The 72,089-nt window shown below is 45.1% G+C and overlaps 2 protein-coding genes across 3 annotated transcripts; both read right to left on the bottom strand.

Moving 5' to 3' along the window:
• Window positions 1-4,476: 4,476 nt before the first annotated feature.
• LOC136451538 (LOB domain-containing protein 6-like) lies at window positions 4,477-7,091 on the bottom strand. Of its 2 annotated transcripts, XM_066452227.1 has the most exons (4): window positions 6,844-7,090; window positions 6,538-6,707; window positions 5,115-5,959; window positions 4,479-4,959 (listed from the first exon to the last, which is right to left on the bottom strand). In XM_066452227.1, the coding sequence occupies exon 3, from the start codon at window positions 5,942-5,944 to the stop codon at window positions 5,147-5,149; it is 798 nt and encodes a 265-aa protein (XP_066308324.1). In that variant the 5' UTR covers window positions 5,945-5,959; window positions 6,538-6,707; window positions 6,844-7,090; the 3' UTR covers window positions 4,479-4,959; window positions 5,115-5,146. The 2 variants fall into 2 exon arrangements, with proteins under 2 accessions (XP_066308325.1, XP_066308324.1); XM_066452228.1 differs by having other exon boundaries at window positions 4,477-4,936; window positions 6,538-7,091.
• Window positions 7,092-34,326: 27,235 nt separating this feature from the next.
• On the bottom strand, window positions 34,327-48,249 carry LOC136449520 (protein RST1). Its single transcript, XM_066449560.1, is given in 25 exon segments — window positions 34,327-35,011; window positions 35,120-35,241; window positions 35,380-35,527; window positions 35,639-35,783; window positions 35,785-36,275; window positions 36,905-37,204; window positions 37,277-38,128; window positions 38,769-38,951; window positions 39,194-39,271; window positions 39,682-39,894; window positions 40,007-40,095; window positions 40,319-40,407; window positions 40,484-40,614; window positions 40,719-40,887; window positions 41,015-41,087; window positions 41,286-41,367; window positions 41,448-41,579; window positions 42,518-42,593; window positions 43,498-43,598; window positions 44,269-44,459; window positions 44,546-44,720; window positions 45,012-45,262; window positions 45,978-46,254; window positions 47,056-47,139; window positions 47,523-48,249. Coding segments are annotated over 25 exon segments (5,493 nt in total). The 5' UTR covers window positions 48,201-48,249; the 3' UTR covers window positions 34,327-34,648.
• Window positions 48,250-72,089: the final 23,840 nt, after the last annotated feature.

The raw sequence follows: 72,089 nt of genomic DNA, 5'->3' as shown, positions 1-72,089 counted from the left end.
AAATTGCTTGTTTGAATCTTTTAGCATAGATATGTTTAACCAAGTGTTCACTTTAAATATGACACATGAAATTTGGTTAAAACTCCAAGAACTCCACGACGGCACAACTAATGTCCGTGAGTAAAAACATTGTCTAGCTAAATAAAATTATGATTCCTTTAAAATGAATGATGATAAACTTGTTCGTTATATGTATTCTCGTTTGAATCTAATTACCAATGAGCTCCATTCAATAGGATTAACAAAGCTAGATAATACGGACATCGTGAGAAAGATCATCTCCATGCTACCACAAAAGAAATATGCATGCATCATCACCATCCTTCATAACATGGATGACTTGAGCATCATGATCCCGACCATAGTCATTGACAAGATACTGGCATTTGAAATATCACTGGAAGATGGGTCAAGAAGAAGCCTCGTCAGTAAGCAAAGGCAAAGCTCTCGAATGTAGTGAGAAAAAGAAGATGAAGAGGCAAGCAAGTTGAGACAAGCTCAAACTCAAGCTCCTCAAGTGAAAAAGAAGAAGATGAGGATGATGATGATGATTAAGAATCAAGTGATGATGATCAATCTTCCTCCTTCACCTCTGACCTTGATGAAGAATCTATCAAGCTTATCAATAAGGTGGAGAAGATGATCCAAAAACTCAATGTTAAGGGTGTGCCCATCTAAATTCAAGATTTTATCTTCATAAATCAAAGAAATGAACAAAGAAAGAAATGATGCTATGGATGCAACGAGTTGAGGCATTTTATAGAAGTTTGTCCAAACAAGACCACATCCAAGACAAAAAAGAAGGTATGCAAGGAACAAAGCCCTCACATCAATAAGGTCATAGGATGATTCTTCAGGTGAAGAAGAAGACCATCACAAGAGGCAAGGGCATAAGCACTCATCATCAAGCACCTCACGTGTGTGCCTTATGGACACGTAGGTAACAAAAAATCTATCCCTAATGATAGTGACAATAATAGTGATAGTGATGATGAGTTACCTTCTTATGATAACATTGTGCAAGAAAATCTTAACTTTTCTGAAGTTTGCACTAGTCAACAAAAGAAGCTTGAAAAATTAAAAGAAAAACTAGATAGCTCACAACAAGCATATGCTACTTTGCTTGAACAATATGAAACTTTCGCCAATCTTAATATGGAGCTATCTACTAAAATTAAGCAACTTGAGACTAGTGCAAACACAAATAATTGCACAATCAATGATGAGCAACTTGTAAAGAAAAATAAAAAATTAAAGAACATGTTAGCTAACTCACAAGATGTTTATAAAAGTTTGCTAGCTAAAATGGAAACTACGTGCAAACATTGTGATGAGCTAACTAATAAAGTTGCTAATCTTGATGTCGTCCGTTCTACCCCCACGGAGGCACCTAAAAAGAAAAGTTCTATCTTTGACATGCCTAAAAAGGATGCCTCTAGTTCTTGCAATGATTTATGTTTAGACTTATCCTTGTGCAACCAAGTTTATGTTGAGAAAGTTATTGTAGATACATACACACAAGAGGTCGTAATGGAGAATGAGCAACTCAAGCAAGAAATGGCTCGCCTCACCGAGGACTTAACTCAAGTGAAAGGCAAGATGGAGCAAACCCAACTTTATCAGGATAACACCGTCAAGGGAGTAAAGAAGCTTAGTGAAGAAAAAACTATGGTTTGCTACATATGCCATAAGGAAGGTTACAAGTTCTATGAGTGCATGGTGAAAAATGAGGGAGGAGCTAAGAAGAAAGAGAAAAACAAAAAGGAAGCAAGCTCACCAACACCTACACCAACAAGGTGAACAAAAAGACCTCCACACCTTATCTCTTGAAGAAGAAGAAAAATAACAAGGTGGTAGCCATCATGGTGAACAAGCAAGCCAACAATGAGGCCAAACATATTTGGATGCCAAAGGAGATCATTTTCAACATAAAGAGCACCAAGAAGATTTAGATCCCAAAAGGAAAGTGAGATGTACGATGGACTTCGGAGAATTTGGAGACTTGACAAAATATGGGTGCATTTCATGGAGTACATCATTATGGACAAGGTAATTGCCAAGTGAGTTAGTGAATACTGTGGACCCAAATTCTCCTTCCCATGTTATGTAACTAGATTTAATTTCTTACAATTTCTATTAGCATCTAGTTCCTTTTCATGCCTAGGTTTGCATTTACATGTTTAATCTTTTGTCTTGCATACACTAGGTATATCTTATGGTAGGCTTGTTTGGTTTCACTCTTAACCCTTGGAGCAAACCTACATGGTTTAAATTGTTTAAAAGCACGACATATAGCTTGTTTTACAATTGTTCATCTAATATGTGACAAAATCCAAATTATAGATAATTTCTTCCGAGTATCACATTCGAAAATGATTCTTACATTCAAGTGATGTCATCTTTCAAGTAGTATTTTTTATTCTAAAATCAATGTGCATGTCTCCTACAAGTATTCCATAGTTGTGTGTATAAATTTAGAGAGAGGTTACTCTACAAGTTGGATGCTTTGAGACTAACACCTTTTCATGCTTATCATGTGTGTAGTAGTCTCATTGCAAGAAAAATGGCGTCTTCGGAGTTAAGCATCATACTTTAAATATCCACCACCTATTGCAAGTGGTATAAATTAAATTGGTTTCCACATATGGTATTTCTAAACCGATATCATGTTGATTTCACCTTGATATTTATATGCTTTCTCATTGTATTATATAGAATAAACTCCCTTGAGCATTAATTTGTCAATTATGCATAAACTATATTCTCCATCATATATATGCATATATTTAGGAGAGCTTAGTCCATGTAATATGAAAGTCAAATTTTATGACCTATTTCACTCCACATATAAAGGATCACAAAGTTTGACCCTCCCTTGTGCTACTAATGTCTTCCTTTTCGGTATTTGATTCCAAAAAGAGAATTTGTAGGACCAAAAGCAAGTCCGATCATAATAATTTACAAGTGGTAATAGTTCAAGAAACAGAGGATAGTGGATTATGGAGTTAGAGGAGGCTTAAATTCATAATGTCACATGGGGACATTTACAAGGGCAAGATAAGTTTCCAAAAATATTTACATGTGGTATCTTTTAGTATCATATAACCTTGCCCTTTATATTGCATCCTAGCAAGTAAATAGTTTTTAAATTTCAAAATTTTTATTATTTACTTGTTTTGGTCGTGTTGTCATCAATCACCAAAAAGGAGGACATTGTAAGAAAAATGGACCATAGGCCTATTTACTTTAGATTTAATTGTTTGATGACCAACACAACCAAATTGAACTAATGAATTTGCAAGTGTTTTATAGTTCAATATGATACAAGATATGACTTGGACGAATGCGACATGATGATCCTACGATTAACATCATAAGCAAGACCCTAGAAGCACAAAAGAAGACCCAAAATATCAAACAAAGTCCAAGCATGAAGATAAGAACCAAGCCTGACGTAAGATCGCGAAGAAACAAGCTTCACAGAGGTGACCGGACAAGGCCCTTATAGCGACCGAACGTGGTCGATCAAGATGCTCAGCAATGGCAGCGTCAGCAGCAGCGACTGGACGCTGATGACTCAAGTGATCGGACACGACGATGGCACTGTTCATCATCTCGGCAACACATTCAGCACGGACCGGACGCTGACGGATGATCGACCGGATGCATGAACTACAGCGTTCGATCGAGTCCAGAGAGATTCTAGAGCGGCGCCAGCGTGACCGAACGCGTCCGATCGACAGTGACCGGACTCGGCACATAGTCCGATCAACGCGCGCGCTCCAACGGTCGGAATGACCGGACGTGTCCGATCAGGACGACAACAATGTCCGGTCAGTAGCAGAAAGGTGGGTTTCGTCCCCAACGGCTACTTTCTCAGTGGGGCTTATAAATAGACCCCTCAACCGACCATTTGAAGATAGTGGAGCTAAAGAATTATATCAAGAGTGTTAATACACCATTTTAGTGATCTTCAATTGGATAGTACTTAGTGATTCATTAGGTGATTAACGTAGATGCTTTGCGAAATGCTTAGGTTGATTAGACCACCGTTTATGCACTTGCTCTAGGTTTAGGCATAGTATTTAGCGAGGTTTGCATACATCTTACCACTCGGTGCTTGCGCACACCATTGTTGTATATCGGAGGGGTTTATAGTCTTGCGAGATCACACCAACCACATTTGTGGTGTGGCCACCGTGTACCGAAGGGAACAAGACCCGCGACGGTTCGGCCGAACGCTTGATAGTGAAGACGACGTGGAGCGGTCCGGGAGAGGCTTGCCGAAAGGCACACCGAAGATCCACTTGCGCGTGGGAAGGCCCGGGACTATCTACGGAGTTACCCGACCGGAAGCTTAACCCTTGCGAGGGATTCTTTATGAGGTGCTCCAACGAGGACTAGAAAAAAGCTTGCGCGCTTTTCGATACATCGGTAAAAATATCGGAGTCGTCAACGAGAGTTTGCATATCTTCACCTTACTCTTTAGCTTCCGCATTTACATTGTTTACATAACACCTTTTACGGTAGAGATAGCAACACACTAGCAAAATCGTAGTTACACATTTAGATATTTTTATCCTTTTGCATAACTTTTGCTAAGAATAGAAAAAAGAAGTCATAGTTTAAAGTTAGACTTTTAAATTGTCTAATTCAACCCTCTACACGTCACGGTCCTTTTCACAAAACACATGCAAAAAGGGGGATGCAGACGATATATATAATTCATCGTCGGCTATATAGCGAAAGGTAGATAGATAAGATATAGATAGATTGTTCCTTAGCTCTTAATCAACCTGAGATCGATTGGGCTCCCATCTCCGATTCCCCCCTGAAGCTTCCTTCCTTTCCTTCACCAAGCTAAGTACTCCTCCGATCCCACAGCTCATTAAGGCCAAAGGGCTCAATGCAAGTGCATGCATCCATGTCTCCACATCTGAACAAGGAGCTAGTAAATCACTGCACAATACATATACAAGCATAGTAACAATTATTAAAGCCTCAGATAACAACTATATATATAATTAAAACACACAAACTAGCACCTATACAGTATATACATAGTAGTTACATCATGCATGGGCATGGCTGTCGTGCAGAAAATTACAGCTTACCATTCACGGCGGCGCTTCCTGCTTCCTTCACTTCACATGCTGCTGTCTCCCCCTTCCTTGTGATCCAACCCAATGCTCTCTGATCCAGAGGTGGTGGTCGTCGAGGCGCTGATGGCATTCATGGCCCAATTAGCCACGGAAGCGTAAGGCAGGACGGGCGCCACGTCAGCGCCTGGGGTGCTACTAATGACGTTGCTGTGGTTCCGCATGAAGTAGCAGCCGCCCGCTGCTGGCGGTGGCGGTGGTGGCGCCGCTACGCCGTCCAAGACCCCGAGCCTCCGGCTGCTGCCGTACATGCCAGCGGCGGCATGCGCAGTGGCTGCTGCCGCTGCGAACTGCAGCCCGGGGCTCGTCGTCATTGCCGTGGAGAGCCTGGGGGCGGTGCTGACGACAGGGAGCGCGGTGGGGATGCCTGCGGCGACGTCGCCGCAGGCGTAGCGCAGGAGCTCGGCGTGCGCGGCGTCCAGCTCCTTCTGGAGGCGGTGGACCTGGCGCTGGAGCACGGAGATGGCGCCGACGCAGCCGTAGACGGGGTCCTTGACGCGCGCCTCGGCCTCGTAGGCGAGCGAGCTCACGGCGTCCTCCCGCTGGTGCGGCAGCAGCTCGTTCAGCAGCTTGGTCACGTTGTTGGCGCCGAACACCTTGTGCACGTTGGCGAACTTCTGCGGCTCCTCCGGAGGGAAGTAGGGCGCGAACACGCACCCCGGCAGGCACTTGCGCCGCAGGAACTTGCACGCCGCGCACGGCGCCCCGGCACCGGGCGCCGTCGTCCCTGACGCGGCCACAGGGGAGAGGATCGAGTTGTTGCTGGTGCTCGACGGCGATGCCATTTCCTTCTTCCTGGCCTGCGAATAGAGAAAAAAGGCGTTGGATTATCATCAGTTTTTTCCCAAAGAAATACGATGAGCTGCGAATACGCATATCTTTTTCGATACTAATCTTAGGGTTAGGGTTTTCTTGGACTGAGATCGTTCTGGGAAGGCAGAAAAATCAGAAGATTAGGGTTTTGGAGTGTGGTGTTCTGATCCAGCTATGCATGTGCAATCTTTGGGAAAAATGAGGAAGTTCTGTTCCTCCCTTTTTACTTTGGGTCAAAGAAAGAGGGACAATACTGTAGAATTCTTATCTGCGGAAATAGTTTGATAAAGGGACCATAGAAAATCAACAGCATGATCATGAATACAAATGGAGGATGCATGATCCACTGTACAGATGCGTGGGTGTGCATGTATGATGATATGGCACAAGAAGCACAAATTTCCAAGAAAAAAAAGGCGATCTTTGCGCTCAAATCTCAAGAAACCATATAATAGTACCAGGCAGGAGAAGGCAGAAGCCCAGAAGACTGCAAATCAAAGCTTTTGTCTTCTAAAATTTCTCATACATGGGCATGTTGCAGTGAGAGACCCGCTCATATCCTCACCTCTGTAAGGTCACAGGAGACAGATCTGCAGATCAGATGACCTGGTGAAGAAGGTCCGAGCAAGACTATGAAGAAGGATTTTTTTTCCCCTCTATCCTTCTCTCTGCTGCTTCTAGCGAGCTAGCTTGTTTCCTCCATCATACATCGATCCACTGCTATCTACTAACAAGCTGCACAATGGAAATAAAAAGAGTCGGAAAAATAGAGAAAAGGACAAACAAGATATATGTAAGCAATTCTTGCTTCAGCTTGTGTGTGGATGGAAGAATTGCTGGAGGGTCATATGATCAGGTAGAACAGCCTAACTCTTGTCTGTGGCTGGCTGTGATCGATCTATGTGGGTAGAGGAGGGAGCTGGAGGAGAGATATGGAGAGGGAAACCAGTTTCTCTCCTCTTCCAGCTGCAGCACTCCCTCCAACTGCAGCAAGGGAAAGGTGAGGTGCATAGATCGACCACACACTATGAAAAAAGGAAGAGAGACCAGTATTGAACGAGGAAGAGAGTGTTGAAGAAAATTGTGGAGGTGTATGTTGCAAAGAAAAAAGGCCCGGGCCGTGGGTAGGGAGGAGAGAGAAAGGGGAGAGAGAGAGAGTGAGACTAAACAGATAAATAAGGACAAATCGAGATTGATGGCAGTACAAGAAAAGGTGTGAGGGTGACATTGCCACTACTCGCAAGAATATCTACCACAGTGCTGCGCCTCATCTCGTCACTTTTCACGAACAGTTCCCGCTGCCCATGGGAGTATGTATTATAGCTGAAGAAGTGTATATATGTACGTATAAATCACTCAATACTGGTTCACAGTAAAGATAGGCAATTAAGTTTCAAAGGTTTGATCGTATTAGGACCTCGTCTAAAGCATCATGGATTTGTGGCAGAAGATAGTAGCAGTACGTACATATATATTCGGCGTACAGACGGATAGTGATTGACGAGATCCTACCGTGTTAAGCCTCGGGTCCAATGGTTCCCGAACGAAGAAGACCCCGACCGACCCCTTCAGGATCGCTCGGGGGCTCGGGGGCTATGCTCATCGGGCATGCTTGCGCGCACTCTCTGACAAAGAGGTCCAGCTGAGCCTAACTCGACCGCAACCTTCGCTTGGGGCTCGGTGGCTTCCCCAAGCCTTGGGCTCCCAAGCTACGGCGCGACCAAGCCCGGTCCTTGGCACCTGCCCGGCTCACGACGCCAGCCAAGGCCCGGGCACAAGAAGACAAGCCATTAGCCACCGATGCTCGGGGGCTCCCCGACGCCGCTCCCCAGACGCGGCCCTGCCAGCTGCTCCTCCGACAAGGTCACGTCTGGGTCGTGACACAAGAAGACAAAGCTTCCCACTACCTCTTGGGGCTCGGGGGCTTCCGGGCCCACGCGTCAGCCCCCGGAGCCGACCTCCTTCGCCACAAGAAGACTCCAGAAGGTCTCACCCGGGGAGGTAGGTCCAAGCTGACGCATGGAGTCAGAACAGAGCAGTCGGACGACGCCCAAGGCTTCTTCAGCTCCAAGACACAGCGACGGTCCACGGCGTACCGCTGCAAGACCTCCCTGGACTCCAGCGCACGTAGACTGTAGACTAAACCCCCAAACCGTCATGTACCTGACCTATCTCGTTATATAAGGGATAAGGTCGGACCTAGAGGCGGAGGATCCGATTCGATCACCAGACACTCCATTCTATTCCATCCGCCTTTGCTCTGCACAGAGAGCGGGCCAACCCGGAGAGGGGCACCGAGAGCCCCTCCTCCACCGTATCACATCGTCTTCCTCCTCTCCGACGAGGGGGGAGGCTCCACCGGCGACGAGGCAACCTTAGGATATAAACCGTTGCATCTCCTCTGTGTGATTCTTGTGTTCTTGAGTTCACCCGAGCCACCGGAGACCCATACTCTGACACCGACTCGAACAACATGCTTGCCGTGGTTTTGACCCCCACGACACTGATATATGTATTTACTAGTATCCTCGCAAAAAAATAAAAATAAAACTGATATACACAGTAGTACGTACCAATTTCATGGCATTCCTAAAAAAGTAGAAAGCCATAGCTAGGCTTCGTCAGTGCGTCCGGTTTAAGAGTAATCATGCCCTTTTTATGCATGAACTGGCTTAGCTTAATTGAGCTTTGCCTAAGCAGCACAATCATAAAGAGGCCGGCGATGTAGACTGGCACAACGTGTGGTGATCAATGGCGCACACAGCAGCACAGGGTGCTTGTGCAATGCGGTTTAACAACCAATTGAACCAGCTTGTCTGCTGCTTCCATCTCATAATTAAAAGAGCCGCAGTATAATTGGCAATCATCAGTGACGAACTGATATCGATCAGTGCAAGTTATCGGTATGCACTGTCATGCCCCATTATTTATATCCCTAGCCAGGGGGACTAAATACATTATATTCTTAATTAGGGTTAGCCTACAGATGTTCTCTGCTTATATGATTAATTTTGGGCTCACGCTAGCTACATCAGCGCCGTGTCAACACTTTGTACACATGATAACTGTCTCTGTTTCGAAAAAAAAAACATGCCATTAGATATAGTGTACAAGCTATCTTTTAAGACCTTTGCCACTAATAAACAATTATATAACTATCTATATATTGTTCTTGTGAAAATGACCATATTAAATTTTTATGGACTGACTTATCAAAATGGCAATATTCAAATATTCAGGTCATGCATACATTAATGTCTAAAATAACAATTGATAGATACATGTCCAGCCAATTAATATAAGAAAGTTTAAGTTTCCACGCTGAATTCAATGGTTCTAATAGTACAAAAGCATCGATTCAATTGTACTACCTCCTTTCCTAAAAGAATGCAATTATGGGAATGTGCCAGTCAAAGTAGTTTAACTTTCACCAAGTTTATAGTAAATAGTATTAATATTTATGTCTCCAATTAATATTCTATAACTAATCAAATAATACTTATTTTGTTTCATGAGTATTAGTACATTTTTATATAATTTTAGTCAAAGTTTGAACTATTTGAGTTCTCGAAATGCGAGAATTGCATTTTTCCTGTGGATGGAGGTAGTATGTACTGTACCAAACTCAAAAAACAAAATGGTAATTCATGAATCAACAACAACCTGCTCTACGGCAATCCGAATATGTATATTAGGAAACTAAAAATAGGCACATGACATGCTACGTCAATGTTTCGATCCATACAGTAGGTAAGGAAAAATCTCATGACAGTTATTGCTGAAAATAGAGAAATTTGTACCGATGTCCTAAGGAATCAACTGATGATCCAGACACGGACTGGCCCTTCACACAGTTAACTGGTGAAGGTATACAGCAGGGGGGGTTAGATCGATCCTCATGTGTAACCAGTCGTAACAGATTACTTTGCAAAGCAAGTCGACGAGAACAGGCCCCATAAAATAATTAGAAGTACATGTGGCCTTCGATGATGGCCACTGTTACAGCATGATAGCTTTCGCTTAGATTTTGTCATCTTTGTCATTTATAGGTACGTAGCTGAAGCTCATATATAATTAGTATCATCATGGTCTACATACATGCATCTCAACACAACGTAATTACTAGCTAGTTGCAGCAAAGTTTTCAAAACTAAAAATGTTGCAAAAGGCATCCCACAGTCCAGTCTGGCCAACAATCATGCAGATCACTGAGACCAAGTGACAGTACAGTGTGTTCATACCCCAGGCAGCTCTTTATTTCAAAAAAAAAAAACCAAAAAAAAGGTGTCATCTTTCAGCTTAAAACAAAGTAGTTTGCTGTATACCGTGTATATAAGATGGATCGTTACTAATTTGATATTACTATTTGAAACTGTACAACATAATTCTAGTTTTGAATTATATTTTTTTCTGGACGGAGTAATCAACAGAGCAAACATGTAAAAGCTCATCAAGAAAGAGGGCGAGCTCACGGTCTCCAAGAAGGCAAGAACGACAGACAAGTATAGCCTCACACACTAAACTCTCTTTTACAGTACTACGTGGTAACAGGAAGCCCTAAGACGAGGGAGGCCCCACCATTGCCTAGCTAGGCCGCCATTAGTTTTGTTGAAATCAACATGTACAATGATGCCGCATGACATATATATGCATGGAATGAAAAAGGTCCCAGCCATGCATGCCGTGTAAGTATGTAACCAAATAAACAAGCAAGATTTGCCATCATCTCGTCTCTGGAAGCCATGCATAAAAGGCTGTTATGTGCTAGTGCTATTATATATAATATAAAACAATGTGCTAGTGCTATTATATATAATATAAAACTAGATTGGGCTTTTGCTACGAATAAGAAAGATGAAATATCATAATATTCTAGTTATATAGGACTAGCAAATTCTAGCTTATACAGCACCTGCCAAGCTCAGCCCCGGCCATACCTTGATTCGCTGCCCTGTTTGACTTACCTCATATTCGACTTGTTCGATTTTTTTTTAACTAGAATAATATTTTTCTCTCGTAACAATTTAACAAAAATAATATTTTTCATCCAGTTTCGGTCAGTTCCGTACCGGCCAACGGCGCCTATACCTCCACTACTATGCCCGGCCTACATCGTTGTGGGTTGGCCACTGCCGCACCTGGCTTGTTGCCCCGGACCCTTGGTCCTGCCGGCACGCCAGGGGCATCACTTGACGGCGACGCATGAGAAGGCTCTCTGGCATTATGATTTTAATAATAAAGTTGATTGTAGCCACATCACAGTTTGTCGTGCTACAGCACAACCGCCCCCTTTGACCCTCGGGCGACACAAAATCCAGTTATCCGGCCCACCGTGAATTCATTCTCCAACGCTCCTCGCCCGTCGTCGGAGCACACCGCCGCTGCTCCGTGGGGTCACAAGAAAGACGACAGTGGGGCCTTCTCTTCCTTTCTTCCGACCTCAAGCTCGTCAGTGCTATGGTCATTTTTTGCCCACCATGGTACTTGGCTCCATGCCTCCGTTGGTGGTCCAAAAATCCTCGGGCTAGATCTACGTTGGCGTGGCTTGTGACAGCTTGGAGTGGAGGGACCGTTATGACAATGGCCCCGTTCGCTTGTCTCGCTTTTTTTTCAGCCGAAACAGTGTTTTTCTCTCACAACAATTCAGCCGGAATAGTGTTTTTCAGCTAGTTTCAGCCAAGTTTCAGACCAGCGAACGGAGCTAATGTGGAGGCGCTTCGCTAAGAGGTGCGGCAGTTCCTCTTGTATGTTGGTCTGGGGCGGCAGGTGCGGCGGGCAGCAAGGGTCGCACAACTTAGGTCAGATGAAGGCCCGATGGTGGTGGCCGGTGTGGCTACAACGGTGGGTGGTGCTATGGTTGCGTGGAGGGTGTTGCTTGTTGTGCACGTGGTTGTGGTGCAGTCAACGGGTGTTTGGGTGCAAATGTGCATCATGCGGAGGAGTGGTGGGTGTGTCGGGTATCGATATTAGGGATACCTAAAGCAAGGAAGTTAGTATCAACGTTGACTTTCCCGGATGGGTCGAGACGTATTAAAATGTCTCGTCCGACCCCAAGGCCGCGGGCTCCGTCTCGCCCGGTATCGAGACCGCAGGCTCCGTCTCGCCTGACCCCCTGGGTGCGGGCTCCGTCTCGCCCGTCCCTAAGGACGCGGGTTCCGTCTCTCCCAAGGCAGCGGGCTCCATCTCGCCCGACCCCTTAGGTGCGGGCTCCATCTCGCTCGACCCCAAGGACGCGGTTTCCATCTCGCCCAAGGTTGCGGGCACCGTCTCGCCCGACCTCGAGGACGCGGGTTCCATCTCGTTCGATGGGGACCCATACCGCCGTCAACCACTCCAGGTCCCAGCGTATGGGCCTAGGTCAAAACTCTGACGCCAGGGAAGAGGCGGGCACACCTCGATATAACCCGTGGCCATGATGGGCTATACCTGAGGATTCACATCAAGAACAATGTCGGGCGTGCAGGTGCTATTCTGCCTAATCCTCGTACAGACATTGACAGGCGCATCAGTTCACCACTATGTCCGTCGAGACGGAGTGGAACGCCATGACCGGCAGATGACGCCTGTGCATGGTGCCAGTGACGAATAGGGCCACGACATGGAGCCGTCCCTGTTGACATCTACATGATCGCCGGGACCCGTATGAAGGAGAAGAAGGACCCGGCAACCCTGGAAGCCTTCTTCTCTCTCATTCTTTTCCTTTTCCTCCTCTGTAACCCACGCTTTTTCGCCTATAAAAGGAGAAGCAGGGTGCACCATGAAAGGGGGATCTTGACATATGAGCACGACACGAGCACATGGCTGAGTGGCAAGCGAGCTCTCAGCACCCGTTCACTCCTTCCACCAGAGACTTGGGATCCTCTCCCTCTCTCGCCTATTTGTAACCCCTACTGCAAACCAAGTGCCGGTAACACGAGCAACAGTGAACTAGACATAGGGACGTTCTATCCGAACCAGTATAAATTCTTATGTCCTTCGAGCACACCATCCGAGCCACACACGCAAATACAAATTTACTCGTTGGTGGTCCGAAAACACCAACAGTTGGCGTGCCAGGTAGGGGCTTTTTACACGTCTCGACGTCCTCATCAGGCCTCGAATGGCTAGTCACGGCGTCAGCTGGGTCCCAGGCATGCACATGCGCTTCAGAAACCTAGACTTCATTGTTATGACAGAGGGAGAGTTGGCGCAGGTTTCTGCCACCGTCCAGCCTCTCCATTCCTTCGGCCTCAATGCGATCGCCAAGACGCTTGAGCAGCTATAGCTACACACACCGAAGGCCCACGCCCTCGGGAGCGATCAGCTCCTCGGCTTCGATTGCCGGAGGCTAGAGCGCCAGCTCGGTGCCTTCCTAGAACCCCGACCGTCCTGGGAGGACCTGTGCCGCCTCACCTTCTCGTTCGCCAACGTCATGACATAGCTTGCCAATGGAGAGCCGCTCTCCCTAGAATACCTCATCCGGAGCGCCCCGATAGCGCTCCTATTCGGTCTGCGCAACACCGCAAAGACCGTTGGCCACCTTGTGGCGTAACGCATGCCCCCATCCCCTACGAATGATGAGTTTGTGGGGATGAATGAATACGTTGCGGAATCTTTCCACGACCTTCTCACGGGAGAATCAAAGTCGTCCTTTGACTCTGACTCTAGTAGGGGGAGCCATCACCCCTCGCAAGAATGTTTCATGGCAGGTACCCCCGAGGGATACATCGAAAGCATCCACGATGGAGGGCTACCCCAATAGATGACCTCGATGATGAGATCGAGGGGGATGCATGGGCCCCACCTCGCCCACGAGTAGAGTAGCTAAGGGCATGACACCAAGAGCTTGATGAAGCACGACTCTAGCTCAAGCAGGAATGCGCAGAGCTCGAGCGAGAGATCGAGCGCCATGGACATGGTGGGTGTGCGCGCGCCGTGGCCCATGACATGAACTGGAGGATCATCAAGGATGGCGAAGCCCTCCCACACTTCACTCGGGCAAGCCAAAACATCGATGTCGTGGTGGCCTTGCTCCGAGGGCTTCCGGAGCCCACGACACACGAGGTTCGTCGGGCCCATCATGAGATTCGCACGCTACTCGAGCGTGCGGCGGCACAGTAGGCCGAGAGCTCGCTGTCCCGATGATGCGAGCTTGACGCCAGCCAGCGCGTGCCCTCAGAGCGACCCAACAAGGACGTGTCAGTCCACCAGGCACAGCGAGGCGGTAGGCCGTGCACCATGGCCCCGGTGCATGAGTGTCTTGTCCTCCACATGCGCGTAACACCCTGGATGCCCGCATGCGTGCCCACAGCAATGAGAGGGGGGAGGCTAGCCACGGCTACCACCCTCGTCGTGACAGACGCTACGACAGTAGCGAGGACCGAAGCCCGAGCCCCGACTTGCTAGGACCTCAGGCCTTTGGCCGACACATCTTCAACGTCGTCTTCCCACCGTGGTACTGACCGCCGACCAACATCCCAAAATACTCTAGGAAAACAAACCCTAGACTATGGCTCGAGGATTATCGGCTTGCTTGCCAAGCCGGTGGAGCAGATAGTGACAATTTCATTATCCATAACCTTCCATTGTTCCTGGCCGATTCGGCGCGAACGTGGATGGAACACCTTCCGCCCACCGAATCCAAAGTTAGGCGGACCTAAAAGAGATCTTCGTGGGAAACTTCCAGGGCACATACGCGCATCCTAGGAAACCCTGGGATCTCAAAAATTACTGACAGAAGTCCAAGGAAACTCTTCGTGGGCACATCAGGCGCTTCTCTCGGCAGTGCAATGAGCTGCCCGACGTCGTCGACTCTGACATTATAGGAGCTTTCCTATTTGGGACCACCTACGAGTCCCTGGTTCACAAGCTAGGATGTAAGGGCCCATGAACCACTAAGGAGCTCCTCGACATCATCACCAGCCACACCTCAGGTGAGGAGGCGATCAGGGCGATTTTTGACTGCCCCAAAGGCAAGGCAAAGTAGTATGAGGACGCCAGCGAAGGTGCCTCCAACCGCCCCAACAAGAAGAAGAACAAGCAGCGGCGTGAGGGCTCGCTCATGGCCACTATCGACCGCAAGGGGGTCGAAAGCCCGCCAAGGGTGTAACACCTCTGGTGTTTTGACCTAATACTAAAATTTGACATGTCATCATGTGCATTGCAAAGCATTCATATAGTATAAAGTTTTGAATGCATTCACTAAATAAGGATTATTTCATAATGTTGTTATTTCATGTGATGTGTTTCAAAAACCCTAAATACAGATCATGACCACAAGGGTTAAATTTCAAGTGATCATGTGAGGTCATATGTCCTTTGACTCAAATAATCCTAATGGGCCATGTTACTGGTCAAAAATCAAAATCTAAGTAAAAGGAAGACAAATCAAATTTGAATTCACATTCAAATTATAAAAGTCCTTTTTGCCCCTTTTAACTAATTCAAAATCCATGAGGAATTTGGGGTTGAGGCAAAAAGCAAAGTTGGAGATTATTTTATAAGGATCAACTTTGGTATTCCAAGTTTTTCAAGTTTACATATAAAATTTGGAGTAATTTTGAAATGATTCAAATGCTCAAATGCACCCCAAATTCAAATTTCACAATGGAGGCAGAATTTGAAAATATTTCTAGAAGCAAAGTTGTAGAGTTTGAAAAATTGAACAACTTTCATTTTTGGAGATTTTCAACTTCTTTAGAAAATTTGGGAGTAATTTGATAAATGGAAGCAGTGGCAGTTCTGTAATTATTTCAAAAAAATCAACTCCACCTCACTGCTTGCCGCCGGCGCCACGCGGAGTTCACCGCCGATCAAATTTCACCGCTTTCACGCGCAGTGACACGCCCAAACCTCCGTGGCGAGTTCGCCCGTGTGCTGTCATCACCGTACGCCCTCAAGCTTGCTATAAATAGGAGTACATTGTCGTCAATCGGAGTTTTCCCGTCGACTGTTCGCCATCGGTGACATTGCCGCGATCGCCCAATTCATCCTCGTCGGACCACCTCAAGCCAATTGCGTTGGCCAGCAGCTCTGCCTTACCCTGCCGCTCATTCCTGACCTGCTCGCCTCGCTTCTAGCCGATCAGCACCACCGCGCGACGTCATCTTCTTCGGAGTCAGCCGAAGCTCCGCCGCAACCCACCTCACCGTGGCCAGGGTGATTCCATACGTCTCTGCCTGCACCAAGCACATCATCGTGATCACGGTGAGCTCCTGAGCGTGTTGCTCACTCTTCCTTTGACTCTACTGCGCCGTAGCCCTAGTTACATCGACCACCGTCGGGTCCGAGCCGCCATGGCCGGCATCGAGTTCCATCCGGTGTGCCCTTTTCTGTTCTGAGGCTTGGGATAGATGCGCGACTTGGTGTAGATCATGTAGGAGCAGCCCGTCTCACCGGAGAGTCACCACCGGCGCGTTTTGCTAGCCGGAGCTGGCCACGCCGCCGTGTCTTGTTCACTGTCGCTGACGCGTGGGGTCAGTCTGTCAGTGAGCAGGGAGAAGAAGAACAGTGAAAGTTTTTATTTTCTGAATTGGTGAATAGTACTGAATCTTTGGAAAATTTGTAGAAAAATAATCATAGCTCCAAAAATTCTAAAAAATTTTGTGTAGCTTCTGTACATGATCTAGTATGTGTTAAAATTTTGAAACTTGAAATTTGAATAAATTTTGAATGTTCAAATATTCAGTCCTTTAATTGAAAAATGCAATTTCCATGATTTTTGTAAGTCACTATATAACTCCAAAAATTATGAAATTTGTTTTGGTACACTAATTTGTCATGAGGAAGCTTACATAAAAATTTGAGCTTAATTGGACAAAGTTTATTTTATACCTAATGTAGACTTAATTATTTAATTAATGTTTAATCAATTAGGATTTGTTTGACTTTAGAATTGATTGTTGACCTTGGGTCATTAACTTATAATGATCCTTAGTACCTTATTTAGTATTTGAACTAATATCTAATTTGTAATTAGTAAATCTTAATGACATTTCATGTGATAACAAAAGTCATTAACAAGTTAACTCGTCGAAACCCTAAGTGTTGATTAGTGTTGGATCTTGTTTTGGTCATGTTTTGTGACTAGTAGGGTTCCAAGATCTATTAGGTCAAGTCACATGTGTGGTTCTTAATGATAGGGTTACAGGTTGGTTTTGTTGGCTTGCAACTGTACCGTGAAATAAAATCCATTGCGGGTGTTTTTACATTTCATGTGTCGTGATAGCATCATGTTTACATTATCATCATGTTAAAGCATATGTTATCATTTCATGTAGAACCCGAGAACGAAACGATTCTAGTTGAGCAAGTCCTGGAAGAATCCCCGGTTGTCACGGGATTTGATAATTGTGGTACTAGTCCGGAACCGGAAATCGTCAACGAAGGCAAGCCCCGGTTTATGCATTAAACCATTACCTTGTTACTTTGAAAAGTTTATCACCTATGTTACTTACTGCATTAAGTTGATTACTTCAAATGTTACCTACTTGATGCATTACCTACCTTGTTACTTGTTTACCATCCTTGAAGATGTTTTCATTTACAAAGGCGTAGATTGCTTAGTATGCTTTATGGTAGGCTTTCAAAGTAAAAGTTTCGATACAATCAAAAATGGCATACTAGCCAAAGAAAGAGAGAAGGTTGAATGAACTAGAGACTAGTCGGGTGAATTATCTTGAATTTTGGGTAATGTTGCCGATTATGTCGCTTAAAGGCCACTCATTGTGGATCTTCTGAACGAGACACTTTGTAGTACTAGTCACATACTCCGGTAAGCCTACTTCGGCTAATCCGATACTAAGACGAATGCCCACGCACTGGGAGTGGAGAGATGGCGGGAGTAGCGTGTACCCTCGTGGCTGGAATGTGGCCGGATTTGAGGTGTGCTGTGCTCTCGGGTGGCGTGGAGACGGCTTAGTATAGGAGGATCCGGTAGCGAGGTTGATATATGCAAGAGTAAGTTCTACATATGTCGTGTGATAAGGAATCCCCAGCTAGGACTTGAATCAATTCGAATTGCCGGTGCTCCGCGGATATGGAGACTCGATTCATTACAGAAGCAATGTAGTACTGGTGAATTACTAAAATATGAGAAAAAGAATGGAATGAGAAGGAATAGAAAATGGGAAATGTATAATTAGTTGAGATAATGAACTAAAAGAACTTAGTGGTAAACTTGAAAATAGAATGAAGAATAGTAAGCTTTTGGCAAAGAACTTTTGAATCTTGCTACATCCTTACCTTGCCCCAAAACCCTGCATCTCTAAAGTCTTACACCCCGTTACGTCGGGTTAGTCTTGTTGAGTACCTTTGTACTCAGGGTTTGTTAACCCTTGTTGCAGGTGAGTCGCATGCGCAGGCTTGTTTTGGTCCCTGCTGCATGTCAGTGTTTGAAGTCAACGATGATGATGAGGAGTAATGAATGGCCTTTGGACAAGGCACTAGTTTGTATGATAAATAAAGTTAATGTAATATTATCCCACTACTATGGTTGTATGACACTTATGGTATTGTAAGTTTGAAAACAACTGGTTTGTAATAAAACTATCTTAAGACTTCCGCTACCTTTTACTCTGGTATATATTTGAATAAACTATTGTAATCTGCAATGACTGTGATTGGGATCCTGTTTGAAAAGAGAATCGTGGATGATTCGGGTTTCCCGAGGACACCCGACAGACCTGTTGAGTTGTTGGGAACTCGTGTACGCTATCTAAGGTCTGTTAAGACAATGATAGGTGCACGTGGGCCCGATTCCTTAGGAGGTTCTGCCACAAAGGGTACTCCGAACCATTTCGAGAAGCTGCTCGAAGGGCTATGCCCAAACCATGCTTTCCCTGTCAAGCACCTATGCAAGGACTGCGTGCTCATGAAGCGGTTCTTGTCTGGAGGCTCCAACAAGGGGGAGCATAGGAAGGAGCCTAAGCCAGCCATAGACAACGCCAAGGGGAAGGACGATGGATTTCCGACGCTGGATGGCTGCCTCATGATATTTGGAGGGTCGACGGCCTATGACTCTAAGCATCGCCAGAAGCTTGCGCGCCACGAGGTCTATATGGCTGAGCTGGCCATGCCTTCCTTCCTCTGATGGTCGGAGTCCGCCATAACCTTTGATTGGACCGACCACCCGAAAAGTGTCCCACAGCTAGGAAGATACCCGCTTGTGGTCGACCCGATCATCGGCATGAAGCGGCTCACAAAGGTGCTGATGGATGGTGGTAGCGGCCTCAACATCATATACGCTAAAACGCTCGATGCCATGGGCATTGACCGATCGTGCATCTAGCTGACCAGGGCGCCTTTCCACGGCATCGTGCCTTGAAAGCAGGTTGTGCCACTTAGGCAAATCGATCTTGCCATCACCTTCAGGAATCTAACCAATTATAGGATGGAGACCCTTACCTTCGAGGTGGTTGGGTTCCACGGGACCTACCACGCCATCATGAGACGTCCATGCTACGCAAAGTTCATGGTCGTCCCCAACTACACCTATCTAAAGTTGAAGATGCCAGGTCCATGTGGGGTCATCACCATCGGCACCTCCTTCCAGCGCGCCTATGAGTATGAGGTCGAGTGCTGCAAACACACCGCGACAATTGTTGCCTCCAAAGAGCTTGCGGCCATCAGAGAGGAGGTCGTCGAAGAAGCGCCTAACTCTAAGTGATCGGCCGGGTCTTTCGAGCGTGTAGAGGGCACCAAGGAGGTCCTCATAAACCCCAGCAGCTTCGAGGGCAAAGTGGTGCGCATCGGCACCACGCTTTCCTGCAAATAGGAAAGCACACTCGCTGACTTCCTCCATGCCAACAGAGACATCTTTGCGTGAAGACCCTCGGGCATACCAGGCATTTTGAGAGAAGTTGCCGAGCATGCCTTGAAGATCAGGCTAGCTCCAAGCCGGTAAAGCAGTGCCTACGTCGCATTGACGAGGAGAAATGTAGGGCCATCGGTCAGGAGATTGTGAAGCTTTTGGTGACCGGGTTCATCAAGGAAGTATACCACTCCGAGTAGTTAGCCAATCCCGTTCTTGTACAAAAAAAGAGTGGGAAATGGAGAATGTGTGTTGACCACATGGGTCTCAACAAAGCATGTCCAAAGGATCTATTTCCTTTGCCATGCATAGACCAAGTAGTCGACTCGACCTTAGGGTGCGAAACCCTTTGCTTCCTTAATGTGTACTCTGGGTACCATCAAATCATGATGAAAGAGTCTGACCAGCTCGCAACATCTTTCATCACCCTATTCGGATCATTCCGCTACATCACAATACCATTTGGCCTGAAGCACGCAGGGGCTACGTACCAACGCTGCATGTTCAAGTGTTTTGGGGATCTCATCGAGCAGACCATCGAGGCCTATGTCGATGACATCATGGCCAAATCCAAACCGACTGACTAGGTCATAGCTGACCTAGAGCAGACCTTCGCAAAACTCCGAGCAAACGATATCAAACTCTACCCCGAGAAGTGCATTTTTGGGGTCCCAAGGGGTATGCTACTGGGTTTTATCATCTCTAAGCGTGGCATCAAAACCAACCTAGAGAAGATCTCGTCCATCACGAGGATGGGCCCTATCCAAAACATAAAGGGGGTACAATGAGTTATAGGATGCCTCACCGCGCTCAGTCGCTTTATCTCACACCTCGATGAATGAGGTCTCCCCCTCTATTGGCTTTTGAAGAAGGTCGATCGCTTCGAATGGACACTCGAGGCCTAGGAGGCACTTGACAAGGTCAAGCAACTCCTAACAAAGACCCGATCCTGGTCCCCCAACCAATGGGGAACCACTTCTACTCTATATTACGGCCGCCACGCAAGTGGTCAGCGCCACCCTGGTGGTCGAGCGAGAAGAAGAGGGACATGCCCTCAAAGTGCAGCATCCCATGTACTTCATTAGCGAGGTCTTGTCTGATTCTAAGACTCGCTACCCCCAAATCTAGAAACTCATGTATGCCATCCTTATTGCTAGGAGGAAGTTGCGTCACTACTTCGAGTCGCATCCGGTGATGGTCGTGATGTCCTTCCCTCTCGACAAAGTCCTCCAAAACCAAGATACCACAGGAAGAATCATGAAGTAGGCACTCAAGTTGATGGGTGAAGGCATTTCATATACCCCTCAGACGGCCATCAAGCCCAAGTGCTGCCTAATTTCATTGTAGAGTGGACCGAGATCCAAATGCCGCCAATAGTCATCGACCAAACATACTAGACAATCTACTTTGATGGATCGCTGATGAAGAAAGGCGCCAGCGTGGGGCTGGTCTTTGTTTTGCCCCTCGGGGTATGCATGAGGTACATAGTTCACATCCATTTCCCCTCCTCCAATAATGTGGCCGAGTATGAGGCACTCATCAACGGCCTACGTATCGCCATTGAGTTGGGTATCTGATGGCTTGACGTCCGAGGTGACTCCTAGCTGGTCATCGACCAAGTCATGAAGAAATCAAGCTACCACAACGCCAAGATGGTTGCGTATTGCTGAGAAGTCCGCCAGCTAGAGGACAAGTTCGATGGTCTCGAGCTCAATCACACCCGAGGTGTCTCAATGAGGTGGCCAACACGCTTGCGAAAATGGCATCCGACCGAGAGCCGGTGCCGACGAGCGTCTTTGCTAGCGATTAGTACAAGCCCTCGGTCTGCTATGAGGAGCCAGAATAGACCGATGATGGGCCACCTGTCCTGGGCTCGGGGGCTAACTAGCCAGTGGCTCCATCCGTCCCCCAAGTCATGGAGCTTGATGAGGATCCAGCAACAGAGCCTGACCCTCTGGCCGACTAGAGGACGCCTTACCTCAACTACCTCCTCCATGAGGCGCTGCCGACAGACAAAATAGAGGCTCAGTGGCTCACGCGTCACGTCAAGTCCTTTGTTGTTATTGAGGGTGAGCTCTAGAGGTGAAGCCACATTGGGATCCTACAGCACTACATCCCCATCAAATAAGGGAAGTAGTTGCTGAGTGATATCCATAGTGGGGTCTACAGGCACCATGCCGCACCTAGGACCCCTGGCCGGAGATGTGTTTTGATAAGGCTTCTACTAGCTAATCGTAGTAGCCAACATTGAACAGATTGTGCATACCTGTGAAGGATGTCAATACTACACTTGGCAGACCCACCTGTCGGCCCAAGCACTCCAAATGATCCCCATCACATGGTCATTCATGGTTTTGGGGCTTGATCTAGTCAGACCTCTCAAGAGGGCGCCCAGGGGCTATACGCACTTGCTTGTCACCATAGACAAGTTTACAAAGTGGATAGAGGCTCGATCGATCTCCGCAATCAAGTCCGAGCAAGCCGTGCTATTCTTCCTTGACATCGTCTATCACTTTGGAGTCTCGAACTCCATTATCACGGCAACAACACGCAGTTCACTGGGAAAAAGTTCCTCCAATTCTATGATGAATACCACATCTGCACCCCTGCATGAATGGGTAGGTCGAGCATGTGAACGGCATGGTCCTACAAGGCCTCAAGCCTAGGATCTTCAACTGGTTGAACAAGTTTGGTAGACGATGGGTTGTAGAGCTTCTCGCGGTGCTCTGGAGCCTGACAACGACCCTAGCCGGGCCACCAGCTACACACCATTCTTCATGGTCTATGGTTCTGAGGCTATCCTCCCTATCGACCTTGATTATGGAGCGTTGAGGGTCAGGGCATACGACGAAAAAGGAGCCAAGGCATCCCTCGAGGATGCCATGGACCAGCTAGATGAAGCGCGTGATGTTGCCCTCCTCCGCTTGGCCAAGTACCAGCAAGCGTTGCGCTGGTACCACAACCATTGAGTGTGGGGTCAGACCTTCAACGTCGGGGACCTAGTGCTCCACCTCGTCTAGAGCAACAAGAACCACCACAAGCTCTCTCCGCCATGGGAGGGACTGTATGTCATCGTGGAGGTGCTCTAACTAGGCACCTATAAGCTCAAGACCATCAATGGTGAAGTCTTCGTCAACTCCTAGAATATCGAACAACTATGTCACTTTTACCCTTAATCTACGTATGCTTTCTCTTATCAGTTCCGCTATCGACTCCTCGATCTTTAGTGACACCCTGACCCCAGCAACGGTAAGGGGTTGGGCCTCACTCAGGGGCTAATAAGAGCATATCTATCTGGTAGATATTTTCTTTGCCCGACCCTTTCTTACATTAAGATCTAGAAGCAAGGGCTACTGGAAACAAAGGCTGAGTAAAACTGATCGGACCGCAAGAAACCTACGACCCAGCGGCTATGGTGTTTTTGCTCACCAGCGTGATCAAAGTTTTTTGCTCGTACCTCGAGCTTTTTTGCCTTGACTACGAAAAGAGTCAGAATGCATTAAAGAGTATATCTATTCAGTAGACATTCTCTATGCCTGATCCTTTCTCATGTTAAGATCTAGAAGCATGGGTTACGGAAACGAATGCTGAGTAAAACTGGTCAGACTACAAGAAACATATGCCCCAGCGGCTATGGTGTTTTTGCTCACCAGCGTGATCAGAGTTTTTTCACCTGCACCACAAGCTTTACAGCCTTAACGATGGAAAGGGTCGGAACACATTAACCTTTTTATACAAAAGGGGAGAAGAGCTAAAAATCTGTTTGGCCATAACGAAATTTAGGAGCTTGTCCACTTATTACAAGTTCACCGCCTGACTTATCTACCTAACTAATTTCTTGGGGGATGATCTCATCCTCTATCTCAGAAGGTAAGTCATGTGCCAAAGAGGCCACCTCCTTCTCGATGTCGTCCAGCTCGGTGTCGGTGTAGACAGGCACGCGAACTATCATAGGTAAGGAGGGATATAGAGCTGAAAATGCTCCTACGACCTATTTAGGCCTGGGAGTTCAAAGGATGGCCCTCCGATGGGTTCACAGCCACTTTGGGGCACCCTTAGAGTAAGGGGTGGAAAGGGATGGGCCCACTAGCAGCCAGTACCCGGTCGCACGAGTGCCATGGGCATCCCGACCCACGTTTGAGTCTAGGTTGGTTCCTTGAAAAAAGGCAACGAGCCCTTGGGACCAGTCAAACGGACCCGAGAACTATATGGATTGGCCACTAAGAATCTAGAGTCAGTCACTAGCTGACCCATGCTGGACCTCCGTGAACGGGAAGCCAGGGCCCCACTCAGACTAGCCCATTAATAGCTCATCGAGCACCATGTTTCGTCCATCGAGGAAAAACATGGCACGGCTCAGCCCCTCTGTTTTATTGAAAAAATGCTTGAGGGATGACGATCACAAAGATGAGCCAACCCTTGACCAGACCCCTGCTACATGCAGGGGCTCGAGGGAAGTTTGACTCGCAAGGAGACCGAATGCGTGGTCGCATGACGATGGCTCGGATCCTAGGGGGTATGTCTCCTCAATCTTGAGTGAAACCTGACCCTAGCAACGGCAAGGGGTCGGGCCTCACTCGAGGGCTGATAAGGGTATATATATCCATTCTGAAACAGTCGTCGTGCCCGACCCTTTCTCATGTTGAAAACCTAGAGGCAAGTTAGTGCCCACGCTGACTTCCCTAGATGGCTTGAGACATATTAAAAGGTCTCGCCCGACCCTAAGGCCGCGGGCTCTGTCTCGCCCGACCTCGAGGCCATGAGCTCTGTCTCACCTGACCCTTGGGTGCAGGCTCTGTCTCACCCGACCCTAAGAATGCGGGTTCTGTCTTGCCTAAGGCCGCAGGCTCCATCTCGCCTGACCTCGAGGCCGTGGGCTCCATCTTGCTCGACCTTGAGGCCATAGGCTCCATCTCACCTGACCCCTTGGGTGCGGGTTCCATCTTGCCTGAACCCAAGGACATAATTTTTGTCTCACCCAAGGTCATGGGCTCTATCTCACCCGACCTCGAGGACATGGGTTCCGTCTCGTCCAACAGGGACCCATACCACCGCCAACCACTCTAGGTCCAAGCGTATGGGCCTAGGTCAAAACTCTGATGCCAGGGAAGAGGCTGGCACGCCTCGATATAACTCATAGCCATGATGGGCCATACCTAGGAATTCACATCAAGAACAGTGTTGGGCAGTGCTGATGTTGTTCTGCCTAATCCTCGTACGGACGCTGACAAGTGCGTCAGTTCACCACAACATCCGCCGAGACAGTAGAACGCCATGACCGATAGATGATGCATGTGCATGGCGCCAATGATGAATAGGGCCATGACATGGAGCCGTCCCTGTTGACATCTACAGGATTGGCAAGACCCACATGAAGGAGAAGAAGGACCCAGCAACCCTGGAAGCATTCTTCTCTCTCTCGTTCTTCTCCTTTTCCTCCTCTGTAACCCGTGCTTTCCCTTCGCCTATAAAAGGGAAAGCAGGGTGCCCCATGAAAGGGGATCTTGACATAAGAGCACGACACGAGCATATGGCTGAGCGGCAAGCGAGCTCTCAGCACCCGTTCACTCCTTCCACCAGAGACTTGGGATCCTCTCCCTCTCTCGCCTGTTTGTAACCTCTACTACAAATCAAATGCCGGTAACACGAGCAGCAGTGAACTGGATGTAGGGATGTTCTACCCAAACCAGTATAAACCCCTGTGTCCTCCGAGCACACTATCCGAGCCAGACGTGTAAATACAAATTTACTCATCGATGGTCCAAAATACCGACACGGTGTGTGGTAGGTCTATAGTGGCCTTAGTTTATGGTGCACACGTGAGGTCTTAGGCAGTGTGGGCGCACGGCAACACTGGTAACGATAGTGGTGGCACAATGGTGGTGGTGGTGTGATAGTGTCAGTGGTGGTCTCTTTGGAGGCCAAAGTTTGACTTGAGGGTGGAGCCCTAGCTATGGACTCATGGTGTGAATGTTAGTGGTGACGCAAGGCAGCTAGGATGATGGTGTAGCGTAGCCATGTAGGCATAGTGACTGAGGGCATGTTTGTATTGTTGGATGACGGTATGGCAGGATTGTGCGCCATAGGTGTCCATGAAGTTGGAGAGGAGGCCAGCATAAGTGTTTTGTTAGGGTGGTCTGTGTGGTGTTGCTGCAGGCAATCTTGCATTGTGGTTGGTTGCTTTAGTGTGATGGGGCCTTCTAATGATAATTGATGGTCCCGAGTGACATTTCTACTATCCTCGTTGAAGAGGCGAGGTTATTGTTTACTCAGTGTATGCTACTAGATCTCAGAGGATGGAAAACACAGCAATGATCAGACACATCTTCTCACATATCAGCTTGGCGGCTTATAGTGGGCTACAACGACTAGCCCTAGGCAGGGGCTGGTTTGGTATGGGTCAGCATAGTTCTTGAGGTGAACTAGCTAGCCTTACTATTATGGTCCTATTTTGGAATGCAAGATTCTTTTTACTATTTTTGTATTTTTCCTACGAAAATGAATCGATTCATGTGAAAAATCCTATAAGACTCCTATAAAATTGATGTATTCGAAAGACCGAATGGCCCAAGGGAGGGTGATTTGAGCTCTAAAGGTTTAAAGTGACAAATCTTAGCCTATGCAAAATCTACTCATCCACTTGCATAGTTGGATCATATATAGGACTAACCCTATGACGAAGCGCATAGAGAAATCTAGTTCACACAATTATTCTTGCACTTAATAAGGAGCAAAGTACGAATTTAAGTCATGAAAGTAATGCAAAAATGAAAAGAGGACAACAGGGAACCTGATTTCTTTCCCACAATCTTAGATAGCATTGCCACTACCCCTAATCCACATTGTAGTACTAGAGAGTCACCAAGACTCATTTATGTTCCTTCAACTCACCAAGACTCAAGTATCCATTAGTTAATACCTCTTCTCCTCTCCAAGGGATTTGAAACCAATAAGCACACCAATATGAGCCTCCCCACAAGAAGCTCAAATGAGAAGGTCACCTAGTCCACTGCTAGACCCTCTAGGTGCTAGGAAAAGTCTTCAATCTTCACTAGATGGAAATCAAGCTAATAACTCTAGATGCGCAATAAGCACACACTCTCAACTAGCAATCTTGCCTTGAATGGACACTTAAACCTTTCACAAACTCCGTCTATATGTGTGTCAAACACATGGAGTCAAAAAGCAACTCAAATGAGCTAGTGAGCACACATATATAATAAGATGTGAAGAGCCTGCTAGTTGTTAGCAAATGTCCACGGACACAAATACCACTGAATGATCCTCTGGGAGCTACACAGAGCTACACAAGAGCATAGGACCATACTATGATCCCTATTCAACCATGTTTTACAATGGTTAGAAAGGAATATGCTCCACTGAAAGGTCCATCATAGTCCACACAGGCACCATAGGATCATATGACACACTTTAGTAACTCGGCCACTTGACATGCAGTCAAGTTACTACTCCACCGACTGATGTCGAGTGTCACCTAGGCACAACAAATCTTACAATGAAGTCCGGTATCATGGCCACTTGACACACGGTCAAAACATAGCCTCAATGGATGATCCACCGAGTGCCACCAAGGCATACTAGATCATACTGATGACTACTGTGGCCAAGTCAACCATGCACAGTGCCACCGGATAATGCGTCAGGCAAGTTTCAATCACATGGTGCATGTTCCATGTATATTTCTTACCAGTTCTACGTTTGATCTCGTCTAATTCAACTTCTTTGATTTAAAACATATCCAATGACACCACTCTTGAACTAACTTGGGACTTGGGAGAATGTACCACATGTGTGCATCCAAATCCCCTCAATTTAACTACCATCAAGATGTGTTAGACCCCTTAATAGTATGGCCCAAGATAAAAACATAGACCTATAGACACTACATCAAGTGACTCTGAACACCCAGTTTGCACTTGACCCCTATAGTGTCCTTATTTTTTAAGAATATCCTTGCGTCCATACTTGAAATCAACTCCGGGCCAAGAATAACCACGTGACTAAAATATGACCAACTTAATATGAATAACCCTTGTAAAAACACATGTTAATCACAAGCATTTTTGTTTATTTGGGGATGTGTTTTCTTTTCATGTCTTTTTTTCTTTTTGCGGCATAAGGGAAGTTTTTTTCTCGAATACGCAAGAGCATTGCGTATCTTTGTATTAAGAAGATAGAAGTTTTGAAAATACAAAAGAGGTCATTCTCGGCCCGACTGATATCTCTAGAGGCTACATTTTCGCTATGACATCCATGGGATCCATTGGGATCAACCTAAACTACGTGCAGGCCTATGGCGCAATGGCCGAAGACCAACGAGCTGCTCCATCGGTCATCGCCCTAGATGTTGGGAACAACTCATCGAGAGCCTCGATGTCCACTACCGAAAGGTTGCCCTTGAAGTAGGAGTCGTACGAGCGCTTTGCCGTAGAAGAACTCGGCGCTGAAGGTGCCATGAACCCCATCTTCTTCATGAGCAGAACTTTGCCGCGTTTGGACGCCGGGATGTGGTCCATTTGCTGAGCAGCAATCCGCCTGCTCTTAAGGGGCAAGGTCCGCTTTGGCGCTGGCTTCTGCTTGGGTGGGGTGTTGATGAGAGGTGGTAGCCTCGTTACCTGATCCTCCTCGGTGAACCTAGCGAGTCATTTGGTGGCCTCCCTCGATGTGGGCGTGTCCTCGGTGCTGGGCTCAGTTGTTGCCTGGACATCGCCCGTTGCCGTGCCGTCGGCCACCTTAGCTTGCAGTCCAGCCACAATGCAATTGGCCGAAAGCACAACCATGGAGTGTGCCTTCGTTGGGGTGGAAGGTGGGACCTCCATCCCACCATGGTCGATAGTTACACCTACATGATCGACTTGGTTGGAGGTCACCTCCATCGGATCGACCTCTACCTCTACGACGTGGATCATAGAGCAGCGCTGTCTCTAGAATCATGGGATCCGAGGCGGGGTGTCGTCCAACGTCCTGACGATAACCAGGAAGTGTTATGGAGGCGGACGTGCAGTTGTATGGGTCCCATAGGTCAGGGACCATAGGAGGTGCTGTCGATTTGTCCACTATGGTGACCATTGCCACCGACGTCTACACGGCGGTCGAAGGCGAAGAAGCTAGAGGGGTTATGTCGCTCGCTTGTGAGCTCGACTGCATGGTAGGGCTACCCGAAGCCTGGTTAACCCTGACAGAGCAACGCTATCCAAAGTCTGTAGCACCAATCCCGTCATTCCCCGGTGAGCAAGAGCACCTAGAGTCCCTGGCCAAGTGCCCGAATCCTTGGCAACGAAAACATCGCCGCAGTAGGTGGTAGGTGGTTATGTGGTGGGTGAAGCACAAACAGTCCAGGCAGCGGTCGCGTAATGGCTCTAGGATGCCGCGCTGGCGTGGTCGCATGCTTCTGGTGATGCAAGTGGCCGCCAATGGGTCTGCTTGTTGGGCCAGCATCCCCCTCCATCCCTCAGAGTCTAGTGGTGAATAGCATCACCGTCTTCGTGGCGGCACACGTGCGCCCAACCGTCGGTGGACCGGGATGCTCGTGGCAGCGTGGCCACGTTCACCCAATCGCTGGTGGGCTAGGACGCGTGTGGCGGCACCACGGCCCACTGTGCCACGATCGCCCAGTCCGAGCGCAACGGTGGCACGAGCATGGCCATCCTGCGGCGTTGCGCGTTATGGTTTCCTCCTGCGCCTATGCCTGCGCCGTTGCCGACCAGTGCACGGTGTACCTTGGATCTCGCCAGAAGCCTTCGTCGATAGCTCGACCTCAGCGTGGGTGGCCGGTAGGGGACGGACCACCCGTACTGGGGAGCTCTGGCGGACGACGTCTGCCTAGGAGCGCGGGGTGGTAGTGATGTCGAGGTTTGAGTTGGTGGCAGGCTCACGAGGAGGGGCACGCTCATTTCTGCCCATGCGGTGTCCCAAGCGCTACGACGCCAGAGCGCGCCTATGCTCCAGAGCCTGCTCGTTGTGGCACATAGTCTGCCTAGGCCTCCACCAGCGCTTCCCCCACTTGTGCTTTGATGGGCGCTGAAGTTCCCCCGCCTCCGTGGCCTTCGACAGCTGCTCCTCGACGACACAGGTGTGCGGCTAGGAACTAGTCCCTGCCTCCAGGCCTGCCTGTGTCGGAGAGCCCTGGCGAATGGCGTCAAGGTAGGACCCCCGAGATGGCTGCGTGGACTCGGCGTCATCGTCGGTGTCGGTGTCATAGACGGAGATGTCGGACTCCTCGGCCTACCTCATGGCCTTGGAGCACCCTAGGGTCCCGGTGGGGAAGAAAGGGGTGGCGTTAGGGGAGAGGGAGGTTGGGCCCTTACCAATGGAGGAGCCCGAGGGTGGCTGGGTGGCCACCGGTGCCGGGGCTGGGGGAGGTGGGTGATGGGGAGGGCTGGGGGAGCAGAGTGCCTCCATCTCCTCGGAACCAGCGCCAGATCCTGCTCGGCCCTCGCTGGCGTCATCGACGTTAGGATCTGACGTAGGGGAGGCAGCCGCCGGTGGAAGGGTGGCCGCCGCAGCTGGTGCTCGGGAGATCGATGCGGGCGGTGTCGGCGGCGACGCACCTGCGCCCGTGGGCATCCGAGGAGTGGAAGGACGGGAGGACGAGGTGGATCTAGGGCAGAGGAAGGGGGCAAGGCGGAGGCGGCGTCGACCGGCGCCGCCGGTGGTGGCGGTGGGGAGGAGGCCAGGAGTCAGATCCTAGCCGGGCCCGCGCTCGGCTGGTTGGAGGGGGTTCGCTGGGGTTCGCTGGGAGAGGTTGCGGGAGGAGGAGGAGAGGGGGTGGCGGGGGAGGGGGAGCCGGCACCGGTGGCGGCGGCGGTGCAGGAGAGCCCGCTAGGGGCTAGGGTTGGGCTCTCATCTCCCTCCAAGGGCTTAAGGGAAGTTTGATTGAAGAAAGGGCGACAGCTAGCATACCATCAACACCAAGCGCGTGTTTAGTTTCAGGAAGTTGGAATTTGGGGCGACTGTAGCACTTTCGTTTTTATTTGGCAATTAGTGTTCAATCATGGACTAATTAGGCTCAAAACGTTCGTCTCGCAATTTCCCATCAAACTGTGCAATTAGTTTTTTTTCGTCTACATTTAATGCTCCATACACGGGCCACAAACATTCGATGTGATAGATACTGTAGCACTTTTTAGGAATTTGAGGTGGAACCAAAACAAGACGTAACTAAATCTTTACCACCGTAAAGATTATTATATTAAGAAAAAAAATGCAACTTACAAAAGGCCAACAGATCTTCTCATAAGATCCCCCGTAAGAACACACAGGATCGTGTGCAAGCCACTATCCTAGTACACCAACATTAATTCGATCCTGAAATCCACAGACATCAAATCGTTTGACCTAGCTAAGGAAGCCAGGGAGGGGGCCGATCGAGAAGAGAGGCAGAGGGTACTGAGCTAAGCTAGGGCTAGCTAGTCCCTACGCTTCGTGTCTGCATATGCATGCATGGCTGCAGCCTTTCCCAGGTTCACGACCTAGCATGCCTGCCTGTCCTTTTGAGCGGCATCCTCAACCTACCTCTTCGTATGGGTTTGTTTAACTTATAAATCATATTTTTTTAGTTAATTAGTAATATTTTTCTTTTACATTAAATTAATTCACGATATTTTTAATCATAATTTATAAGTCAAACCCGTTCAACGGAGCGGAGCTCAGCATCCAAGTGCTAAAAACTCACGCTCGTCAGTCGTCGCCAACAAAATCGCAAATCTTTCAGTGGCAACAGCAGCTAGTAGTTGTCTGTAGCTTGCCAGACCGTGGCATCATAGCCCATAGGCATGTTTGGGATGGCTCACCCCTTTTTTTTAAAAAAAATGTGTGGCTCGGCTTTTTTATGAGTCAGTTCCGATCCTTTGAAAAGAAATAGGGTGGAGGACTCCGGCTTTATATAGAGAAAAATAATCTTAATTTCTTGTTTTTAAAAAATATTCTATCCATATACTTAGTTGATATATATATATATATATATATATATATATATATATATATATATATATATGGAGAGTATATTAAGTAGCCAGCTATAAAATAAATTATTCCATAGCCACCTCTATTTACGATAATTTTATATATTAATTTACGACAATGTCAATACATATTTACAATAGTTAGGTTACTATAACATATGGATATATTTACCATAACGTTACAGTAAATCACTTAGTATGGAGTTACTATAATCTCGTAAATTAATATATTAATTATCGTAACTCAAAGTGGCTACAGAATAAGTTATTTTGTAGCCAACTACAATATATATATATATATATATATATATATATATATATATATATATATATATATATATATATATATAGGTTAAAAGATTGAGCTAATCCTTAATGAAGCTCAATAAGTTGGGAACAAGACTCCCTTCAATCTACAAGTAGCTTAGTTTTAAAAAAATAAAAGAAAAGAGAGTTGTGACAGTTTGAACTAATCCGGAAGCTTAATGCTAAGTTGGAACAAGGCTCCCTTCAATCTACAAATAGATTAGTTTTTATAAAAAAAAAGAAAAAAGAAAAAGGAAAGAGAGAGAAAGGGAGGGGGAGGTGATGCATTCATGAAAAGTAGTACCAACTAGCTAGCGTGTGAATTGTGAAAGCTGATGCATACATATCTATGGGCTATGGCTGTGTGGGAGGGAGGGTTGTGGTGAGCTGAGCTGATGGGTCCTTGTGGTACAGATTCAAGGTTACACTTGCACTGTAGGAGGGAACAGTCCCTTTGAATTCTGGTCACTAGGGGCGTACAGGGTGGGGCGGGGTGGAGTGGTTGTGCACGGGCGTGCATGGAACCGTACCTCTAGCTAGAGAATCCTGTCTGTCTCAGTTTTTCAAAAAAAAAAAAAAGATCCCTGTCTCTATTTTTATCCTTATTCATATTACCATGCATCCTTGAATTTTATTTCAGCAAACAAAATTACACACAAATCATTTACCTCAATAAACTCGATCCCCTTTAATATGAAAAATATTTTCTGCAACTCATGACCACCATTAGCACAGTTTGTATAAATCCCCCCAAAAACCTTGACAGCCACACAAGGATAAACTATTGAGCCTTGAAGTGATCTAGCAGCCATGTCCATGTGATTGGTTGCGCTCTGGGGCCAGGTGCTATGATTGGTCCATGTAATGTAATACTTGGAGGATAAAATAAAGTGAAAGCGAAAGGACATGGCTTTGATAATTAGAATGTTTGGCAGAATCCGTTAATTAGACGTACTACATCAAGAAAATATCATACTCGAAAGTAGTGTAACCAAGCAAGGTTTCTGGACACATCCAGTTAGTTCTTTCATATTGGAACAGCTTCAGAGAGATGAGTGCAGGTAGCCGCGGGTGCCAGCATATCTTGGTCGCAATATATTAGGGGGGATTGATCACGATAGGAGAATCTAGGAGAAAGCATATGAGGTTTAGCCATACTAATTTGTTAAAGCCCCTTGGGTGACTGGAAGGGCACACTACTATATCAACAACCGCTATGGGACTAGAATACTAGATATTGATTCCGTTAGCTTTCCATCTATGTGGGCAAGATGGAAGCTACCTATGTCCAAAAGTGACATCCAGCCACATCTATCTATACCTTGGATTTGACATTGTCTATTCGGTTTATTTTTTTACTTTCCAGGACGAAATAGAAATTTTCCGGTTCCGGTTTTCATTTTCGGCCTGTTCGTCGGTTGGTTTCTGGGCTGATTTAGGCTAGCTGGTGTTGGTTTGTTGTGATAAAAAAACACTGTTGGCTGGCTGATTTGGGCTGGCTGAAACCAACAAACGAACAGGCCGAAAATCAGCCCAAAGAAGTGCATAACAGAGTACCTTTTCTTGATGAAGTTTTTTTTTAAGTTGTAGGCAGAGCAGGGCTAGCTTCCCCATGCAACTTGTCAATGAGACACTATCAAGGAAAAGCCAATTGATATATATTTAAAGAAGTCTTCTAGACATTCTCCGTTTAGTTTCTTTTCTATTTTTAGAAATACCGATAAGTTCTTATGATAAGGTCCCACCCAAAAAAGTCAGTCAAAGAAGCTTTAAGGAAACAGTATGTGGGAATTGAAGAATCAAATACGATGCTTATGGGCTTCTTTGTGAGAGAATGAGAATCATTATTAGTGACGGCTTTTTGTGTGGAACATTTCTATAATATAATCGGATTGTGACTTAAGCAAGAATTGGTTAGAGCGTGCACCTGAAGATGTATTCACCAATTTAATTAAGAAGATTAAAGATATTACCCTAACCAACCTTTCAAGTGCAGGTGGTTTCATTTGAAATTTGACCACCTCTAGAGCAGCTGGATTACCAAAAATTGGGATGCACATTGCACTTCACAATGACAATTTTCTTCGACAGAAGGGTAAGCAAGTTCAGTTCCGATCCTGACTCTGAACGCAAGACACCCTGTATCGTATTAATGCAACACAATTAGAGAAACATTGTTCTGGAAAGATGCAGAAAACAGGATCTCTGAGCTCAAGGCAAATGTAATATTGCGACTGGACTCATTTATGTTATGGCATAATCCAAGTCAACTGCATGGGAGCCTTTACATCTCAGCTATTATAGTCTGATAAACTCTCTTACTACCTCAAAAGTTTGCTCCCATCAAATTGTAAGGCATCAGTAAACTGCTCTTAAATTGTTCAGTGACAGTATGACATAGTGTACAAAACAATATTATTTCATAGGTCATACTTCAATCTTTGAACAATAGATTTTTTTTAGTGCATAAGGTGAGATAGTTAAACTAATTATATACATGAAAAAAAAACATTGCTGAATTGTCAGCAGGGACATCAACTATTGAAACATGACTCATACTGTACACAAAATAGAAAAGGAAACACGTCTCCCTTTAATTAGAGCGCCTCAAGATTTGCAAGCTTTAGCTGCTTATCAACAGGTAGGTAGTCCCCGACTGCAATGCATGTAGAGCGCAGAATATTGGCCAAAAAAGTCGCAATCTCAGCTTCACTTCTATGAATATGATCATGTACAGGTTGGCTGTGTCCGTGAGCCAATTCTTCAGCCCAAGTATAGATGTTAGTGGTCAACAACCATAGCCTGTCTGCCACAGAGTTCCTGAAATCATCCGAAACGCTGGTGGAGAGAAAGGAAGGCAGGGTGACAGGCAAGTCACTCAGTACATTTATCGAATTAACAACGAGAAGCGGCATATAGATGCAGCAGCTACCACATAACAAGCCAACAAAACGCAGCACCTGAAATATTAGAACGAGAAATTTTAAGAATGTTTGTTTTTGCAGGGAAGCAACTTTTGAGAATAAGCACCCATCCACACATTCCAACATAGCATCTTCAATAATTACCGTTGAGGGATGAGCTGTAACACAGCCAATGTCTAATGCATCCAGAAGCCACTGCCTTTTGATGCTGTTTTCGGCTGAGTTTAAGGCTCCAGTGATCTCTACAAGGACACTCCACCAGACACCTTAAATAGCATATTCATTAGCTTTTCAAAATAATATATAGATCGCCTACAACTATTGTAGGATGGGTGAGAAAAGATAACAGAATTCAATGGAAAATCGAAGGCATCCATAAACCACAGCAAAAGGAATGCAGTTACCATCAGCTTTTGTACACAATATTGCCGTCTTTATATTTCCCAGCTCATGTGCTGAACCACAACCAGTTGCACACAATCTTGCTCTGAGGATAATCTTTTTTGCCACATCAACATGTCCTTCTTCATTGACTAAGGCAGTATTGCGAATCTGAAAGGAAAGGTTAACATAGAACTGTGAAACGCAAGAAAAACCTACTAAAATAAAATATACCATTCACGGAGAATGGTTCATAAAGAACAGATCTGTGCTGTTGAGAACCTGCAGCATATCATCCAGCCAATTTTTCTGGGCGTTGGCAAGACACCTGATAGCAGCAGACCACTCTTTCATGAATTCAGGTTGACCATCACTGTGGAGTGTCAAAAGAGGCAACAAGCACTCAATGCATTTTTTAATGAATGAAAAAACCACCAGATTCTTCAGAAACCTCCACCAGGCACATATAAATGCCTTCCCAGAACGACATTCTTAGCATGCTTCTCTGTTCAGATGAGTAATTCAAGTATGAAGAGGTGGGGGAATACAAGTATTCAGTAAAATCCTCATAAAGTTTATCCAATCTTGAATCAGAGAAGAGCTTCATTAGGTGTGACAAATGTTGGAGCAAAATAGACTGAACATTTATATCTAATCTCTGGAATCTGAGTATGTCAGTCAGATCATCCAAAAACTGCAGAAGGGGACTTATGTGAGCAGCATGAGCTAGAGTCAAATATAAGCATGCTTCCTTTAGTAACTTAGGATCTTCCTGATTGGTTAACTTATGAGGAATCTGCGCCTCAACTTTAATGCACCGCCGTACAATAGCTCCCCAGTCTGTAGTTGGCAATCGAGGAGCTCTGGAAAGGCATTTTAAAACTGTTCCAACTGTACTTATTGGCACCACATCACCAGACTGTAGATAATAAAATGACAGAAGTCAATAGAAAAAAAAATGAAATATGATTTTCTTATCCAACCCAACAAAATTAAAAGTGATACCGACCTGTAGTGAAAAAAATGTAACTAGTCATAACTTAATAGCCACACTAAAACTAATGTCTACAACTGTCTTATGCAGTTATGACTTGCAACATTTTTCAGGCTATAGACAATATTAACCTTTGCATCAAATCCAATGAAATAATGTATATAGACAAATGAGTATGCATTAGTAGAGATTCTTTGCAAGTAAAACGTCGGTTTACCCACTGCAGCAGTAAAAGGCATGCAACCAAAGTGTCAGGAAGAAGCATGAGAAGATTGATAAGAAGCACAGCTCGTAGTTTGCTTCGTATTTTAAGTTTGGCATTTATGCCTAGGTCAGAAAATAATGATACGCATTCATATACTAACTTAGGTTCTTAAATATACAATTCATCATGTAAATGTGCATAGCTTAGTTCATCTATGGCGAATAAAAGAAATCTTTTTAAAAAAAAATATGTACCTTGAAACAAATATGTACATTTGACATACAAAAGCTAAGCTACATATTTTAACAGATGAGAGCATTAGTCATTCTTTTAAGGATTCAGATCAGACCTTTTCAAATTTTAGATCACTCAACCAGAGACTTAAGTTCCAAACTAAGCTTTGTTCAGAAAAACTTGAAGCTTGATCACGATCACCAGAACTTCTATTAGAACCATTGTCCTCATAAAGAATCTGATTCTGATTCTTTGACCACCTGCTTCTGAGAAATGAAATAGCCCATGCAGCATAATCTCGTATGTGCTTATCCTTAGCATCCTTAGCAAGAAAAAATATTTCCTGAATCATTGATGTTGACAGAGTCTCACCAACAGGGCTTGTCAGTAATGGACCTCTCACAAAAGATGACTCCTGTGCACACAGCTAAATAGATTATTCAAACAGTTTTATAGAACATTAAGTGTTAAGATGTATGAAGGAGACCTCATGTTTGATTTGAGAAGTCATAGGCTTTGAAAACACCCCAGTAAGATCCCCTGCGCCAGCACCAAAAGCGTTGACTACACCAAACATGCCTCCCAAATGAACAAGGGGAGGAAAGGGGTGGGTATATATATGTCTGAGAGTGTCCAGAAGGCTTTTAACACCATTAAATTCCATAGCATGCACCCCATCATCCAATATAGAAGACAGGAAAGATCCAGCACCAATACAGATTGCCATCAACAAATTCTGAAAGATAATCCCAGATTTATTCAGGCTCAGGAGCTCAGAAGCTAAAGAAGTGTAGCGATTGAACAATGCATCCAAGTCTTCATTCAACAGCTCCACTTTTTGGCAAAAAACCACGACAGATGGAAGAGCAAGACATGAACCCATACATAGTGATATTGAATCTATTTCATCAAATAATGCAGAGTTCGAATCAACATTTGGTATCCATGATATCAATATGCCCTTGACTTCAGTAACTGCTTCATAAGCTCCAAGTCTATACAGAGCAACAACAGAGTTTCCCAGACCAATAACAAGCCCAGCGACAGCCCAAGGATCATCGCTGAAGCTATGAATATTTTCTTCCATCCCTCCCATGGAGGATATTCCATATATACTAAGCTTCTTCAGAGAATAGCATGAGGATGGACATAGCTGAATTAACGAAGTAACCAAAGCATGAAGAATATCCTCAACTGATGCACGCTCATTGAGTTGTGTAATAGCCTCTACTTCTGAATCAGTAGCATTATGTGCTCTTGTCAAAATACCATGGCAAGCATAGCCTAATGCCAGTCCACAAGCTCCTTTTACAAGACAGCTTTCAGTTTTTGAGATAACCTAAATGTGCAAAGGCATAAGACATAATGAGAAAGTATACACCACATAAGTTTAAACTTCGAAGTATCCTGAATGTATCATCCAAACAACTATACATTAGTTTGCATATCATACCCAACAAGCACAAAATGTAGAAGATGAAAAATTTCATGAATGGGTGCGGCTACACTGTGTAGCATTCATTGAATAAGGAGAAATTGTATTTGAAATTAAGCTGCCAGCAGCCGTAGCCAATTGCAACATGGACTGGTCCTGCTCCAGCTTCCAGCATCATGAACACTGTTTCTCTGGGATGAGGCATGAAGCAAGGCATAATAAGATCCTAATGATCCAGTCACCTTGAATTCTGATCTGGTTCGGTATACCAATCATTACGCACAGTGACACAGGAGTACACGACAGTAGGAGAGCGACTAGTTACTACGAGCCTACAAGGCTACAACATAGATAGCAGTGGTATCTCCATGATCTCCCATATTTTATAATTATGATATGGTGTCACACGGCCTATGAGGTTATTGCAAGTATGTTAAGGCGCTGAACATGGAGCAACAGATTGCTAACATCTAGGCATCTAGCAATCCATCACTTTCTAGAAAAAAAAAAGAAATGCAATATGAGTGGAGACGACATTTGATACCTCAAGAAACCCATTAATAACCTGAAGTCTGCTCTTTTTGTCCGTAGGATGAAAACAATTGAATATTAGTCCAAGAGAGAGAGCTGCTGACCATTGCTGGTGCTCATGCTCGTATTGAAGCAACCATTTTAAAAGAAAATCTGATGCCGAAGATACTACCAAATGAGCAGTTGGTGGAACAATCTAGAAATAAGATAACATCGAATAAATCAAAATTAGTAAAACATCCCTCAACCACCGGTAAAATCATAAGAATACATCAGAGCTTATGGGCTAGAGACAAGGAAAAGATACTTGAAATGTGTTCACAGGTGGAAGGAGAGAATTGGTAAAACAATAGGCGGAAAAATCAATTATATCATACTTCATACCATAGAATCTGTATATACTTAGGAATTAATAAAATGTGAATAAAGACCCCTTACCAAGCACAGTGCTCCAATAACAAGAGATATGTTAACTGCAACTTGAGGAGTAGATACTGGAACTTGATCGCACAGAATCTGCAATCACAAATAGGAAAACATATGGAAATTTAGCGTTAGCATGGTAAGGATTAATGAAGTTAGTGCAGGGGACAAGCGCAAAAAGGAAGGATAAAGGAGCACAATCAAGTATGTGCTAAATAAACCAAATCATCATACACAATAATATTTGTCCCATGTCACAATAAAAAATACTCAGGTGTCCATAATTCTTTCAGTTCAGCACCTTGAAAATTAGATTATTAAAAAGTATCAGTTCTTTTGAAAACTATGAGGCACAGTATACACCTTGAAACTGTGCTCCTGTAACAAGACAGCTGATACACATCAAACCTAGAAACTGTTGTTTCAATAAGAGTACTATCACTGAGAGTGGAACAAACAGATACAAAGGAAACAAGGAATACGCTAAAGATATAAATATAAACCTTAAATATATCATTAGCGGCTTTCATTGCTTTGTTCAACTTCGACGGCTCTTTAATGTCAAGCAATGCCAAAACTGCTTGCATCCAGTTGGAAACAAATGATTTCCATGACTGCAAGGCAAGAAGAGCTACCGCTATGTTTCTTGACATATACATAGATTCAGCAATTTCCACAAAAGCTTGCTCAAAAGCAGAATGAACTCTAGGCAAATCCTGCGAATGAGATCAGGAAACACAAATAACATATACCATGAGAAGGATTCAGCTTTTCCAATGAGTGGTGACTAAGATAAAATAGCATCAACTGTCATTAAAGAATTATAACCTTAGGTTTCCCTTCATTAAGTATGTCCTTTGGAGTAAAATTGAGAGTTAAAAGAGCAGCACCAGGCAACTGATGATGAGATAACATCCCTGCAATTCGAAAGCAATAGTCAAATGGAATCTAAAAGATGAAACTGACACCATATTCTTTTAAAGACAGAACAGAACAAACTATGCATTCCTCATATAGAATACATATAGGATAGAAAAGGCTCAAGTATTTGCTCTGACATATGAATGGACAAAATAGAATGCATTCAAGTATTCAACACTCCAGTCATCAACTAAGTGTCCAACTAGATCACTAGCTTACCTTTAAATACGGCCTGAGGGAAAACCTCCAGTAGCTTCTCAAATTTATGCACTGCAGCTCTTTTATCGGTAGTCACTCGACGACGATTTCTATGTGAACAGGGTTCATTAGTTAAGAGTGTCACTAAGCATCTGAATTCAGAAGAACGACAATAAATATACTAACATGTGCTCATATTTGATGATCTCATCTTGAAGGTGCTCCATGGCCTTGAGAACTGCCAAATTATGTTCATTCGTAAAGAACTCATAGTTTAGTTTCCAGAAATCAGGAATAGCATCTTGAATAAGTGAGACCTGTAAAGCACCCATTGTTAAAAAAACATGAAAATTTGAAATAGGAATTCAACAAAAAATTAGCAGTTAAACACATAACATAGAACAAAGAATCATAGTATAACCTTGTAGTTGGACAAGGAGTGAAAAGCAGTTCCTCTTGCTTTATCCCAGAGAGGTTCGGGATTATTTTTCTTGGATGTTCCAATTCTCCACAATGTTCTTATCAGGTTACTAGATATTCCAGAATATGCTTCAGCATCCATTGCTCCGCACCTCAACAGAACACACAAACTGCAAAAAGCAACAAGAAAACATAGAGTGAGAAGCAAATATCAATGCACAACTGAACAGTGTCGGTACCAGTCCACCAGACCAGACACATCTATGTATTCAGTGAAATGTTTGTCAGCATTGTTACCTGTGAGCAACAGCAGGCTCAACGTAATAATCAAGCACCTGCTTTGATATAACTTTCCACGCTGTGTAGAAATCTACAAGTGAGGAGCTAACTTCAGGTGCGAGGTCCAGCAAATATGACTTCTTACACAAAAATTACTCCCTTGCTAATTTTCAGAACACATGGCTTCTTATAACATTGTAATTTATACTTGCAGTAGCTTACTAATTTGTTGAAATGTAGGCTCAGAACTATGTAATTAGGTTAATGGAAATCAGAAAGTTGAACCTACCAACCACATCTGCTTCACAAAGGTACGAGAGGCTCTCCAGGCCAAGAGCTTGAACCACAGAATCACGACTCTCAATACAAAACTAAAGGTATTTGACTACATGTTAGAAAGCAGACCAATTAAACAATAGAGGTCAGAAAAAAATAGAGAGAAAACACTCACAGAGACAGATAATATTAGATCAACACCTCTATCTGGGTTCTGCTTGCAAACATCGCGTATTGATGTGGCAATACTTGCAGAGATCTCTCTGTCAGAGATGAAATTGGAAAAATTCTCAGGATCCAGAACTACCTATGTTAGAAGGCAAAGTTAGTAGCAATTTTGTAACAATTTTCCAGGAAAACTTAAAAGTCAGAAATTAGCAACTATCATATTGACGATTTCCACTTTTCAGTAGAGTTACATGAAAACCCTGACTTCAAATATTGTGACAGTGGTTTCACCATCAATAATAGTTAGTAAACATCACTGGAAGTCATGCTCAAATTTAATCTGGTATACCAACAATAACAACTAACTAAAAATCTGGTATACTTCTATTTAATATAAATAGAATCATACGGTTTTCAGTTTTCACTCAAAAATCTCGTATATGAAAAAGATCACTCAAATTTAATCTATGATAACAAAGAGCTATACTGAAAAAATGTAAGCCCCGTGAGGACAGACTAGTTCTTAATTATTGATATGATACGCAGCTCTCCTGCATATACAAGAAAAAAAGAAGACAGACTGGTAAAGGCCTCGACCACTTAACTCTCTCCATTTCAAAATGCAAGTCTTTAATTGGTATACATTGATTCACAGCATAAGTTCACCAAGGATATCAAAAGTGCAGTCATTGTAACTCGCTTCCATATTTTAATGATGTGAATGAGAGTAGTTGTACTGTTGTAGCACGTCACTCAAAAGGGGTATGCAAGGTCCATGGCCTACATATTGATTTTGGTGCCTCCTTGGTCTCTCTACAGTGGGTTTCAACCAATGCCTTTAATGCAAGGTGTAAACTTTCAACTTATGTTGTGGAATGGAGTACATAGCAAACTCTAGTGAGAGACGGCATGATTATCTTCTTATAAAGTACATCATGTTTGAAAACAAATGAACAATTTTTTCAACATAACAGATCATAGATAGTTTTGGAACAAACATTTTAACAGTTCACTTAGTTTTTGTACTCAGCATTAGAAAAACAATGTTTTAACATTCAATTGAAAATGCATTCTTACTTGTAAGTTTGGAAATGCCCAATCAGTTATAGCCCATATCTTGCAGAGTAATCGAACAGCTATAGCATACAGAACCCTGCACAAAACTCATGTAATATAAGAATAGCAATCAAGTAATACAATATTTGTCCCCTAACTTTATTTACAATAAAAAAACAAAACATCTGCAGTAATATAAACTGATACTTATTTCTAAATGTGATGATCAGAATTAATGCAACATCCATAAGCTAAACATTATTCAGCCAAATACTCGCAATTTTTTCATCTTATATGTCGACAGTGAAAGAGTAAGCCTTGTGTTCTTGATATCTTGGAGCTCCAATTCTAGGATAAGTGGTAGTGGTTAGAATCTTATGTCATAGCATCTTATCTCTACTTTAACACTTTAGTTGTTAGTAGATTATTATGCTTTCTAGCTGTAAAGTAGAGTTCTAGTTCTATATATGGAACCAAAGAGCAGCTGCGGTTAGCACTGCCTAAGTAATACAGAAAATCTCCCAAACCTGTGTCTTCACCAACAACAGACAGTTCTGTACAAATTTTTGTGTCTTAATGTAGATAGTTTCTGAATACTGAAAACTCTTAGGGTCTACATTAGAGCACTGCAAACTTTCTTAGAAAAAAACAAATCTATACCTGTGATTGAAATACAGACGTTATACTTTTCCATACAAAATAAATGTAACCCTGCACCAATGTACATTGGCTCTTGTTTGTTCTTAAATTTTCAAAAATTGTCCACTTCATGTGTTTTTGATAATATCTGAATGCTGAACTCTATTTTTTCTCCAGTACCAAATCAAGGGATAGATTTTATTCGTGTTCAAATATAAAGGGAGAAATGAAATCAAAGACCAGGCAATCTATAAGAGTATATCTCAGAACAAGGCAACTAAGGCCATTAGGCCAAGCAAATAAGAAAGAACCCAAAAAGAAACTGAAGTTGGGCTCACTTGTGATTAGTGCATTTAACTTACGAATTTGAGTCCCTTTTAAGCATTGGCGCTATCCATTGCAGAGCTAGTGGAAGAACAAAACCATGTATAGCAAGTGACGGCAATGACTCTAGCAAACTGAGCTGCAAATCATATGTGAAACAAATGTCAGATGCTCTAATCTTTTTGCAATATGTGATGATGTTTGTGTTGCTTTTGCAGTTGAGGCAAAATAGAAATGTAGCATGTTCCAAAAAATAAAACAGCATTAGTACTTGCAGTTAGGTACATATCAGATAACTGGAACCACAATTCAATATGCCCGACCACTTGTGCCACTAGTGATTAATGGAAGTGAGAACAAGCAACTATTGCTCAACTTGGAGACAACATGGCTGGGACAATCTACAATGTGAGGAGGCGGTTGTGGGGAAGAGGCTAGGCCTAGTGGAGGTGAGGGCTGCCAACAATGTGGTGCCACCAGGCAGCGCTAGGGGATTGAACCTAGGTACCCTTTCATGTCACCAGAGCCTCCTCCATCACAAGTATGTATGCACTAGCAGTTCTCAATTTTCCTACTTCTGGTTCATAGAAATAAGTAATCGTGACCCCTTCTACAAACTGATGTCCATATCCTATTTCCTTTACAAACATGGATTCTCAATTTGCAAGGCCACAATATGGATATTGAAAATCTATTTTTTTTTTAACTAGTGTCCTTCAGTTTAGATTTGATTATTAGAAGCTCATCCTAGTGCGCTTTGGTTCCTTATTATTTGCATTCAAATATCGAAGAAACATGAACTTACTCACCGAGATTTCCGTTGAAAAATTACCGCTGCTGCATAGAATCTTGCTATAGTAGAGGATAGCTACAAACAGTGGCATACCCAACTTTGGGTCTGATGCGCCAAGCATGGCCAAAGATTCTGCTGCAGAAGTACCAAGTTTTGGATGCATTACCAAAACAGATGCTACAGAGCTTATCAGAGATGATATGGCTACTGCAGGAAATTAGATGGAGCAATAAGTTAGAGGATCATATAAAGATAAATGGATAGGCAGCTTATAGAAAGCACAAGACCTCGACCTGAAGATGTCTTTTTTGAAGACGAGGCATCTAATGTATGCTTTTCTCTGCGAAGGACTGTCAGATAGGCATTTATTTGATGAGTCCAATAACTTGTTTCCAAGTCACTCTGACCAGAATCAGGTGAAGCCTTGGTAACTGTGTACTTCATAAAAGTGAAGCCTGATGAAGATGGCTGTGGACAGGAAGCAGAAATTGGATAAACTTATATGAGTACATACTACACAAGAAATCCAAAACAGGATTTCTGGGGATGGACTGGAAGTCAAAGCAACACAAGTATAACAGGGTTAACCACATTAACATACGGTATCATACAACAGCACCATCTGCAATCATTAGTAAGGCTGCAAAGTATTGGACTGCCAACGCGCATGTAATCACTATCATCTAATGTGATGCCAAAACAAACTCACAACAAATGCAGGAAAACACAGACACAATGGACTAAGGACAAAAAGATCACCTTAGACCATAGATGATGCAGAAGTTTGGGAAGAAGAAGTGCAGGTTTGCTTATGTGGTAACTGGTTGAAATATCTTGTTCCTCTGATGAATGAGAAGCCGGCAAGTCTAAAACAAACAAGCTGAACCTTGACAGAACATGATAAGCCACTGCTTTCACAGATTTGGATGGCGAAATGGTAAGGTTGATAACTGCCAGAACACAAAGAAGCTCCACACTGACCTGTTGTGTTCGTTCTTTACTGTCACGCACTGCAGCCATACACATATATGAAACTTTCCAATGATAACAATAAACAAGCATTGTATGCTATGTCAATGGTAACAAAAGTAAGGTTAGACTGACTGTACACACCCTATAAAAGGATTGAACTAAACATCACCAGCTCTGTATTCAAATATGCCCTTTGTTTCCAAATGTTAATGGCCATGGTATGTTTCAATGTTTGACATAAAAATCTGAAAATTTACTGCTAACAAGTAAAACCGTAATCTTGCTATTTTTATTTCTGGAGACATGTTTGTCTAGCTTATCTATCATATCATTGTGCACCCAGTTTACTTTGAGTTTCATTGATTTTTGTCCAGCCCACAAGAAACACGTACATGCAAACATGAACTGACAAATATATGAGCAACATGGTTTGGGTTTTCGTTGAAAATATAGATAGATAGCCCTAAAAATGGTGGTTTTATTCAGCCCAAGTGATTTGTATGCTGCAAACCTTCTCCATGAGGACTATTACATGAAAAGCAAAGCAAAATTCTCATCAAATTTAGAGAAGAGAAAGATGATACCCATTCCGTGCTTCCCAATTCACTTTTCATTCTAAAGAAGGATACTGATATGAAACAAAACACAATAGCTGAACATTGGTAAAATAAGAGAACCTAGTTCCTAGTCCCTCCAACAGTTGGTTTTGGAAATTTACAGAGGGCTTGTGATTATAAATATTTGGTAACGTACCATTTTCATATTTCCAATCAATCAAAAAGCTCAGAAGTTTCAAGCCAGCTAGCTGTTCATGTTCAAACTCTAGCCCAGTGAGAGAGTAAGAAAGAGAGCTAAGGACAACAGAAATCTCAGGTAGATAGCATAATCCAAGGTCCCTTTGCACTGAGAATAGATGTTTTGATAACCCAAAAACTGTTGAATCAATTCCCAGAAACTTTTGATGAAATGAACACTGTGATATGAGTGTTCCCATCAATGTCGCACTACTTGCTTGAGCATCATATGTTGGCTGTTAAACAAAGAAAGTCACCAGTATGTTATATAGATGATATGATGCACAGCAATCATATAAGAACTTGAATTCAAGTAATCGCAAGAAAACAAACATCGATTAGTTGCCCCTCATCAATGAGTAATAAAACAAGGGAGAAGTTCACATGTCAAGTCAACCTAATTAAGTAACAAAAACATAGAAGTTCATATGTCAAAACAAATCTACAAGAAAACTGAAAAACTAATGTATACTGTTAATGCATCACAGAAATATTTATACGATGGGTACTTCTAAAGCAAGGAATCTGCTCATAACAATTACAGAATAGTCCACACACCAAAGAAATGATGTAATAACACCATAACATCACACCATACAGGAGTATACACACCGCAAATCTACCAAATTTCAGAAAATATTGCATATGATTTTTTTTAATTATACGCTGTTGTTTCATACATCATGATAAGTCAAGTGGAGAAATATACTGATAGGTATGTATGTCGACAGAATGCATCAGGTACAAACAAAGTAACAAACCCAGCCCAAATGGATAAGTCCATTAATTGGATTCCACAACAGTATTAAATTTTCATCAAGTGATAAAGATTCCACTAATGGCCATCCTCAATCCATTTAAAAAGTTCTAGATACCAGCAGATATCATCTCGATTAAGAGCATAAACAAATTTTCTGGTCATAATAAGAAGAATAACCTAGTGTAGAGATCATCCGAACATCACATTGGCTAATTCGCAGCCATTAGTAACTCCAATCTTTCATTGCACAAATTAAGAGAAAGGTAGAAAGTCGTACCATTTGAGCATGAACTAACTTCCTCAGTAGCACCACATAAGCATCAACCAAGCACTCCGCAGAACTAAGCCATAGCCGCACTTCCTGGAAAAAAATAATAAGTAATTAAAATTCACAGATGAAGATAATTTTATTGCGAACAGCATACCATAATGTAACAGATCTCCAGATATGACATATATAATATGCTTCTCAAACCTACAACTTTTTCTCCTACTTTTTGTTTCTTGCTACTACAATGTGATCTATGAACTAATCTGAACTAGACAATAACAGTGGAATCATTGATGACGCCATCACTTCCATGATGGAATGCACACCAAAACTGCTGTCAGGATTAGTCCAAAACATTATAATACACATCGGTGGGCTCCTATTTGCACAACCGCTCGCAGCATTGGCAGCTACAGCATCACTGAGAGTAAGAGAACATATATCATCCTTTGAGTATTAGACCGCACAAATACCTGATCATCCCCGCGGCCGAAATGCAGCATGCTGTCTTCGAGCATCTTCAGAACCGGGATCGCGACACCAGCCTTCCCTGCCGCCACGGCTGCTGCGGCCAGTGCGCCGATCAAATCCCTCGCAAATGTGGCGTCCCCCTTCCTCACCACGGAGAACATCACGAACGGCCTCAGAAACCCGACCACCCAATCCACCTCCTCGGCAACCATCCTGGCTGCCTGCCGCGTCAGCTCCGCGCGCGAGCCGTCAGCCCCGGACGCGAGCGCCTGGACGAAGGGGTGGTCGTGGGGCGGGAAGCGAGAGCCGGAGCGGAGGGCGCAGGCTGCGAGCGCGGAGAATGCCTTGACGAGGCAGGAAGCGAGCCGGGGAGACGGGGATGCCGCGAGGGGCGCGATGAGGAGCGGGAGGGCGAGGCCCGAGGGGAGGAGGTCGGGGCGGGAGGCGGCGAGACGGGCGAGCGAGGCCGCAGCGTGCGCGGCGACTGCAGGGTGGGGCGAAGCGAGGAGGGCTGAGGCGGCGTCGTGAGCGGCCGCGGGGAGGGGCGCGGGTAGGGAGAGGAGGTGGCGGAAGAAGGCCGCAACCGCATGGCGCTGCAGTGTGGGGTCCGGGACCCGGGTGCGGTCGACGAGGCGGGAGAGCGCCGCCGTGCTGGAGGTGGTGGAGGAAGCCATGGCCATGGGCGGTGGCCGGAGACGGCAGTGGCCACTTGAGAGTTGGGAGAGGAGAAGAGAAGGGGGCTGGTTTTTGTAGCGTTGGGCCTGTTTGGGAGCCCGTGTCTTTATCCCCTACTAGGATCCCAGCCCAACATGTTTCCTCAAAAAAAAATCCCAGCCCAACATCTCTAGCCTAGTAGTAGTGCATTGGGGACCTCGGCCCAATACTCTATAGTTCAAAGTGTATATGGGTCAGACCTTCTCTGTATGATGTTAGCATTGTAGTATTTCCCTCCAAAATATGCATGTCATATTTGCTTGTTATTAATTTCTTCTATAATAAAATATGATATTTTTAAAATGATTTAAAATATTTGAGAAGTATTCTCAAACACTCCACAATTCTATACATATAACTTGTATGTTCCAAACTCAATAAAATAATTAAAAAGTTTCTATAGATGTTTAAAGTTTTAAAGGTTTGCCATAAACATATTACCGAGGGTGAAGCAGTATTGATGCAAAGAATATTTTGGTATGTGCGATGGTTTGAGTTGAGCGTGTACGACTGTCCCGTATTATTAATGGGGAGCACTGGCACCCGGACGTCCAATGGATATCGATCCATCGGACGGTTCCGTGGAGGCACTCCCCCAGCACGCGTGTCAGTGTTTCGAGTAAACACCAACGAGTAAATTTGTATTATTGTGCGTTAGGCTCGGATGATGTGCTAAAAAGACACAAGGTTTATACTAGTTCGGACAGAATGTCCCTACGTCCAGTTCGTGAATGCTACTCGTGTTATTTGCACTGAAAGATTCGTAGTAGGGGGTACAAACAGACAAGAGAGGGACAGGTCCCAAGTCTCTAATGAAAAGGTCGAACGGGTGCTGAGAGCTTGGATACTGCTCAGCTATGTGGTGTAATGTGTGTGAAATTGATCCATCCCCGTAGTGGGGTGCCCTGCCTTTCCTTTTATAGACTAAGGGAGAGCAGAGATTACAGATGAGAGAAAGAAGAAAAACCAGAGGCAAAGAAGGTCCTTCAAAGGTGTCAGATCTTCCTTTTCCTCTGAGCCAGTCGTGCTGACACAGCAGACGATGCCAGGGATAGCTCCAAGCTAGGTGTCTACCGTTGATAATGCCACACTCTGGCTTGATCAGCAAGTGGTCATGTCCCATCCCGCCCCAACGGGCGGTGTGACAGGCAGGGGTGTTGATCTACAATCCCACGGGGAGCAGACAGCGCAGTGACTACACGTCTGTCACTGTAGAGGACGTGAGTCTCCTCTTGGACCATAGTGGTTGTCATATGGTTCCGTCAGGATCTGCGCCCAAGGGCCAATGGCGGCACCCACAACACTATAAAACAAATATCGGCGCCCACGACATTGTTTGGGCTCTGACATGCCCAGAAAGGCCTTAAAGCACCCATCTTATCATATCTTGATAGTACTTTCCTACAGGCACGCAGGGTATGGTCCTCGGTATTGTGGTTGACTTGAGTGCCCTGCCTTATCTACGCGTGTAGTTATGAAGGAGCAGCGCGTAGACGTCGAGTGAGGTGGAGCCAGCCCCCAAATGTTGGGTGAGGCGGAGTCTACCCCCAGACATCGGGCAAGGCGAAGCTAGCCCTGGGACATCGGGCGAGGTGGAGCCAGCCCCCGGACATCGGGCGAGGTAGAGTCTATCCTTAGACGTCGGGCGAGGTGGAGCTAGCCTCGGGACGTCGGGTGAGACGGAGTCTGCCCCTAGACGTTGGGTGAGACGGAGCTAGCCCCGGGACATCGGGTGAGGCAAAATCTACCCCCAGATGTTGGGCAAGGCGAAGCCTACCCCCGGACGTCGAGAGAGGCAGAGTTTGCCCCAGACGTTGGGCGAGGCGGAGTTTGTCCTCAAACATCGAGTGAGGTAGAGCCAGCCCCTAGACATCGGGCGAGGTGGAGTCTACCCTCAGACATCGAGCGAGGCGAAGCTAGCCCCCGGACGTCGGGCGAGGTGGAACCAACCTTTGGGGATCAGACAAAACGGAGTTAACCCTTGATCGTTGGACAAGAGGTGTAGTCGTGTTCTTGCCTGTTCGGAAGCATCAACGTTTGATGGTTATTAGCTCCTCCTATTTGGGTATCTCAGTATTCAGTCCCCATGAGTAGCCCTCGAGCCCTCGGGTGATTCGGATAGAATCACCCTAGGGGTGATTTGACTTGCTAGAGGGTGCGCGCGAGTGCACCTGATGAGTGTAGCCCCTAAGCCCCCATGTGATTCGGACAGAACCGCCTGAGATTCATCTTGCTAGAGGGTGCACACGAGCGCACCCGTCGGGTGTAGCCCTTAAGCCCCCAGGTGATTCGAATAGAATCGCATAGGGGTGATTCAGACCCTTCGCGGGTATGGCTGTGAGATTTCATGGTTTATTGACCGGATAGCTTAAATAGGACCCTGGTGTCCCGTTCATGGGGACTCATCCAGGGTCAGCCCGGCTGAGACTCAATCGTGGGCCGAGACTCTTGTGAAGCTTTGTGTGCCTGAGTTTTGGCCAATCGTGGGCCCATCCTTCTATCATAAGGGTGCCTTGGGATGGCTGTCGAAACCGTTGATGGGCCAACCCTAAAACTCCTAGGCCCAACCAGGCTAGAGGAACGCTTTTTGACCTATATCCTTTTGCTGGTAAGGAGTCCTGTTCTGCCCGGAGAGGCGAAATGTCCAGTGCGGTTTTGGAGGGAAAGGATAGGGATTGGGGGCGCATATCCCGTGTGGTGACGTGGTGGTGAATCATGGTAGGCATGGAGATCTAGGCGAATGATTGCCTTCCTTATATCTGTCACCCCTATAAAACCAAAGGGTTCACCCCTAGGGTTTCGCACATTGCCTCCTTGCCTTTGTATCTACAACCTCCACCTCCAATTGCCTAAGCCTCCCGCATTCGCATCTTAGCCGCCGTCAAGTTTGCATCCACCCACCCCAATCATTCAATGGAGTCATGGTGCAAATTCGATGTCACCCTTCAGCGTCTAGAGGGCCTCGTTCACCATAGCCTTCTTTGCGCGTGGACTGCCATCGAGGAGTGGCGGCTGCCCGATGATGAGGACACGCCGTCGCTGCCCGATGGGTATGTCGTATCCTTCGCTCACTTCCACGAGCGGGGATTCGCCACCCTCGCCCATAAGTTTCTTCTTGGCTTGCTGCATTACTACAAGGTGGAGTTACAACATCTTAATCCTAATGGAATCCAACACATTACGGCGTTCATCACCCTGTGTGAGGGGTTCCTAGGGATTAGTCCCCACTTCGACCTATGGTGGTACTTCTTTGTTGTCACCCTTCTAAAGAAGTGGGAGAAGAAGCAGGAGTTGAACGTGCCGATAGGATGTGTCAGTATTCAATTACGCAACAACCGGGTCAGCGAGTACCCATCGATGCGTCTGTCGACCTCCAACAAGGGGTGGCATTCACAATGGTTCTACATCAAGGACAACATAGCCACCCCCTTGCTAGAGTTCATCGGGTGCCTCATTGAAGAGGTCCTAGAATCAAGGAGGAGGTGGGGAGTCCCGAAGAAAGATAAGAAGAAGATCCAAGACCATCTCGCTGCCATCTAAATTCTAAAGGAGAGGGGCGTGAAGGGGTCGAGGATCATCGGTGCCTATCACATGCGGAGGGTGGCGCCGCTGATAAGGCATGTGCTTCCCCTACACATGATGGTGCTTGGGGCATCACTCGATGGGACGACGCTCACCGAGGGAGCACTCTCCTCCTCTGAAGTGGCGCAGCGTATCAAGGAGGCGACGGAGCCTTCACGGGATGATACCGACGCTATCCTTGACTTTGTATATCCAGTGCTGGGGCATCCCCCAATGCGGTCGGAACCAGGATACATTGTTTTTGTATGTTTTCTTTTCTCATGCCTCCTTTTTAATTGAACTCCCGACCTCTTGACGCTAATATTGAGATATGGGAACCAGCTGAAGAAGCTCGTCCTTACGGATCTTTTCGGCTCCGCTGCCGAAGGATCCGGCCATGACGGCGGCCAACCATGCTGCAACCGAGTGGCTGCGGAAGGCGAAGGAGGACAAGAGGAGGAAGAAATAGCAGAAGCTGCATGCAGTGGGAGCGTGGGGAGGAAACCGATAGTGATGAAGATGACGACGAGGAAGAAGAAGAAGACATAGTTACCTGACACTAAGTCGGATGACCTGAAGAGCGAGGATACACTAATAGGTATCCCCTCATCCATGCAAGGGACCCTTCCTGTTTCATATGGGAGGAAGTGAGTCCATGAGGACGATGGAGGCGGGCCAAACCGTCGGCCCATCCTTAGTACAAGTAGGGGTAGGCGGATATGTCGCCGCACTCAAGGTACCAGTAAAGGGGAGCGGCCATTTACTGCCATGCCTCAAGAACCAGTAGGGGCGAGTGGATCCACCACTAGCGCCCTAAGAGCCAGTAGGAGCGGGCAGATCTGCCACCTGCGCCCGAGGTGCCGAGGGAGGGAGATGGCTCTACCGCTGTGCCCCCGAGTGCAAGGGAGGAGAGCACCTCGGCCTAGGGAAGGGGGTGGGTTCAAAACGGCCCTGCCCAGATGAGGTGGAGCAAGGGCCTAGGTGTTCATCCCCTAAACGCATCCTTCGCCCAACAGCGCCGATGTAAGTCATTGACTCCTCTGTTTTTCTCTATTTTTAGCGTGACTCACACCTTTTGTGTCTTGCAGCGTCCTAAGACGGGGTAGCTCTTTGGCGCTGGCGCCCAAGAAGAGTGTCGCCCTTCAGGCAAGACAGCGGCCGTCGCCTGATGTCGCTTTTATTTCGGGCGGGATTGGAGCTGAAGTCACTGCCTCGTTAGTTGATGAGGCACCACTCATGGTGGCACCCATGCCCTCAGCAAGACAAGGGGCGCCAGGGCTGAGGGAATGCCCTCGGAGGATGCCAAGCAACCGGCGGCGGAAGCAATTCCGCTGTCGATGTTGGAGCGGACAGAGTTGCCGCTCACGCTTGTGGCACCAACGGCGGTGGGCACGACGCTGCCAGTCGGGGGCCTGCTGATGCAAGCGGAGGTGGACATGACTATGACAAGCCAGACGTAGCCGGACGTAGTCGTGGTGATGCCCGAGGAAGCGGCGCAATCCACGCCACCGGCGGCCTAGGTGACGGCGCCCGACATGGGCCAAACAAAGGGAGACATGGCCGAAGGGTACCTAGGCATCAGTGGCAGTGGTGGAGAGGACTAGCGGGGGGTGCCCTTGGCCCTAACATCAGGGGTATCTGCTTGCCCACTGCGGGGTGAGTCGCTGCTCTAGTGGATGGATCCTCAAGACCCGATGTTGATACTCTTCTTACTCGATGATGCTACCAAGAGCATAGAGCAGGGAGAATCTCAATGAAGAGATCTCGGCCATGATGGAAGTCCTAAACTAGGCCAGGGGTGTATTGCATGACATCATCATTCCTACTGGCTGGGTATCCACTTAATCTCTCCTCTCGCTTTCTTCTTTCTTCATGTATTTTTGTGTTTTGACTTTGATCTTCTTTTCAGTCCCTTATCGCTCAGTAGCCGGGAGAAGTCTTAGTTCCTCCATGAGTAGAAGGTGGAATGGGACCGCCTTGCCAAAGAGGCCTAGGCTGCGCGGGGATGTGAGCGCTCAGCTTGCTATCGCCTAATAGCGGGTGGCTGAGCTGACTCCCCTAGCCGAGGAGGTGGCTAGGCTCTGGTAGTAGGAGGCCAAGGCCCATAGGGACGTGGAGGATGCTGAGAAGGCATTCCATGATCTGTCGGTGAGGGCACAGGTAGAACGAGGAGGAGGTTGTTAGAGTCTAGAAGGAGCGGGACAAGCTGCTCTAGAGGGACACCGAGGCTCACCAGCGGGTCCTTGACCTCCTAGCCGAGGTGGAGAAGGAGCGAGAGCTCAAGCTAGGAGTTGAGGAGAGGTCCGTAGCCCTACAACAAAGGTTGAGCCTAGATGCCATGATGATAGCCTAGCTGCACAAGGAGCGAGATGAGCTATGCCAACCTACTGGAGAGACTCTGCTCAGAGCGTGGCGTGGCCTGCGAGGAGCGTGACCAGGCCGTCCAAGAGTACAACAAGGCATGGTAGGTGGTCAGCTCCCTCTAGGCTAATCTTGGAACTATGGTAGCTCGAAGGCTGGAGGCCGAGAGCATCTCCACTGGGTTGGTCACAGAGCTTGCCGAGGCATGGGGGATCCTTTAGGCAGAGAGCGATGAGCACGATCTCCTGCATGCTACCGTCGTGGTAGTCTTCGATGACCTAGAGGTGGCATAGCTAGAGGGAACCAACTCGCTTGCGGCCTCTATCGCTATAGATATCATGATGTTGGCGCACTAACTCAAGAGGGAAGCTCTTCGCTCTGAGATTACCCAAGCCTTCACCATCGTCCGCTCCCACTATGCCAACAGTATCAACTTGGAGACAATGAGCCTTGGCTTCACACCTAGCTACGAAGCCTTCGAGCTAGATGAAATAGAGAAGGTGGTGGCTCCTGTCATGCAGAACCTGGCGGATAAGGTTGAAGAGATAGTTCTCCCTTGGAGGGGATAGTTAGTCGAATAGGCTGGATAAGCATCTTGTAACTTGTGAATAAGTGTCGACCCCTATATATCTTAAAAACATATTTGTAATTTTGTTTCGTTTAAACAAATTAGTAATTTTGTTTCGTTTGATTGAACTTGCTTTCTTTCCTTTTTGCATTCGAAAAAGGGGCTCATGCAATCTGACCCTTCCATTCGTTAAGACTGTAGGGCCCGAGGTGTGTAAGAGGGAAACTTCGATTATGTTAGTGAGCAAAGTTACCATAGCCGTCGGGGCGTGGGTTTTTTGCAATCTGACCAGGCATGCTTGGTTATTTGTTCCCACAAACCTTGCCACTTACCTTAACATGAGAAAGAGGTCCGACGCAACGACTATTTTGAAAAAAGGGTGTTTATACCTTTATTAGCCCCTAAGTGAGATCTGACCCCTTGTGGTTGCTAGGGTTGAATGTTACTGAAGATCGAAGAGAGGATAGTGAAACTACTCTTGTATTCGCATGTACCTCTTCTTAAGATTTTAGCTATCATTCTACGACCGTGCGTTCAGTCTCCTTGTAAGTCCAACTTTCCTCGAGCCCTCGTGCGTAGTAGAGGTTTGGTCAAGGGTTGGCTTATTTTTGTGATCATTGCCCCATCCATAGTTTCCACAACCAGAGGGGTTGAGTTAGCGTCACTTGCCTTGATGGCTCGAGTGATGCACACGGTGAGCTCACTAACGGGTATGTTCGAATGGAATCTGGTTCCATCACCTATGATGGGATTAGCAAAGCCCTTGGGGAGCATTCCATTGCTCCTTAACCCATCTTCCAACAGATTCCCCCTTAATGGGGATTCTATGGGCTTGGCTAGAGGCTAGGATCAAACGAGAAGGTTGAGACAGCCTTGTCCACTTCTAAGCGGGATGGGCATAAGTCGCTGAGGCTCATCTGCCTTTTTCCCCTTAGTTCTGTTTGACATGAGGCGGCCTCGGGCCCTTCGCAGGCAGCCTTCGAACCTTAGCCTATCGATCTAGGATTGGGTGGCTTGAGCACCCGAGCCCCTTAGGGTCTGATAGGGATTGGTCATTTTTCATGCATTACCCCATCCTTAGTTTCCGCAACCAGAGGGGTTGAGCTAACGACACTTGCCTCGATGGCTCGAGTGTTGCGCTCAATGAGCTTGCTAACGGGCATGTTGGAGTAGAATCTGGGTCCATCATCTGCTGACGGGGTCAGTAGAGCCCTCATATGGCATTCCACTATTTCTTAGCCCATCCCCCCTATAGATGCCCAAGCCGTTCGATAGGCTCGGGTGGCCCATTGGCCTCTCCTTGATGGAGATTCTGTAGGTTGGGCTCGAGGTTAGAATCAAACGAGAAAGGTCAAGATATCCCTATCCGCTTCTAAGCGAAGTCGAGCAAGGCTGCTGGGGCTCATCTTAGTTTTTCTCCCCTGGCTCTGTTTGATGCGAGGTGGCCTCAAGCCCTTCGTGGGCTGGCCTTCGAACCTTGGTCTATCGCCGTTCATATCGAATGAGACGAGTACCACTTTGTGACGCAACGCGAAGCATTGCGATGCAGCAATCGCATGTGTAATGTTTGGATGTATGGGATGATTGAATGAATGAGCATAAAGAAATAGCGGGGGTCGGTAACATTACCTTGATGGCATGAGTGATGGGTTCTAGGAGCTCTTACCAGATATGTTCGTGCGGGGTTCAAGTCCGATGTTTATGACAGGGCTGATGTAACCTGCACGAGCATCCTAGTTTTCTGTTTCTATCTCTTAGCAGTGATCTAAGCCATTCGATCGACTTAGGCGTCCTAACAGCTTCTTCTTGATGGAAATTCTACAAGTAGGCCCCTCCGAACCCTTCTCGAGAAGGTGGATGCTAAAGTTTAGAGTGTGGGGACAAAGACTTTGATTATGCTAGTGAACAAAAATGCCATAGCCATCGAGGCATAGGGTTCTAGCGGTTCGCCCAGTTTTACTTAAAGTTTATGCCCACACACCGCGCCTCTAATTTTTAAACATAAGGAGGGGTCAGGCAAAGAGAAATGTCTAGCGAGTAGACTCTCTTGTCAGCCCCCGAGCGATGTTTGATCCCTTGTCGTTGCTGGAGTTGGAGGCTCGGTGATGAATTTATTATGTAATGTAAGCAAGTAAGGGTGCTTATCTCTCGACAGCGGATTTGAGCCATTCGATCGACCCATTTCTCGGCAGTGGCCAAGCTATCCGGTCAACTTGTATTTCCTATGGAGATAAGATTTTCTTGCAGGAGTAGAGGACGAGAGTATCTCACACAAGAATTTAGTTGGGCGGATAAGCCAAGCGATGAATTTGTGCAAAAATGGATAAGTTCTCAAATTTCATTACAGCAAACATCTTTTTAGCTCTTCTCCCTCTTTTTGCAAAAGAGGTTTAGTGCATTTTGACCCTTCCCATAGTTAAGTTCATAAAAGCTTGGAGTGCGGGTGAGCTAGCTCTGATCACACTGGTGAGCAAAGGCATCGTAGCAGCTGGGGCGTAGGTGCCTTGTAGTCCGCCCAGTTTTACTCAGAGCTTGTTCCCAAAATCCTAGCTCTTAGGATTTACCGTGAGAAAAGTGGGCAGGCACAGAGGATGTTTGTAGGATAAAATTACTTATACTAGCCTCCGAGTGAGGCCCGACCCCTCGCACTTGTAGGGGTTAGGTATCACAAAAGATCGAGGATTTTAATGATAAAACTGATAAGAGAAAGTATACTGTTTATTTAGGCCCTATAGGACCATGCCGTTTGCACGCTCAACCTTCCTATTTGTTCGGGGGTGCACGACAGTGGCCCAATCGACCTGGATGTGGTATTCATCGCAGAATCGAAGGAGCTTTTTTCTAGTGAACTATGTACCGTTGTCCATGATGATGGAGTTTGGAACTCCAAAGCAATGGACTGATGTCGAGGAAGAACAGCACGACTTGCTCGGATTTGATCACAGAGATCGGATCGAGCTTCTATCCACTTTGTAAACTTGTCTATGGTGACAAACAAGTGGGTGTAGCCCTTGGGCGCCTTCTTTAGAGGTCCAACCAAATTGAGCCCCTTGACCATGAATGGCCATGTGATGGGGATCATCTAGAGTGCTTGGGCCGGGAGGTGAGTCTACCGAGCGTAGTACTGGCACCCTTCGTAGGTGTGCACGATTTGCTCGGCGTTGGCTACTACAGTGGGCCAATAGAAGCCCTATCGAAATGCATTTTTGACTAGGGTTCTAGGCATAGCATGGTGACCATAGATCCCACCATGGATATTGCTGAGCAAATGCTTCCCCTCTTCGATGGGGATGCAGCACTATAGGATCCTAGTGTGGCTTCGTTTGTAGAGTTCTCCCTCCACAAGAACAAAGGACTTGGCACGATGTGCAAGCCATTGAGCTTCTGTCTTGTCCATTGGTAGTGTGTCATGGAGGAGGTTGTCGAGGTAGAGTACCCTCTAGTTGACCAGAGGTTCAAGCTCTATCGCTAGGTCTTCTTTGAGCTCCATGACTTTGGGGCCAGATGGAGCCAACGATTGGTCAGCCTCGAGGCTAAATCAGGGGACCATCATCAGCCTATTTTGACCCCTTGTAGTAGACCGAGGGCTTGTGTTGGTCATTAGCGAAGACACCCATTGGCACCGGCTCTTGGACGGATGCTGCCTTTACAAGTGCATCAGTCACCTCATTGAGGCGCCTTAGGATATGATTGAGCTCGAGGCTATCGAACTTGTCTTCTAGTCATCAGACTTCTCAGTAGTATGTAGCCATATTGGCATCATGGCAGCTTGAGTCCTTCATGACTTGATCGACAACTAGCTGAGAGTCTCCCCAAACGTCGAGACGTCAGACACCCAACTCGATGGCAATGCATAGGCCATTGACAAATGTCTCATATTCGGCCACATTATTTGAGGAGGAGAAATGGAGATGAACCATGTACCTCATGTGTACCCCAAGGGGTGACACAAAGACCAGCCTTACACCGATGCCCTTCTTCATCAGTGATCCATCAAAGTACATCGTCTAGTACTTTTGATGGACGACCGCCGGTGGCATTTAGACCTCGGTCCATTCCGCAATAAAATCAGCTAACACCTGGGACTTGATGGTCATCCAAGGGGCATACATAATGCCTTGATCCATTAACTCGAGTGCCCATTTTGTGGTTCTCCCCATGGCATCCTAGCTTTGGACGACCTCACCGAGGATGAAGGATGTCACAACTATTACCAGGTGTGATTCGAAGTAGTGGCATAGCTTCCTCTTTGTGATGAGGACGTTGTACAAGAGATTCTGGATTTGGGGGTAGCGGGTCTTTGAGTCAGATAGTACCTCACTAATGAAGTACACATGGCGCTATACTTTGAGGGTGTGCCCCTCTTCTTCCCGCTCCACTACCAGGGCGACGCTGACCACTTGTGTGGTGGCCGCTATGTAGAGCAGAAGGGATTCTTCCTTGGTGGGAGGAACTAGGATTAGGGCCTTTGTCAGGAGCTACTTAACTATGTCAAGTGCTTCCTGGGCCTCGAATGTCCATTCGAAGTGATTGGCTTTCTTTAGGAGTCAATAAAAGGGGAGACCTCGTTCGTCGAGGCATGAGATGAAGCAGGCTAAGCACGGTGAGGCACCCCGTAACCCACTATACCCCCTTTATATTCTAAATCGAGCCCATCCTTGTGATGGCTGAGATTTTCTCTAGGTTGGCTTCGATGCCATGCTCGGAGATGATGAAATCGAGCAGCATGCCCCTCGGGACCCCAAAAACACACTTCTTAGGATTGAGTTTGATGCCATTTGCTCAGAGTTTTACAAAGGTCTGCTCAAGATCGACAACGAGATGGTCATCCCATTTGGACTTGACCATGATGTCATCAACATAGGCCTCAACGGTCCACCCGATGAGGTCCCCGAAACATTTGAGCATACAACACTGGTATGTAGCCCCAACGTTCTTCAGACCGAACGGCATTGAGATGTAGCAGAACGATCCGAAGGGGGTGATGAAAGATGTCATGAGCTGGTCAAACTCTTTCATCATTATTTGATGGTACCCGAAGTATGCATCAAGGAAGCAGAGGGTTTTGCACCCTGAGATAGAGTCAACTATTTAGTCTATGCACGACAAAGGAAACAGATCCTTTGGGCATGCTTTATTGAGACCCATATAGTCAACACACATCCTCTATTTCCCACTCTTCTTTCATACAAGAATGGGATTGGCTAACCACTCTGGGTAGTACACTTCCTTGACAAATCCGGCTACCAAAAGCTTTGCGATCTCCTCACCGATGGTCCTACGTTTCCCCTCATCGAAATGACGTAGGCATTGTTTCACCGGTTTGGAGCCTGGGCAGATCTTCAAGGTGTGCTCAGCGACTTCCCTCGGGATGCCTAGCATGTCTAAGAGTTTCCATGCGAGGATGTCTCTGTTGGCATGGAGGAAGCTGACGAGCGCGCCTTATTATCCGGAGGAAAGCATGGTACCAACGTGCACCATTTTTCCCTTAGTGCTCCCAGGGTCTATTAGGACCTCCTTAGAACCTTCTGCTGGCTTGAAGGACCTGATCAACCTTTTGGGATTGGGCACTTCTTCGATGACCTCTTTTCTGATGTCCACGAGCTCTCTGGAGGCTATGATCGCTGCGGCATGATTGCTGCACTCGACTTCGCACTCGTAGGCACGCTAAAAGGAGGTGCCGATGGTGATGATCCCATCTAGGCTCGGTATCTTCAGTTTAAGGTAGGTGTAGTTGGGGATGACCATGAACTTCATGTAACATGGTCGCCCCAAGATGACATGGTAAGTTCTATGGAACCCAACCACTTCAAAGGTGAGGGCCTCAGTCCTATAGTTGGATGGACCCCCAAAGGTGATGGGTAGATCAATCTACCTAGGCAGCATGGCCTTACTTTCTAGGCACAATGCTATGAAAAGGTGCTCCAATTGGCCAAACACGCACTTGGTCGATGTCCATGGCATCGAGTGTCTTAGCGTACAGGATGTTGAGGTTGCTGCCCCCATCCATCAGTACCTTGGTGAGGCACTTTGTACCAATGATCAGGGTCAATTAGTGAGTGGATATCTCCCCTATTGTGGGACAGCTATCTGGATGGTCGGTCTGGTCGAAGGTTATGGTGGATTCTAACCTTCGGAGGAAGGCGGGTGTGGCTGGTTTGGTCACATAAACCTCATGGCGGGTGATCTTCTGGCAGACGCTTGGAGTCGTAGGCCTCCGATTCTCCAAAGATCATGAGGCAGCCATCTAGTCTTGGAAAGTCATCGTCCTTCTCCTCGGTGTCAGTCCATGGTGGGGGCAGGGTCCTTTCCATGCTCCCCTTTGTTGGAGCCTCTGAACAAGAACAACCACATGAGGCTACAGTCCTTGTACTAGATGCTTGATCGGGAAAGCATGGTTTGGGCATAGCCCTTTGAGTAGTTTTTCGAAATGGTTCGAAGTGCCCTCCATGGGCTTCCAACCACCCTTTTGGTCAGTGGCGGCCATGAGTGAGCCCTCGCACCTGTTGCTTTTTGTTCTTCTTTTTGGCGGGACTGATTAGAGGCACCTTTGTCGACGTCCTCATCCTGCCTTGCCTTGCCATCGAGACGAATCGAAGATCGCTCTGACCGCTTCTTCACCCAAGGCATGGCTAGTGGTGATGTCAAGGAGTTCCTTGGTGGTTCACGGGCCCTTGTGTCCTAGCTTGTGAACTAGGGACTGTAACACCTCGGTGTTTTAAATACTAAAACATGTCATATCATCATATGCATTGCACATCATTTTGGTGTTAGTAAAAACTTTGATATGCATCCACTAAAACAAGTTTACTTTTATGTTATATGTGTTGACTTGTATGGATTGAATCAATTTCAAAACCCTTGTTTTGAATTGGAATTCCGAAAACCCTAATTTCCAGCAGTTAATTTTACCCTAGAAAACCTAATTCAAAATCTAAGCACATTTTGGGGTTGAGCTTAAAAGCAAAAGTGTAGAGCTTGTCAAGTTGTACAAAGTTTGTTTTTAGAGTTTTCAAAGTTGTTATATAAAATTTGAAGTAATTTGAAAAGGCGATATGTTCTTAAAGTATCCCCTTTTGATTTTAAGCTTGCATTTCAAAATGTAGACATAATTTGGGTATGGTTATTAAACCAAAGTTGTAGAACTTTGAAATTGGAACACATTTTATTTTTAGAGATATTTGAGTTGCCATACAAATTTGGGAATAATTTATGATTTAAATTGAGTGGCAATTCGGTAATTACCTAGAACAGTACCCGCAGGTGACACCTCATCGTCGTTGAGCTTCCGACGTCTTCCAGGCGTGCCTGTGGCCATCTCTAGCTTCGTGCTAGCAGGGGAAGGCTGCTGTGTGGCTTCTTGCTTCTGAGCCACACTATAAGGCCTATGCTGTTGCTGTTCTCCTCCGTTCTTTTCCTCTACTTTTCTCGTCGCCACCGCCGTTGCTCCGTCGAGCTCGTGCCGTCACCTGTAGCGCATACCTAGTCATAGCAAAGCCCAGTCATAGCTCCACCTACTCCTTGCAAACCCAGCTGACCAATCCTTGAAGCCTAACTCCGCCGGGGAATGCCGCGTGTTGCCTTTCTTCCTCGTGGCCGGCAGCATAGCCGTCGAGTGCGCGTCATGTGGCCAGCACTCTACGGTGTGTCTTTGCTCTTGCTTAGCATAGTTCGAGCTTCGCCATGTTGCCATGATGCTTTGTGCCTTGATGATTGATCCTTTCGTCCACCGCAGCCACTGGAACGCCATCGTCAACGACAGCCTACGCCGCTGTGTTTGCTGTGATCGACGACCCGCTTCTCTGTTGCTCCTCCGGTTCAGCCATCAGCTCAAGCAAGTTTGGGGTGAGCCACTGTGTCTTCCTGAGCCTTTTGTTTAACTACTACTGGCTTCCTTTTGTCAGCATAGCACAGCTGCACCGTTGTGGCTGCCATGGCCGGTGTCGTGCTCGGACCAAGCCGAAATTGGTCTAGCTAGTGCCACCAATCGACGCGCTGTAATGTGGGGAACGTGGTAGTACCTTGGCCGTCGTTGGAGATCTCATCGTCGGTGAGAAATTGCTGGTCAGCGAGTTTTGCCGCCATGGTCAGCGCGGGAGAACGGTGCTGACATGTGGGACCCAATGTCAGTGGCTGTGGGTTTGAAAATAGAATTTTCTATTTTACAAAATTGATTGAATAGTGCTATGATTTGTTATTTTTGTGTAGAATTAAATAGAGCTCCAAAAATAATGAAAAGTTTTGTGTGACCTCTCTGAGATGTAAGATATTTAGGAAAAATATTAAATGTTACTTTTCAATAGACTTTGAATGTAATAAAAATTGCTCAATTTAATTAATAAATGGGTTTCCATGATTTTTCTAGGCTTAAATAATTATCCAAAAATTATGAAAATTGTTTTGCCACTTAGTTATCATATGATGAGTCTTCACAAAAATTTTGAGCTCATTTGGAAGAAGTTGATTTATTTTATAATTTTGAATTAAATAATTAATTCATAAAAGTAAATAGTAAACCTTAATGACTTAGGTTTTGTTTGAATTTTGGATTGAGTGATGACCTTGGGTCATTAGCATAAAATGATCCTTGGTACTTAAAGTAAGTGTTTGAGTTTGTGAAAAAGTTTAGTTAGTTCTTGGTTTATAACTATACCGCGAAGGAAAGTTGTATTCAAGTTTTTAACTTTTGAATCCATCGTCAATCATCATGTTTTATATCTCGCATCATATTAAACATGGCATGGTTACTATGTGTAGTGTACGAAAGCAAGAACGTGGTAGTCAATCAAGTTGTTGTGGAAGTTAATCTGTCTATTGAGGTCGGATTTGATAACTGTGGAACATCCCCAGAACCTGACTTTTTCGACAACCAAGGCAAGCCCCGGATGCATTTAAACCTACCTTGTGTTTTACATATTTATATCACTTTTGCTTTTAAATACTGCATTAAGTGATTAGGAGTTGAGTGAAAACCTAATTGGTGCATTACCAACCTTGTTTTCAATATCAACCTTGTTACCCGTTTCAATCCAAAAATGTCTATTTATGCTTAGCCATGCTTAGAATGATAAAAGTCGGGTGCTTACCGGTCATCTGTGAGATATAAATGGTTTCTTGGATATGACTGGTTATTTATGTTATCATGAGATATGAGCATGTGGAGTAATAAATCTAGACCGGGCGGACTCGGTGTATGGGAGCCACAAGACATGGAGGTCTTATGAGCGGGTTCTTTCCGCCTATGTCGATTAAGACACGTCCGTTGTTGAATTGCATGAGGTGAGAGTTTGTAGTACTGATCACATACTCCGATAAGCCTTAACTTGGCTATTCTATTACGAGAATGGCTACTCACACACTGAGAGTGGAGAGATGGAGAGAGTAGCGTGTACCCATGTGGCAATGGGCTAGATTGGTGGAGTACTATATTCTCGGGTGGCATGGACCCATTCTTGTTTTAGAGGATTTGAGGGTAGGTTGGTATATGTAGGTCAGGGACCTACATATGTCGTGTGGTTGGGAATCCCCAGCTGGGTTTTAATCGATTTGAATCGTCGTTGCTCCTCGGTTATGGAGACTCAACTCACTGTTCATCATCGTAGTTAATAAATGAAACTTGAGGAAGTTTTGAGAAAGAGTTTGATATGAAGTTCATGATCTCATTATAGATCATGGCAGGTTCATATATGGTCTTATGAAGAATTAAATGTTGAAAGAATCTTTTTAAAGAGCTTTTACGCAAAAGAACTTTGTTTATTGCTAAAGCCTTACCTTGAACCCCTGAGCCTGCATTCTTGAGTCTTATCAGTTTTATTTCGGTTAAGTCTTGTTGAGTACTTTTGTACTCTGGGTTTGTTAACCCTTGTTGCAGGTCAGCCTCATGGGCAGGTCTATCTTGGACTGTGCTGCATGACTGTTGTTCAAGTCGATGATGATAAGTAAATGTGTGACCCTTGGGCAGGGTACTTTCTTTGTGTGTTATATTTTATGTTACTAATGCCACTCCACTACTATGGTTTGTAATAATAATCATACTTAGTTTGTAAGGTTTGAAACAACTATTTTGTAAACTGAGTTATTGTAAGACTTCTGCTATTTCACTCTAATGTAGATATTTGAATAAATGTTGTAATACTGTAATGACTCTATAATGGGATCCTGCTTGGAAAATCATGGATGATTCGGGGTTCCCCGAGGACACCCGACAGTCTTTTTAAGTTACCGAGAACACATGCAGAGTCGTCAAAGGTCATTGGACAGTGACAGGTGCATATGGACCCTATAATTTAGGAGGTTCTGCCACAGAGTGGTATCAGAGCGACCATTACAAAGGTTTTTGTAGTATGGTTTTACAAATCTTCAAAATGATTTAGGGTAAATAAATTTAACCTATTAATTTGGTCCAAATTGCTTCCGACTTATCCTAATTCATTCTCGCCATTTCTTATTTGATTAAAAAGGCTTTGTTTGGTGGAGTAGTAATCATATTATGCCCTATATAACAAGAACTATTGTTTATGTACCATAGGAGCTTTGATGTTTAAGTTTCGTATGGACGATTCATGCATCATAATTAATCCACTTGTTACTTACTTTCCCTCTTAGTCTGGGTTGAGTAGTGTAATCCATCCTTGCTACTCTTTAGACTTTTATCAGATCATCTTACTGTTTTGAAATCTTGCTTTCTATAGTATGGCTCGTACCAAGGTAACGCCCCATAAGTCAGTTGGACCTAAAGGAGTTCCTCATCACCAGTTTGCCCCTAGAAGTGACGGTGCTAGCAGTAGCAGCTTTAGGCTTGATCCCTAGGCTGAGGTACAGAGGCTTTTAACAGAATTAACACAAGCTACTAGAGATAGGGCCTTGGATGCCATCTAGGTGGGCAAGTTATAGGATCAATTGAGGCATCGCACCGCCGCTCATAAGAACTACGAACGTATGTTAGTTCGTATGGTGGAAGGAAGAAATGAAGCTTGGCATAGAGAAGATGTAGCTAGAGCCCAAGCTCATGAGTTAGAGTTCTATATAGAAGACTTAGAAGAATATTATACCAATCTGCATGAAGAAGTCCATAGGCTAAATAATCTCCTAAATCTAAATCATGAGCCTTAGGTAGATGCAATGGACCCAGGTGTCATCATAGCAGATGATGATGAATCAGAAGAGAAAGAAGAAGAAGATCTAGAAGAAGTAGTGATGGTCAATGAAAGTGATAATGAAGGCAGAAATGTTTCTGGAATGGATACCGATCACAAGGTTTGATGTGATCGAGGAAAAGAGTAGGGTTGTAATATAGTGAGTTCTAGTTAAGTTGGGTAGTCTTGCTTAAGTGCAGACTTGTGTATAAATAGGTGAACCCAATGTATTGTGTTTGTAGTAAGCTCTTTTAATAGTTCAATAAATGTTTGTGAGTAAAGTTTGGTTTGTCATGAACAGATGCAGTCGTACTCGGGCTTCGAATATTCCTAGTTCTTCGCAAGATGAGGATGGTATTCCTGATCCCCCACCAGTTCCACCAAATTTGGCTGATGCTATCGCAGCACTAGTCAATGTGACAGTAGATAATGCTTGGTTGCTTTAGGGAGTTAGCTCAAAGCAATCAGAATATGATGCAAGAGAACCATGGTCGTAATTATCAAAGGCAAGAAGCTACATAAGTCGACTTCATGGATACATGACCACCAGTATTCACCAAGGCTGACGAACCACTTGAAGCTAATGATTGGCTTCGTACCATGAAGCAGAAGTTTGACCTCATTCCATGCATTGAGTTTCAGAAGCCTGTTTTTGCTACCCAACAGCTTAGAGGTGCAGCAGGTGCTTGGTGGGCAAACCTTGTGGCTATGCAACCAGCTGGTATTCAGTTAACTTGGGCCAAGTTCCACACTACTTTTTGTGCCCATTACATTCCCGAGGGAGTTATGGCCATGAAGCTTGATGAATTTCTTGCTTTGAAGTAAGGTGATTAGACAGTCATGCAGTATGTGGGCAAGTTCAATCACCTTTCATAGTATGCACCTGAGCATGTTAACACAGATGCCAAGAAGCAGTGGTTCATGTGTGGCCTTAATACCAAACTTCAGACCATGATGACTACCTGTACCAATGTCACTTATCATGAGGCAGTTAACATTGCTATTGCTTTAGAGGAGAAATATCAGGCAACATAAGGAGATTAAGAAGAAGAAGAGTATGCCATCTAGGTCTTTCAGTGGCAATCGAAAGAGATAGAAGATAATCTATCATCCAGTGAATCACCATCGTCCTCCTTATCGCCCGCCGTAGTTCCAAGCCAGTCAACAACCAAATGTTCGTCCTACCATGACTTATCCAAACTCACAATAGTCAAATGTTCCTGGTGTTCGTGCTCCAACACCCCAAGGCCAAAATTACCCATGTTTCAATTATGGGAGGTCAGGTCATTTCTCGAGAGAATGTTCGTATCCTAAGCAGTATAATCCAAATTTTTAGAAGGCTCCTGGAAATCAACAATAGGGTCAAGCTTAGGACAAGAACAACAACCAAAATGCTCAGAAGGGCAAAAATGAAAAGAAGACGGGGCAGGTTTTCTATACTCAAGCTAGGGATATTGTAGAAGGAGAACCCATGATGCTGGGTATGTTTCCTATCACCGATCATCCTGTAGTTATGCTTTTTGATTCTGGTGCATCTCATACATTCATCAATTGAACCTTTGTCATAAAGCATGAAATTCCAATTGGGAAAACAAAGGAAAGTTTCTATATACAGTCGCTTGGGGGATGTCTATATACTAAGAAAATGGTGTACCAGGTACGTTTAAACCTGGGTGGGCACATTTTTCCAACCACCATGATTATTCTAAAGGATCAGGATATAGATGTGATCTTGGGAATGAACTGGATGTATCAGCATAAAGCTGTTGTAGATACTTTGAATAGGACAATAAGGGTGAGTTTGCCAGATAGTAATTCTTAGCTTCTTATCCAACTTCCAATCTTAAAGAGATTAGTGGAAAAAGTTTGTGCAACTTCCGTCAAGGAGATTAGAGATATCCCTATAGTTTGTGAATTTCCAGAGGTTTTTCCTGAAGATTTACCCGATCTACCACCTGATAGGAATGTTCAGTTTAACATAGATCTAAAGCCTAGAATAGCTCTGATCTCTAGGAGAGCTTATAGGATGCCTCCCAAGGAGTTAGCTGAGTTGAAGACTCAGTTGCAAGAGTTGATTGATAAAGGGTTTATCCAACCTAGTTCAGCACCTTGGGGATGTCCTGTAATTTTTTGTGAAAAAGAAAGATGAGACCCTGAGATTGTGTGTTGACTATCGACCATTGAATGAAGTGACAATTAAAAATAAATATCCCTTCCCTCAGATAGATTTACTTTTTGATCAACTGGCTGGAGCCAAGGTTTTCTCCAAGATTGATTTGAGGTCAGGATATCATCAAATCAAAATTAAGCCTGAAGATATTCCCAAAATGGCATTTACCACTAGATATGGATTATACGAATACCTGGTAATGTCTTTTGGTTTGACGAATGCCCCAGCTCAGTTCATGTATCTGATGAATTCAGTATTCATGCCTGAGTTAGACAAGTTTATAGTGGTGTTTATTGATGACATCTTAGTGTATTCCAAGAACAAGAAAGAACATGCAGAATATCTTAGAATTGTTCTAACCCGCCTAAGAGAACATCAATTATATGCCAAGTTTAGTAAGTGTGACTTTTGGCTAAAGGAAGTATAGTTTTTAGGACATGTCTTGTCAGCTAAAGGAGTTGCAGTAGATCCAAGCAAAGTTAAGGATATACTAGATTGGAAACCACCAACCACTGTTCATCAGGTTTGAAGTTTTCTGGGAATGGTGGGTTATTACCGTTGTTTTATTCTAGATTTCTCTAGAATATCCAAGTCCATCACTAGATTGTTGAAAAAACCAAGCCAAGTTTGTCTGGTCACCTGACTGTGAAGAAGCTTTCCAGACTTTGAAGAGATTATTAACCACTGCACTAGTGTTAGCATAGCCAGATATCGAGAAGCCAGTTCGACGTTTATTATGATGCTTCTAGTATTGGTATTGGGTGTGTATTGATGCAAGAAGGCCGAGTCATTGCCTATGCTTCTAGACAACTTAAGCAACATGAAGAACATTATCCAACTCATGATCTAGAGTTAGCAGCAGTTGTCCATGCTTTGAAGATTTGGCGACATTACCTGCTTGGTAATACTTGCCATATTTATACAGATCATAAGAGTTTAAAGTATATCTTTACTCAATCAGAATTGAATATGTAGCAAAGAAGATGGTTGGAATTGATTAAAGATTATGACTTGGAGGTGCATTACCATCCTGGTAAAGCAAATGTGGTTGCAGATGCACTCAGTCATAAGAGTCATTGCAATTGCCTGGCAGTAAAAACAATGGATCTAACTTTATGTCAAGAGATGGAGAAGTTGAATATGGAGATAATTCAACAAGGTAGTTTGACCAATATAACTATTGAATTAACTATTCGAGACCAAATTATTGCCACTCAGAAAGAAAACAAGGGTTTAGCCCATATCAAAGAAAAAGTTAGGAAGGGAAAAGTAGCATGCTTCAGATTAGATGATGCAGGTGTGCTATGGTTCAAGAATCATTTAGTGGTACCAAAGGTTCCTGAGTTGCGATAGTCAATTCTTGAAGAGGCACATACAACTAGGTTATCTGTCCATCCAGGAAGTAATAAGATGTACCATGACTTGAAACAAAGATTTTGGTGGACCAAAATGAAGATAGAGATTGCTCGGTATATAGCCAAATGTGATACTTGTCAAAGAGTAAAAGCTATACATTTGAGGTTCGCTGAAGAGTTACAGCCATTGTCTATTCTAGCTTGGAAGTGGAAGGATATTAGTATGGACTTTATCGTTGGTCTACCCAAGACATCTAAAGGTTTTGACTCAATATGGGTTATTGTAGATCGACTAACTAAGTTAGCACATTTTCTTCCAGTCAAGAGTATATATCCTACTATCCAATATGCCAAGATGTATTTAGTGAGAATCACGAGCTTACATGGTATACCAAAGACCATTGTGTCGGATAGAGGTACACAATTTGTTTCCAACTTTTGGAAACAATTGCATGCTTTGCTGGGTACCAAACTTCTATATAGTACCGCTTATCATCCACAGACTGATGGTCAGACTGAAAGAGTAAACCAAGTACTTGAAGATTTGTTAAGGTGTTGTGTCCTTAACTATTCCAATAAGTGGGATGAATGTTTGCCTTTGGCTGAGTTCTCATACAACAATAGTTATCAAGAGAGCATTAAGATGGCTCTGTTTGAAGCACTCTATGGTCATAGATGCCGAACGTCGCTAAATTGGTCTGAACCCGGGGAAAGATGGTTCTTTGGAGTTGACCTTGTGAAAGAAATAGAAGAGAAGGTTAGGTAGATACAAAGTAATTTGAAGATAGCTTATTTTTGACAAAAGAGTTATGCGAATAAATGACGTAGACCATTGGTGTTTAACAAGGGAGATTATGTATATGTGAAGGTATCACCAATGAAGGGAGTTACCCATTTCGGTGTTAAAGGCAAGTTGGCACCTCGTTATATTAGACCATTTCAAATTTTGGAGAGGTGTGGAAAGGTGGCATATCGCTTGAAGTTACCAGAACATCTCTCAGCTTTACATGATGTGTTCCATGTTTCCCAATTAAAGAAATATCTTCGAGTGCCTGATCAGAATGTTGAGGTTGAAGGAGTTGAACTTGAACCTGATTTGACCTATACTGAATATCCTATTCAAGTTCTAGATTAGAAAGACCATGTCACATGAAGAAGAACAATCAAGTTCTACAAGATACAATAGAATCAACATTATGAAGAAGAAGCTACTTGGGAATCTAAAGATTTCTTGCTAGAACAGTTTCCAGAATTTCTTGCGTCGATATAAAATAATATTAGTTGTGCTCTATCATTACAAATCGTGTTTGTAAAAGGGACCTTAGCTATTCTATGGTCAGGTTTTGAATGTTTTTGCGTGACACATTTCCTTTTCCTTTACTTACCCTCAGACTTTAAATCTCAGGACGAGATTTCTTTTAGGGGGAAAGGATTGTAACACCTCGGGTGTTTTAAATATTAAAACATGTCATGTCATCATATGCATTGCACATCATTTTGGTGTTAGTAAAAACTTTGATATGCATCCACTAAAACAAGTTTACTTTTATGTTATATGTGTTGACTTGTATGGATTGAATCAATTTCAAAACCCTTGTTTTGAATTGGAATTTCGAAAACCCTAATTTCCAGCAGTTAATTTTACTCTAGAAAACCTAATTCAAAATCTAAGCACATTTTGGGGTTGAGCTTAAAAGCAAAAGTGCAGAGCTTGTTAAGTTGTACAAAGTTTGTTTTTAGAGTTTTCAAAGTTATTATATAAAATTTGAAGTAATTTGAAAAGGCGATATGTTCTTAAAGTATCCCCTTTTGATTTTAAACTTGCATTTCAAAATGTAGACATAATTTGGGTATGGTTATTAAAGCAAAGTTGTAGAACTTTGAAATTGGAACAACTTTTATTTTTAGAGATTTTTGAGTTGCCATACAAATTTGGGAATAATTTGTGATTTAAATAGAGTGGCAATTCGGTAATTACCTAGAATAGTACCCACAGGCGACACCTCACCGTCGGTGAGCTTCCGACGTCTTCCAGGCGCGCCTGTGGCCATCTCTGGCTTCGCGCTGGCAGGGGAAGGTTGCTGCGTGGCTTCTTCTTGCTTTTGAGCCGCGCTATAAGGCCTATGCCATCGCCGTTCTCCTCTGTTCTTTTCCTCTGCTTTTCCCGTCGCCACCGCCGTTGCTCTGTCGAGCTCGTGCCATCGCCGTAGTGCATACTAGTTGCAGCAAAGCCCATCACAGCTCCGCTTACTCCTTGCCTTTCTTCTTGTAGCCGGTAGCATCGCCGTCGAGTGCGTGTCACCGTGGCCAGCACTCTATAGTGCGTCTTTGCTCTGGCTCAACGTAGTTCTAGCTTCGCCATGTTGCCATGATGCTTTGTGTCTTGATGATTGATCCTTTCATCCACAACAGCCACCAGAATGCCACCGTCAACGACAGCCTACGCCTCCATGTTTGCTGTGATCGACGACCCGCTTCTCCGTTGCTCCTCCGGTTCAGCCATCAGCTCAAGCAAGTTTGGGGTGAGCCACTGTGTCTTCCTTTCACCGGCGTAGCGTAGCCACGCTGTTGTGGCCGCCATGGCCGGCGTCGTGCTTGGACCAAGCCAAAATTGGTCTAGCTAGTGCCACCAATCGACGCGCTGTGATGTGGGGAACGTGGTAGTACCTTGGTCGTCGCCGGAGATCTCACCGTCGGTGAGAAAT

This window comes from Miscanthus floridulus, chromosome 5 (genome assembly GCF_019320115.1).
Source record: "Miscanthus floridulus cultivar M001 chromosome 5, ASM1932011v1, whole genome shotgun sequence".
NCBI classification, from domain to species: Eukaryota; Viridiplantae; Streptophyta; class Magnoliopsida; order Poales; family Poaceae; genus Miscanthus; species Miscanthus floridulus.
Note: the sequence above shows the minus strand (reverse complement) of the source record. Positions and strands in the feature narration are given on the sequence as shown.

Bases quoted from the DNA above. Each gene is read 5' to 3' on its own strand.
- LOC136451538 (XM_066452228.1), bottom strand. From the start codon at position 5,944: ATGGCATCGCCGTCGAGCACCAGCAACAACTCGATCCTCTCCCCTGTG.